This window comes from Akebia trifoliata, chromosome 15, assembly GCF_017979445.1.
Source record: "Akebia trifoliata isolate Shusen 1 chromosome 15, ASM1797944v1, whole genome shotgun sequence".
In the NCBI taxonomy this organism is placed as follows: Eukaryota; Viridiplantae; Streptophyta; class Magnoliopsida; order Ranunculales; family Lardizabalaceae; genus Akebia; species Akebia trifoliata.
In genome coordinates this window covers 9,906,918-9,979,006 of record NC_141389.1, presented here as the reverse complement: position 1 = coordinate 9,979,006, position 72,089 = coordinate 9,906,918, and the positions used below count along the sequence as shown (strand labels likewise).

Sequence of the window (72,089 nt, the reverse complement as noted above, 5' to 3'; positions counted from 1 at the left end):
ATGATGATCTATTAACCTAGAGCTATTCACATATATCCAATGAAATCAAGGTCTCTATGTTATGCTTATCAAGGAAATACACTTAAATTCTCAGAATTTCAGCACGACACTCATGGCATACATAAACAATATTCAAGTATACATTAACAAGAAAATAAGAAATAAATTGAGAAACACAAGATTTATAGTGGTTTGACAAATTTCCTACGTCCACTCCCCAGATCAACTATGCTAGGTTCTTGGTTTCACTAATCAAAAAGGTTTTTCATTTACCTCAAGCCATATATGAGATTTTTCCCTAGGCTAAATCCTAAAATCTTCTTGTTTGAAAAAGGCAACTCAAAAATTTTATCCTAACTTTTATCCTTAGGAATCTTAAAATTTTGTCACTTAATAAGAGTCCTAGACTCAAACAATTACTAAGTTTTTGACAATGCAAAAATAAGAAACTCCTTTAGAAGGTTTTGAAAAAACAAAAAAGTTACAATGACAACTCAACCAATGGATTTTCAATCAAGCTCTTTGAGTAACTCACGTTCTTGCCTTCACTTCTTCCATCTCTTTTTGCTCCTTGCTCCAAGAATCTACCAATGTATGTGCAAAGAAAGATTTGATGGTGGAAGTGGGATCAAATGAGAGCTATACAAAGATTGAAGGAGGGTTCAACTAGTATTAGGTTCACATGGTGATTGGGAATGCTCCAATGTGTGTGGGAGGCTTGGGAGCTTAGATTATCAAAGTCAAATGCTTATAATATATAGATTAAGTGTCTAGTAACATCTTCATGTTGATCGCACCCATAAGAAGACATAACGATCATAAAATTCAAATTATGTAACAATTTCACACTATCGGCAGCACGATCACACTACACAAAAAATGGTTTGTTATGACAATTTTTAGTGGGAAAATACTGAAATGACACAAAGCATTTGCTGCGATTCTCACAAATCTGACGTGAGATGTGCACATAATCATAGATGTGTTTTTCTCGTGATATGAGTAAAAATCATCTACGGTTATGTATACACATCCACGTCAGAATTGTGAGAATCACAATAAAGCTTTGTGTCACCCCAGCACGACTCTTTTTAGTGACGGACAAATTTTGACCATCGCTTTAGAATCGTTTAAGACGCAATCGGATCTCGCACACACACACACACACTCTCTCTCTCTCTCTCTCTATATATATATATATATAGGGTCCCATTCGGCACCCAACCATTTACCCAACAATTTGCCCAATCATTTTTGTCTTACATGGGTTAAAAGTTTTGGAATGGGCTGATTTTTGGTGAGGATGATCTCTATGGTGAGAAGATCATCCTTACCAAAAATCAGCCCATTCCAAAACTTCTAACCCCATCAAAAATGGTTTACACAAAATGAACGATCCACGATTTTTCAACTTGAAAACATGGGGCTAGAAGTTTTGGAATGGGCTGATTTTTGGTGAGGATGATCTCCTCACCATAGAGATCATCCTCACCAAAACTTAGCCTATTCCAAAACTTCTAACCCATGTAGGACAAAACCCGTAGGGTAAAGTGTAGGGTAAAGCGTAGGGTGTTGAACAGACCTATATATATATATCGGTCCCGTTCAACAACAAACATTTTGGCAAAACATTTTTCAAAACATGGGTTAGAAGTTTTGCAATGGCTGATTTTTGGTGAGGATGATCTCTACGGCGAGGAGATCATCCTCACCAAAAATCAGCCCATTCCAAAACTTCTAGCCCATGTTTTCAAGTTGAAAAATCGTGGACCGTCCATTTTGTGTAAACCATTTTTTATGGGGTTAGAAGTTTTGGAATGGGCTGATTTTTGGTGAGGATGATCTCCTCACCGTAGAGATCATCCTCACCAAAAATCAGCCCATTCCAAAACTTCTAACCCATGTTTTATATATATATGGGAAATGTTCAGCATCAAACATTTTGGCAAAACATTTTTTTAAACATGGGGTAGTAGTTTTGGAATGGGCTGATTTTTGGTGAGGATGATCTCCTTACCGTAGAGATCATCCTCACCAAAAAATCAGCCCAATCCAAAATGTGAGGAGATCATCCTCACCAAAAATCAGCCCATTCCAAAACTTCTAACCCATGTAAGACAAAAATGGTATATATATAGGTCTCGTTCAGCACCAACATTTTGGCCAATCATTTTTGTCCTACATGGGTTAGAAGGTTTGGAATGGGCTGATTTTTGGTGAGGATGATCTCTACAGTGAGGAGATCATCCTCATCAAAAATCAGCCAATTCCAAAACTTCTAGCCCCATGTTTACAAGTTGAAAAATCGTGGACCGTCCATTTTTGTAAACCATGTTTGATGGGGTTAGAAGTTTTGGAATGGGCTGATTTTTGGTGATGATGATCTCCTCACCATAGAGATCATCCTCACCAAAAATCAGCCCATTCCAAAACTTCTAACCCAGGTTTTGAAAAATGTTTTGCCAAAATGTTTGTTGCTGAACATTTCCCTATATATATATATATATATATGGGTCCCATTCGCTGGCTAACGGATTGGCAAACATTTTTTAACCGTTTGATAAAACATAATCTGACGGACGAGATCTAATCTCACACGAATGTTATAAAATTTACAATTTTACAGCGTCGTCCCTTACTTTATGTTCATTTTATTTTTCCTCCCTCTCCTCTTCAAACCCCTCACAAAACCTCTCCATTCTGTTCGAACAGAACTCCAAACCTCTTCGAACTCTCTCTCGCTCTCTCTCTTCTCTCTCACTCTCTCTCTTACTCTCGCTCTCTCTCACTCTCGCTCTTTCTCTCTCGTTGCCTCTCTCTCTCTCTCTCTCTCTCTCTCTCTCTCTCTCTCTCTCTCTCTCTCTCTCTCTCGTCCTATTTCTCGCTGAAACCCTCGCACGAACGGCTCACTCTCTCATTCTCTCTCGCTCTCTCTCTCACTCTCTCTCACTCTCGCTGTCTGTCTCTCAGCGAGAGCGAGAGTGTACCTTGTTGTTTGAATGTAACTAGGGTTCTTCATAGTGGACCTGCTGTATTGTCATATTTTCGATTAATCCATCCTATTAAATGTTCGACGAAAAACCCCAATGAATTCAATGGCAACATTACCCATCTCTAGCTCAAGGTAGTTGGACGGTCTTCAATATCTGTGTTGTTGGGGTGAACACTTGTCTGTTACTTCAGTTCGACTTGGTACTTAGAATTTGAATGTTTTGTTAAGTTTCTCATGAAAAAGTTGTGGTTGACATGAACTGCTCTCTATTGAGATTGGATTGATTTTCAAAACTGTGCTGGTAAGATATTTGTGAAAGGTGGAGTCTTTTTTTATTTATGTCTCTTATGAAGTATTTTTATTGGTAATCTGAGAAGTTGTTGTTGATGTTTTAGTCTTCTTGTTTTTGGACTTTTTAATGTTCTTAGTTGTTTTATTATGATTATGTGTTTGTATTGGTGATCTAGTTCTTGATTTCAGATGCTTCACAAATTCTTGATTTCGCCTAGGTGGGATGGACTTGCTAACTTATTTAAGAAATTCTGATTTTTTATTTGGGTAGCTAAAAAAATTATTTTTTTCTGACGAATTAAATCGAAATCAAGACACCCATTTCAGGAAAAACTGAAATTTTTTTCTTGGTAGAGTTGGTAGGAGATCTTGGTAGATAGAGTTGGTTCTAAGTATTATTGGAAAGATGTTCAGAAGGTTCAGCCTTCTGAATCACAAACAATGATACCCATAAAGTTGATGAGCCCCTTTACCCCTTGTGAATTATGTTTCTTTGATTAAGTTCCACTTGCTTGCTTAATTATCTTAGTGAATTAAACTTGTAAGATTGAATATTCTTCAATTGTATATCACAATTTATTTTTTTCACAAATTCAATGAACTTTCCCTTAACATTTTTATAAGAATGTGACTTGTTGAATGGCCTTGCACCATGTCATAAAGATATCAAAAAGAATTATTATGCTTCGAAATCATAAATGATTTCGAATATTATGAATCATAGAACAGGTACATGGAATCCTCCCAATTGATCACTCTATAAACCAGTCCACTAGAATACAAGCATTAAGGCCCCACTTAACTTTATAGGGAAAGAGAGAAAACATGTACTCATTGTGAATTTCTGGTTGAAAAAAGAAAGTAAATGCTAGTGATGGATCAAAAGCCACAAAAAAAAATCAAAATAGTTGATATATTCTTTCCTACACTATATATAGAGCCTCAATGCCTTCATCTTCCTCAACCATCCCAACAATACTCATTAATTTGATTTCCTTCATTAATCATCAATGTGTAGAGAGATCAGGGATCCTTTGACTACCTATTAGAGTCACTTATGGGACAAGAGAAGTTAACAATGGATGTGAGTTTAGACCCTCCGTTGCTGTGAATCAAGAGTTAAGATTGGAGGTGAAGGCCTAACAACCTTCTACACACTTGTTTGTGTTGAACCATATGTTATTGTCGTTTTAATTGTTATTGATATTAAAACAGATTTGTTATAGGAATAATAATAAAAACTCCTAAAATTTTGTGAAATCACTTACAATTGGTTTTGTAAGGTTTGCTATCAAAATGGGCAAGTTTTATGTTGTCTTTATAGGGAGAAAGACTGGTATATTTTCCACTTGGGAAGAATGTCACCAGTATGTGGATAGATATCCGTCAGCTTGTCACAAATCATTTTCATCATACGAGGAAGCTAGAAGACGCTTTATCGAAAATAGGCATACTCGTGATATAGTTGAAGAAGAATTCCATAAAGTAGAAGATCAATTCCATGACTTGAAGCAAGAATTCCATGAAGTAGAGCATGTGGAGTTTAAGAAAAAATCCAATGTATTCAAGAGATTTCATGTAATTTGTATAATTATTTTCATATTGTCTTTGTTCATGGGTATGCATTTTCTTTGAACTTAATAGTTTTTAAGAGAATAATTAATTTTGGATCTTGATGAATGAATGTATATTGTAAGAAAGAAAAAACTAGATAATATATAAAACTACTATGAGTGTTCTTTTACCATCTTGCTCTAGTTTTACTAAATATAGCAAAATATGTTTCATCAACCATTAGCAATTTCAAGGTACATAGTTATAAATAGTTGTCAATATCATGGAAACCTGCAAGGCAAGTTGTTGGAATTGAAAAGAATTCTCATTGGGTTTTTAATAAGAAACTTTAATGTTCTGTTGTGCACCCATTTTATCCAATGATCATGACCATCCGATTGGCATTCTGGAATTAGCTTGGACAGTTGCAGGTACCTAATCATATCGATTTTTGGGTGAATGGGTCTACCAAAGGCACGGTTCAGATTTAGATTTTAAGCAATAACTTAGTAATGATATGGTACAAATAAGAAGTGTGAAACTTTTCCTGAAAAGAAGAGATTCCAATAATCCATCCAATTTACTTGGGAGTTAAACTGAGTACTTAGGCCAAAACAACCAGCCAGTCATGAATGATCAATATAATTTATTTGCAAATACATTGAAACTAGATACAACTTTTTGGGTTTTGTACACAGATACAACAATTTATACTTTTCAGAATTCACAAATTAAAGTAGAGAGCTACAGAAAGTCCCACTGCCAGTAAATCTTCTCCACAATTCCTCCACTGCTACAGGAGTGTTTCAGAATCAGGCTCCTGAGGCATCTTGGTCTCACCTAAATGGGGCATTGGTGTTACTGGTGAACTATGCCAATGAAGGGAACCAACTGATGACAAACGAACACTTTCACGGCATAGTCATACTCTAGAAACTTGTGTACGATCTCTAGTATTATTGGATGAAGACGAAGAAGAGGCTGTAACTCTTGAGGTAGGAGGATGTGGCAGAGGAGTGAGATTACACAAGTCAGCAAGTCCATCCCACCTAGGCGAAAATTGATCCACAACAGTCCCAGCCACACTGCATTCTAGTTTAAGATCATAAGAAACTATTTCCACATTTCCTTCACCCTTTTTTCTTGCATGTCATGGCTATTTGAACTTGTCAGTGGTCTTGGGGACTTTCCGTACGATGTTAAAATGTCATTGTCATCAGATTCTGGTGATGGAAGATATTGTCTGGCAGGAAGCCGGGGTTTTGGCACATCCTTTTCATGACTAGTTTATGAAACAAACGAACATATGGAAAAATAATCAGATTTGGATAAACATATATAAAATGGTGTTATCCAATTCCATCAATAATATGGATGGGATTGTCTATAACCAGCTGAGATTGTACCTTGGAGGAGATCAATATTGAAGAGAGATTACCTATATCAGCTAAGATTGTACCTTGGAGGAGATCAATATTGTTGTTGAGATGGAACGGCAACATCACTTAGCATCTCAATGGAACGGCAAAAGCCAAATATGCAGAGTCGTCTTGCCCTATCAAGTCCCTAAAATTATTGATTCACAATACATAAGATATATGAATATATTTAAAAATACAATAATTGATCAATAGACAATTTAATTGTTTACATTTCTAAGCCGATATCTTTCCTTCGATTTGTAAGGTCTTTACAGTTCATCAATACATCCAGAATATGGTATGGGAATTGGTTCTCTATCAAGAACAAATCTTTAATTATAGATGGTATAATTCCAGAGGCCATAAACTCATTGTTGCTACCAAACTTGATCTGATCAGTGAAATCCAAAACAAAGCAACCATCCAAAAACATCATGATTGTGAATTCTTCGTTGTTAAAATGACTAACGGAGTCATTGTAGTACTTACTAGTCTCATCAGTTGCAGATTCAACTTTGTTGTTGTCATTGATCTTAATTTTGATCGGTTGTGCCCTTCATTATGTTGTTGAACAAGTCGTCCTTCTGACTTCTTGGCTCGTGGATGATAGGTTCTACTGTGATCAAGAAACTAACTTAGACCAAAAATGGCACATTGGGAGATAACTACAACTAAAAGTTGTCTACTATATTTTTTCTAACAATATTAAAAATTACGCCAAAGGAAATCTGAAATCAAGAACTAAATCACCAATACAAACACATAATTATAATAAAACAACTAAGAACATTAAAAAGTCTAAAAACAAGAAGACCAAAACATCAACAACAACTTCTCAGATTACCAATAAAAATACTTCATAAGAGACATAAATAACAAAAGACTCCACCTTTCACAAATATCTTACCAGCATAGTTTTGCAAATAAGTCCAATCTCAATAGAGAGCAGTTCATGTCAACCACAACTTCTTCGTGAGAAACTTAACAAAACATTCAAATTCTAAGTACCAAGTCGAACTGAAGTAACAAACAAGTGTTCACCCCAACAACACAGATATTGAAGACCATCCAACTACCTTGAGCTAGAGATGGGTAATGTTGCCATTGAATTCATTGGGGCTTTTCGTCGAACATTTAATAGGATGGATTAATCGAAAATATGACAACACAGCAGGGTCCACTATGAAGAACCCTAGTTACATTCAAACAACAAGGTACACTCTCGCTCTTGCTGAGAGAGAGACAGCGAGAGTGAGAGTGAGAGTGAGAGAGAGAGCGAGAGAGAATGAGAGAGTGAGCTGTTCGTGCGAGGGTTTTAGCGAGGAATAGGGCGAGAGAGAGAGAGAGATGCAACGAGAGTGAGAGAGTGAGAGAGAGAGAGAGAGAGAGAGAGAGTGAGAGAAGAGAGAGAGCGAGAGAGAGTTCGAAGAGGTTTGGAGTTTTGTTCGAACAGAACAGAGAGGTTCTGTGAGGGGCTTGAAGAGGAGAGGGAGGAAAAATAAAATGAACATAAAGTAAGGGACGGCGCTGTAAAATTGTAAATTTTATAACGTTCGTGTGAGATTAGATCTCATCCGTTAGATTACGTTTTATCGAAAAAAATGTTTGCCAATCCGTTAGCCAGCGAACGGGACCCTATATATATATATATATAGGGAAATGTTCAACACCAAACATTTTGGCAAAACATTTTTCAAACATGGGTTAGAAGTTTTGGAATGGGCTGATTTTTGGTGAGGATGATCTCCTCACCGTAGAGATCATCCTCACCAAAAATCAGTCCATTCCAAAACTTCTAACCCATGTAGGACAAAAATGGTTGGCTAAAATGTTGGCCAAAATGTTTGGTGCTGAACAAGACCCATATATATATATATATATATAGGGTCCCGTTCCCCACCCTAAGCTTTACCCTATAATTTAACAAACGTGTTTTGTCCTACATGAGTTAGAAGTTTTGGAATGGACTGATTTTTGGTGAGGATGATCTCTATGGTGGGGAGATCATCCTCACTAAAAATCAACTCATTCCAAAACTTCTAACCCCATCAAAAATGGTTTACAAAAAGTGGACGGTCCACAATTTTTCAACTTGTAAACATGGGGCTAAAAATTTCGGAATGGGCTGGTTTTGGTGAGGATGATCTTCTAATCATAGAGATCATCCTCACAAAAAATCAGCCCATTCCAAAACTTCTAACCCATGTAGGATAAAACACGTTTGTTTAAAGTGTAGGGTAAAGCTTAGGGTGTTGAACATTTCCCATATATATATGGTTCCCCTTCAGTAACAAACATTTTGGCAAAACATTTTTCAAAACATGGGTTAGAGGTTTTGGAATGGGCTGATTTTTGGTGAGGATGATCTCCTCACCAAAAATTAGCCCATTTCAAAACTTCTAGCCCCAATTTACAAGTTGAAAAATCATGGACCGTCCATTTTTTGGAAACCATTTTTGATGGGGTTAGAAGTTTTGGAATGGGCTGATTTTTGGTGATGATGATCTCCTCACCGTAGAGATCATCCTCACCAAAAATCAGCCCATTCTAAAACCTCTAACCCATGTGTTTGAAAAATGTTTTGCCAAAATGTTTGTTGCTGAATATTTCCATACATATATATATATATATATATATATATATATATATATATATATATATATATATATATATATATGGATCCCGTTCAATGGCCAACAGTTTGGCAAACACTTTATCAAAACATGGGTTAGAGGTCTTGGAATTGGTTGATTTTTGGTGAGGATGATCTCTACGGTGAGGAGATCATCTTCACCAAAAATCAGCTCATTCCAAAACTTCTAGCCCCAGTTTACAAATTGAAAAATCGTGAACCATCCATTTTTTGTAAACCATTTTTGATGGGGTTAGAAGTTTTGGAATGGGTGATTTCTGGTGATGATGATCTCCTCACCGTAGAGATCATCCTCACCAAAAATCAGCCCATTCCAAGACCTCTAACCCATGTTTTGAAAAATGTGTTTGCCAAACTGTTGGCCATTGAACGCTACCCTCTATATATATATAGGGTCAGGTTCAAACGACAACCATTTCAACACACATATAGACAACGTGTTTTGTCTTATATGGGCAAAAATGTTTGGAATGGGCTGATTTTTTGTGAGGATGATCTCTGTGGTGAGGAGATCATCCTTGCCAAAAATCAGCTCATTATGAAACTTCTAGACCGTCCAATTTTTGTTGAAAAATTATAGACCGTCTAATTTTTGTAAATCAATTTTGATGGGGTTACAAGTTTTGGAATGGGATGATTTTTTGCCAGGATGATCCTCTCATCACGGAGATCATCCTCACAAAAAATCAGCCCATTCCAAACATTTTTGCCCATATAAGACAAACACGTTGTCTATATGTGTGTCGCAAGAACTTGACCCATATATATATATATATATATATATATATGGGTCCCGTTCGGCACCCTAAGTTTTACCACACACTTTAACAAACGCGTTTGTCCTACATGAGTTAGAAGTTTCGGAATGGGCTGATTTTTGATCTCTATGGTGAGGAGATCATCCTCACCAAAAATCAGCTCATTCCAAAACTTCTAACCCTATCAAAAATGATTTACAAAAAATGGACGATCCATGATTTTTCAACTTGTAAACATGGGGGCTAAACATTTCGAAATGGGCTGATTTTTTAGGAGGATAATCTTCTAATTATAGAGATCATCTTCACCAAAATCAGCCCATTCCAAAACTTTTAACCCATGTAGGACAAAAAACGTTTGTTTAAGTGTGTGGTAAAACTTAGGGTGCTGAACATTTCCCTATATATATATATATATATATATATATATATATATATATAGGGGGGCGTTCAATGGCTAACTTTTTGGCAAACATTTTCAAAACATGGGTTAAAGGTCTTGGAATGGGCTGATTTTTGGTGAGGATGATCTCTACGGTGAGGAGATCATCATCACTAAAAATCAGCCCATTCCAAAACTTCTAACCCATCAAAAATAGTTTACAAGAAATGGACGGTCCACGATTTTTCAACTTGTAAACATGGGTTAGAAGTTTTGGAATGGGCTGATTTTGGTGAGGATGATCTTCTCACCGTAGAGATCATCCTCACCAAAAATCAGCCCATTCTAAAACCTCTAACCCATGTTTTGAAAAATGTTTTTTCAAAAAGTTTGTTAAAAAGTTTGCCATTGAACGCTACCCATATATATATATATATAAGGAAATGTTCAGCACCCTAAGTTTTACCACACACTTTAACAAACGTTTTTTGTCCTACATGAGTTAGAAGTTTTGGAATGGGGTGATTTTTGGTGAGGATGATCTCTATGATTAGAAGATCATCCTCCCCAAAAATCAACCCATTCCGAAATGTTTAGCCCCATGTTTACATGTTGAAAAATTGTGGACCGTCCATTTTTTGTAAACCATTTTTGATGGCTTAGAAGTTTGGAATGAGCTGATTTTTCGTGAGGATGATCTCCTCACCATAGAGATTATCCTCACCAAAAATCAGCCTATTCCAAAACTTCTAACCCATGTAAGACAAAACACGTTTGTTAAAGTGTGTGGTAAAGCTTAGGGTGCTGAACGGGACCCATATATATATATATATATATATATATATATATATAGGGTAGCGTTCAAGGGCAAACTTTTTAGCAAACTTTTTGGCAAAACATTTTTCAAAACATAGGTTAGAGGTTTTGGAATGGGCTGATTTTTGGTGAGGATGATCTCTACGGTGAGTAGATCATCCTCACCAAAAATCAGCCCATTCCAAAACTTCTAACCCCATCAAAAACAATTTACAAAAAATGGACGGTTCACGATTTTTTCAGTTTGTAAACATGGGTTAGAAGTTTTGGAATGGACTGATTTTTGGTGAGGATGATCTCCTCACTGTAGAGATCATCCTCACCAAAAATCAGCCCATTCCAAAACCTCTAACTCATGTTTTGAAAAATGTTTTGCCAAGAAGTTGGCCATTGAACGCCCCCCATATATATATATATAGGGAGCGGTTTGGCAGCCCTAAAGTTTGCCAAGTTTGGTGCCAAACATTTTTTGTAAATCACTTTTGATGGGGTTAGAAGTTTTGTAATAAGCTGCTTTTTTTGTGAGGATGATCTCTACGGTGAAGAGATCATCCTCACAAAAAATCAGCTCATTTTGAAGCTTCTAACCCTAATTTACAAGTTGAAGAATCATGGATCGTCCAATTTTTGTAAATAACTTATGATGGGGTTAGAAGTTTTGGAATAGGCTGATTTTTTGTGAGGATGATCTCCTCATCATAGAGATCATCCTCACAAAAATCAGCTCATTCCAAAGCTTCTAGCCAATATTTTGAAAAATGTTTGACACCAAACTTGGCAAACTTTAGGACTGCTGAACCGTCCCCATATATATATATATATATATATATATATATATATATGGGTCCCGTTCAGCACCCTAAGTTTTACCACACACTTTAACAAACGCGTTTTGTCCTACATGGGTTAGAAGTTTCGGAATGGGCTGATTTTTGGTGAGGATGATCTCTATGGTGAGGAGATCATCCTCACCAAAATCAGCTCATTCCAAAACTTTTAACCCCATCAAAAATGATTTACAAAAAATGGACGGTCCACAATTTTTCAACTTGTAAACATGGGGCTAAACATTTCGGAATGGGCTGATTTTTGAGGAGGATGATCTTCTAATCATAGAGATCATCCTCACCAAAAATCAGCCCATTCCAAAACTTCTAACCCATGTAGGACAAAAAACGTTTGTTAAAGTGTGTGGTAAAACTTAGGGTGCTGAACATTTCCCTATATATATATATATGGGTCCCTTTCAGCAACAAACATTTTGGCAAAACATTTTTCAAAACATGGGTTATAGGTTTTGGAATGGGCTGATTTTTGGTGATGATGATCTCTACGGTGAGGAGATCATCCTCATCAAAAATCAGCTCATTCCAAAACTTCTAGCCCCATGTTTACAAGTTGAAAAATTGTGGACCGTCCATTTTTGTAAATCATTTTTTATGGGTTAGAAGTTTTGGAATGGGCTGATTTTTGGTGATGATGATCTCCTCTCCGTAGAGATCATCCTCACCAAAAATTAGCCCATTCCAAGACCTGTAACCCATATTTTGAAAAATGTTTTGCCAAATGTTTGTTGCTGAACATTTCCCATATATATATGGGAAATGTTCAGCAACAAACATTTTGGCAAAACATTTTTCAAAATATGGGTTACAGGTCTTGGAATGGGCTAATTTTTGGTGAGGATGATCTCTACGGAGAGGAGATCATCATCACCAAAAATCAGCCCATTCCAAAACTTCTAACCCATAAAAAATGATTTACAAAAATGGACGGTCCACAATTTTTCAACTTGTAAACATGGGGCTAGAAGTTTTGGAATGAGCTGATTTTTGATGAGGATGATCTCCTCTCCGTAGAGATCATCCTCATCAAAAATTAGCCCATTCCAAAACCTGTAACCCATATTTTGAAAAATGTTTTGCCAAAATGTTTGTCAAAATGTTTGTTGCTGAAAGGGACCCTCTATATATATATATATATATATATATATATATATGGGTCAGGTTCAAAGGACAACCATTTCTACACACATATAGACAACGTGTTTTGTCTTATATGGGAAAAAATGTTTGGAATGGATTGATTTTTTGTGAGGATGATCTCTGTGATGAGGGGATCATCCTGGTAAAAAATCATCCCATTCAAAAACTTGTAACCCCATCAAAATTGATTTACAAAAATTGGACGGTCTATAATTTTTCAACAAAAATTGGACGGTCTAGAAGTTTCATAATGAGTTGATTTTTGGCAAGGATGATCTCCTCGTCACAGAGATCATCCTCACAAAAAATCAGTCCATTCCAAACATTTTTTCCCATATAAGACAAAACACGTTGTCTATATGTACGTAGAAATGGTTGTCCTTTGAACCTGACCCTATATATATATATGTATGTCTCTTCGTGTCAACTGTCAAACCAAGCTAAAATAGCCTCTTCGTTTGAAACGAAAACAGTCTGTTCGTCTCTTTGTCTCAAACAAAAATAGCCTCTTCGTCTCAACCTCGATCTCTTTCTCTCTCATTTCAAGCTCGAAAACGGATTTGATGATGAACCATTGATTCTCTCGGTCTCCTCATCTTTATATTTTCAACGATCGTTCTTTACAAATTTGCTCACAAAATTTATTCTTCTTGGCTATTAATCTCATCTACTGTTCTTTCTCATTGATAATCAGAGAAGTGGACTCGTTTTCTTCGTTCTTTCAGTCTCAATCGTCTTCTCATGCAGATGGAGTTACGATTCCCTGAAAAATTTCCGCCAGATTTCAACTGTTGTTCAGAATCATTTGAAACAGGTAATCCCCTCATTTTCAGCTATTTTTTTTAAAGATTGTGCTTCAAGTGTTCGATTTAGATTTAACTACTTATTTCATATCCATTTCGGCCCTTTTGTTATGGTTTCATGTGTTAGATTTATTCGATTTGCTGGAATTTCGTTTAGGGTTAGGGTTAGGGCTTGATATTTGTTGAAAATTTTCTTTCGATTAATTTGTATATTTTGTTAGTTAGATCTGATTAATCTGTGTGATTTCCACCTTTCTCTTGCCGAAATCTGTTCTAAATTCTAATTGATGTGCCTTGGAACCGAGTTTGGGATTAGGGGTTGATCTTTATTTCAATCAGAATCTTGAAGTCTTGCTTTTGATTAATTTGTATATCGCTGTAGTTAGATCAGATTAATCAGTGTGATTTTCACTTTTTTTCTTTGCCAAATCTATTCAAGTTCTAATTAATGTGCTTTGGAACCAAATGTGGGGACTTGTATCTAATTAGTTTCGATTCTTGCAGGTTTATCTCACGTTATGTTGTGCTCTGATAGCTTTGGCTGTTGGTGTTTACATGCATCTCCTTTGGAATATTGGGGGTTTCCTCACAACAGTAGGATGCATTGGAAGTATGATTTGGTTACTCTCAACTCCTCCATATGAGGAGGTAAGCTTGTTATCTCACTTTTTTGTCACAACTTTTGGTGTTATGAGCTTTATTTATGAATTTGTTTTACCTTTCTTGATGTATAGAAGAAGAGAGTCGTTCTTCTTCACAATCATTTTCGACTGAAAAATTATCAAAAATCATCAAATGCGTTTTCGAGCTTGAAATGAGGTAGCTAGACTCTATAAAATATGTAACAATTGGTATTATTAGAGCTTAGATTGAGCTTTTGAAACATGGGCTTAAAACCTTGTTCACCTTTTTTTTTTATATTTTTTTTGCTAAGAAAACAACATATTTTATAATTAAAAAAAATGAGGGGCATACCAGACATAGTAGTTTGTCTTGGGGCATTTGGTTTGGATTCTAGTTTCGACAACACCCCTCCAGAATCATTGAAATCAAAGGGACCAAATCGAACATAGACCATGAGTGAATTTTATCGTCTATGACCCAAAATTGTATTACTTTTCGTTTAACTTATTGTGTATCCAGCTGAATTAGTATAGAAATTTCATCCATGTCTTTGAATGAACAATCACCAGTCTTTGCTTTTACTGAAACAGGTATGTATGCCATCGAATTCCCATGTAAAATGCATTCAAGATCACTCTTCATCCAGGACACTGTAATTGTCTTTTGAAATCTCCTGTAATGTCTGTGAGGAAAGGTATGTGATAGTTCCATTTTTAAATATATTTGTAAAATTTTGATATCTCCATAACCGAAGCAGTCTCTCCTTTTTCTTTTTTGACAAGAATGTCATGTCAGAAATACCTGCTGGACATGCATGTTAGACACGGTCTAATTTGCTTAGTAGTAGTTTTATCTTGTTTTCAGATACTATTTCTAAGTGCTTAGATCATTAGATTCACATCTGATCGACTTGTTTTGACCTCAACTACAAACACACATTAACATGTGTGAACTAGTATCATGTAATGATATTTCCCCCCTTTTGAATAGAATAGTTAACAACTGGACCTCTATCAGATTTTCAGAGACAGTATCAGACATTTAGATAGTTGGTCAATGTAAATCTGTCAGTTGTACTTCAAAACTAGTAGCATATTTAACTTGCTGGAACGAAAAGAGTTTTCTTTTTCTCAGTTTCGGAATCTGGCAGGATTAAATTTTTCAGTAAGTAATATTATTGAAGTTTTGCTGCATTCTTCTTAGTTCTATTTGTACTTTATATTGGTGGGCGCATCTGAAAACTTTGATTTCTTGCACAACTCAGATACATCACGTTGAGAATTATGCAAGGTGCTTTGGACTATTGAAGCTGATTTAAAAGATGGCCAGCTTTTGTACATAATTGGGGATCCTATATGGTCTTAGGCTGTTGGTAACCAGAGATGGCTATCCTTATGTCTCCATCTACTGAACGTGCTAATATGTGGAAGACTGAAATAAAGGTAGTTTGATTGAAAGAAAAGTTTATAATAATTGCAATTGGTTACAGAATGCGATATATGGTCTGCATTATGCATATAGTGACAGAAAGAATATAAATGTTATGATTCATTTCCCATCTAAAAGATTTTATTAAGAAGGGTAAAACTTTGCAATCACTTCTTTTTGGTACATGGGTATCCAGAATTAGTTCGACTAATCCCATATACATTGGCAGGTACCTTGTGGGACCAATTTCAAGTACAATTATTTCATAAAAGGTGATAAATGACCTTCCATTGATCTCATTTGGAGACTTGGACCCGAATTTTTTATTTCAGTACCCAGACCAAGAAAACAAAATAAAAAGATAGTATTGAGAGATTCATGGATGACAGTCCAAATTGAAAGACCTCCAATTCATTCATGGGGTTCATGGACAGAGGAGACATATCTTAGTGCAAATCGAACATAGACCATGAGTGAATTTTATGCTAAGTCATATTTCCTATAGTTTTCCCAATTCATTGCGACCATGGAATGCATATCCTGGTGTATGATTTGATGATATTTGAACCACCCTGTAGTCCGAAATTGATTAAAGCTCTTATATTGCTCATTCGAGAATGCTCAACTGATTGGACCCTTGCCATCAAAGCATTGAAAATCATTTAGTATATTTTTAGTTGGACTATCTTTTCGTCATGCTCGACATTATTTATGGTATGATCTACTTCCTGATCAAATTTGATATATATCCTCATCCGATTCTCCTTCTTGCATTAAACTTTTTAATTGAGTGTTTCCATCAATGTTTTAGTAAGGAAAGTCAATGGTTTCGTATCCCTGTTATGGTAGTTGGAGTGGATATGGAAGCTGAGGAGGCAATCTTCCATGAGGTTGTAGGTAAGGCGTGGATGCATTTGGGGGATGTTGATGCTTTTGTTCATTGCTACAACTATGAAGGTAACATCATGAACAACTTGTTTACATTATTCTTTAAATCATAAAACGGATTTTCATCATTATTTGAGATTACATTATTGCAAAAAAATGATGTAATTTCCATTCAATTGTTTCTGATGATAATAGGTAGTTGTTTAATAATTCTCCCTTTTTAGACTTCTATTTGATGTCCCGATTATATGATGTTAGGTTGAATTCCATTTATATTTGCAATATATACGGTTGATTATCACAAAAGAAACCAGGATACAGATTTTTAAATACATTACTTCAACTATGCTTTATGAAACAAGATTTTGAGCTGTCAAGAAACATGTTTCTGGGATGAATATAACAATTATCAGGATGTGGTGAGACTATGAAAGACAACATGATCATAGACTAGGTTACAAGTTGTCATTTGCATCCTAGAACTTATTTTATTAGATAAAAACATGATCATCTATCTAATTAGATCCTCACATGATCGAGTTTGACTATATTCTAGTCAATATTCTCTGTAGAATACTCTAATCAATATAAGGCGAGATCCACATAAATTAGATGGGGATACTAAATCCTGGAAGTTCATTTCATCTTTAAATAGATAATATATGAGAAAACAGAGGAAATGTACATTGACTTGGCCTTCCACAGATTTGAATAAAGTTTTAATACTTGTGCACAGAAGCTATGACATCCATACCTTATTTACAGTAACTATAGACTTTCGATATATAAAAGAGAGAAAATGAAATCTATCTAATAAAGAAAAAAACTATGTCCACAATCCATTAAAACTTTGTTCTGATTTCAGACTCTTCTTTAATAGAGATGTAGCTGAATCAGATTGTGCCCATTCAAGTTTCCATAACACTCAAATCCTTATCCTCCCTAAAACAATTATCTACAATTTCACTCACATCCTCCAATGGATAGGAGAGGGTTAGTTGGAACTCTAACAAAATTGTCCACTCCCTCAGCATTGTTGCAACGATTCAAGACTCGCACATTAGGACCATTCTTGCTCTTGCATATGCATTTTCATCCAACATCACCTTATTTCACGTAACATGCCTCTCCCCCATCAGCCAAACATTCTCAAATATGAAAACAACTCTCTAGTCAATATTCTATAGAGAATACTCTAGTGTGATTTCTATCATTTGTTCTAGTACTTGCTGATGTTGGAAGCATTGTAGATGAGGTTGTCATCATATGTGATAAAAATGAAAGCGTTAAGTTGAATTTTCAAGGAGAAAACCTAAAAGGCTTCACCAATTTATTTTGGGATTAATTCTCTTGATGAGGAAGGGTACTTAGTTATCTCACAAAGCCTAGATGCAAGGGACCTTTTATTTACCCAAACATTAGTGTTTTCTCTTCCAAAAGTTCTTCAGCACTAATGCTAATGAAATTTAAATCTAGTTGCAATGGATTTTGGTAATGGCAAGTTGATAGTTTTGTCATTTTCAAGCCTTTTTTCAGTACTTGCGTTAAAAGTTGAAATTGCTGTTTGTTGATATTTGAAACATTGTTGTGGTTTCACTCACCACAAAATTATTTTGGTCACTCTAATTTTTTTTCTTCCTGAACCAATGTTCTAAGGACCTGATATTCTTCAACTTTCTATCTTTGGGGAGCTACTTTCACTCTTTCTCGGTCTTCAGGTGCATATAAAATTTGTTGGACCAACTGTTCCAACTCTATGTTGGCTTGGGATGTAGAGGATGCCTTTGCTTTCTCATTACCCTTAACAAGTGTATTTTTAAATGACACAAATATTATGCGTGCGTGCACTCACACATACACAAAAATAGAATTTAGATTATAATTTGAATTTAGTTAGCTGTTTTTATGTTTTATATTTTTATTTAATTGGTACCATGGGTTTGTATGTAACTTATCTTTCTTTTTCTATTTCTTGATTGATTTAGATTTTAGATACAGAGATATCAAAGTTGGCGATATTTTGTTAGACATGGAGATGAACCCAAAAATTTCAAATTTCGGCATGGCAAAGCTTTTTGTAGTGGACCAAAGTCAAGGCAATACTAGTAGAATTGTTGGAACATAGTGAGTACCAAAATTTCATCTCTAAGCTTAATTAACTGACTCTTGATATGACTTAGCAAAAAAAAAAAAAAATGTCTGCTTCCTATCTATAGCAATGTCTTATATTAATATGTGTCTTCAAATCTATTTTTACTTTCTCAATTCATGTGCTCGATCTATTAGAACATTAAGATGCACATTTATTCTCAATAGTTCTTCCTTCGATTATTGCCCATCTCTGACTGATTTAAAGTTTCAAATTGTTGTCGTAATTTAATAACATTACTCTTACTCGGATACCCAGCAATTGATTTTCGCTTCCTCAGGCACAAGTAAAGCAGCAAGGAGAATTTGAGTCCCTCCATCGCAACATCATGATTGATTTTAGAAATTGGGAATTCGATCCTATGGATCTTGAGAACCTGTTTCCAAACAACGAAGGTTCTGTCCACTTATGGCATGGAGATGACGATGTACTTGTGCCTGTTAGCCGCCAACGCTACATTGTTGGAAAGCTCTCATGGATTCGCTATCACGAACTAAAAGGTGCAGGTCACAAGTTCCCTTATGTTGAGGTATGGGTGGAGCGAGGATAAAGTCATTTGTTATTGGGGAAAAATACCGACCTATAATGATGCTCAGCTTTAGTGTGCTTTCTATGCATTCATCCATACTTTCATAATTATTTGATTTTAAATTGTAGACTAGAATTTTGATTGATAGTTAGATTGTCACACCCGAAATCCCAACACGAATCCCTATGATTCATCAGTCAGAATCTCGAGGTGTGAGGTGAACATACACACAACCTGATAGAATAATCATAGATAATAATACTATGAAGTAAAACATACATGCAACTTGATAGAACAATCATAGATAATAACACTATAAAGTGAAACTTACACGTAACGGCATCTATACTGAATAATATAAAACTAAAGCAAAACGGAAGCTAATCATCATCAATTAATTTCATCGAATCTATAACGTCATAACCATTTTCCAAATACAACCTTTTAAAATAATATACATCAAGTGCCACAAAATACATTACAACACACCCTGTAAACCACTGGACTAATCCTCAAGCTTGCGGTGGTTACAGATCCACGACAAAATCCTCTACAAGAACCTCCTCAAATGACTCCTTATAGGCAAATTCTACCAAAGCTAAAACATCTGAAAAGGGAAGGATAGGGTGAGTAACAGGGGAATGTTACTCAACAGGAGGAATGTCGTTCTAACAGCAAGTCATATGTGCACAAGTAAGTAATCTAAATAGTTAAATCATGCAGGTTTTCATAATGTATCATACGATAAATGTCTAAGTTTACTTAATAAACAGTTGTAAATAATTTCAATCTATCATTTAAAGTAACATATATTTTTCAAATAAAACCTCTATCAACATCACAAAAGAAATAAAATACATAATAAGAACACGACGGTGTAGTCGATAAGAGAATAGAAGAACACGCGGATACAACGGCCTCGACATGGCAATCGATATTTCAAACTTTACTTCCGATGTGGAATCTCATCGTTAAAATCTAATTGTGTGGCCGGTCAACATACCACAGTTTTGGGATCGTTTATCTGGATCAGACTGGCCGTTGTCCAAGAACCCAATGAATTCATCTTACTGTGAGGCCTACCGTTTGACGACTGTAGACTAACAATGATCACTAACTAGCCCAGGAGACTCCTCGCGTTGAAGATTATCAAGAGACAATACATGTGAACCCTGCCTACCTTTACACTATACAGAGATCGCCTTTACATAGAACATTCCCCAAGAAAGAAGTTGGAGAAATTTTCGAATCTCATAAGTTGTAACATGCTCTAAGGTATCCCATACTACCGAAGAGCATATGACATGTAATGTTAATCCTAGATTGACCTGTCACTTCCAGTTACACAACAATGCATCACTCTTTGTAGGTTTTCCACGACTCTTTTCTGGTAAGAAATTCATTTTGTTTTGTATATAGTATATCATTTTCTTTTATAAAAAAAATACAAACAAGGTTTGGTAGTGTCCTCCAGTAACATCTATCTGTCATTTCCATCCATCAAACATTCCATCGATCTATCTATCTATCTATCATGTCTTACGTGGCATGACCATCACGTAGAACTGGAGGCACTGTCTCATCAATCGGCCAAGAACATACGTTCTCTCTATCCATCAATCAATCGTCTAACTTCTTATATATCTATTAAAATATTTATTTTTTTAAAGTTATTTTGAAATCCATAGAGCATCAACTAATTCTATTCGATGATTTTGGTTGAATAGAAAGGCTCAGAAAACACGATAAAGTCATAAGACGTAAAAGTTATTAAAATTTAGCTTAGTGTTGGAAAGAGGGATTTTTCAAAGTTTTCGAAATTGAAAATGGATTTTTGTACGTGAAAGCCCTCGACAACATGAGAAACACTATATAATTTTTATTACTTAATTCAAAAGAATGCTTAAGATATCGTGTTTTGAAAATCGAGCGAAAACGTCGAATTTTATGTTTTGTTCTTGAAACCAAAAATTATATTTTGATATAATGAGATTTGAATCTCAAAAACATTTTCATAGTTTCCAAATGGGAGGTAAAACCTTAAATTCATTAAAGAATTTAAAGTTAATGGAAAGAAAAATAAACTAAAACCGAAGTCGATCCAAACATTATACAAATAATTGGATTTTTTTTTTGATTTTTTTTTGATTTTTTGTCGAAACTTGATCAAAGTCGATCCAAACATTATACCAACTATAAAATGCTCATATTGTATCAAATGAATTAAAACCAATCATAAATAAGCATGCAAACATGATTCAAATCGTTCAAATATGTATAAATTTAATGAAACGATCAATCTATCGACAATCGCATAGATTTTCTACGAAATTATCGCATAACTAGAAGATAGAAGGGAAGGTAACCTATTTCGGACTATATTTGACGGTCGAACGGAGTTTAAGATCGCCTCCGGCCAAATCTTCAAGTTTTTCCTCCGACAAAAAATCAGATTTTCTTGCATCCACGCGTAATCCTCGACAATGTGCACAACTTTCCTTCTTGTGACAAGACTCATATCCTTCTAGTTTGGAGTAGATCTGAATTGTAAATCTCGAGAAAAAATGTGTTGATATTTTGGTTGGAAAGAAGAATAAGAAAAATTAGATATTTATAACTTAAGTGGGACGTAAGCGTCATTTCGGGAGTTTTTTTTTTCTAAATGCTGATTTGAAAAAATTTATAACCTATTTCATGTGATTTTTCGACACGAGTCTAATGGTATGATCGGATTCCTCAAATTATGTCTCTAAAATGTCGTTTACCTATTTGGTAGTTACTTGATGTGATACTCGAGGATTTGGTAATTTTTTCGTCCAAACTCAAATTCGAACTTGCTTATAGGCTAAAGTATGTTTTTCGACCATTTTGAATGCAATGGTGAAGTCAAATTTTGTTACAAATGGACATAACAAAATCTGAGTATTTTACCTTAAGTCCTCTTTCCGAATTTTCTCCAAATTTCACTGTTTTATTTTATCTAGATACTAATTAGCATTCGGGGTATTACAGATTTGCAGAATTGTTTGATTTTACCTTCTAATAATAGATAATTTACAACAGGTGGTTAACTTATAAAAGTTGAAGACGAGGGGCATTTGAGTCTTTTCATGTTGCTAGTTGGGGTCTAGGTCATCCATTTCAAAACATAGGTGTATCTCCAATGTTCAGTAACATGTGAGGGGGGTAGGTGTAAAATCAATTTTTTTTTCTAAACTTTTTATAGCGATGGCCGTGATAGTAGATAAAGACCTAATATTTTTTTTTTAAAATACCCTATAGCGACGGTCGGCGACTGTAGCTAAAGGCCTAATATGTATTTTTTTTTTAAATACCCTATAGCGACAGCCAATAGCGGTTGTCGCTATAAGTCCCATATAGAACATCAGTTTTATGAATAGTTGGCCGTCGATAATACATATAGCACTGTGGATGCTATTTTTTGTAGAGCACTTGGAGCTAACACATGGTACCTTGGGATCCGCAGTCCTAGTTCGAACAACTAGTTAACTTAATTAACTCGGATGGGATGGCGGTCATGGGCATATTTACCTTGAGGGGTCGAGGAAGTATTAAAACGCAAAAAGATTCAGTTAAATCAAATCCTCGAAAAGTTAAGAATCAAATGGGAGAAAATCTAGCCAAAATCCCCCAAATCAAGGATTACAGCTAATAAAAGATAATCCCAATTAAGGTGGAGTGAATGTAGATCAGATCTTAAGTGCATTGTAACGCCCTATATTTTTAAATGCGCATCTCAAAAAAATTCGTAGGTCAACAAATAAAAGAAATTTTTTTGAAGTTGGAATTTTTTAAAACCAACTAGACCATTAGATCCGCATCAAAAAATTAATCGAAATGGACTATAAGATCGCAAAAATTAGAGCTTGGGACATAGACTTTTTAATTAAAACAAAAAAAATTAAATAATGACCGTTACATCTTTTTAACACTATAAATATTAAAAGTCACGAAAATTTTAGAATTAATCCTCTATTTCTCACGTTCTTTTCATCTAAAACAAAATCCTAGAGAAATCCTAGCCTCTCTCCATCTTCAACTTAGGTTTTCATCTATTTCGAACATTCGTTGGACGTTGACGTAGAACAGAAAAATGATCCGATCATTGCAATCTTTGATAAAAAATAAAAAGCTAGGATTTTTTATAACATCTGATTCGAAACCTTTGACCCAACTCAATTTTTTATACTCTTCGGATATTTTTTGGTGTAAATTTAAAGTAGGGATTTCTTGATCTTCTAATAGTCTTAGATTTCTATGCATTGTAGTTTTAAACCCAAAATCTATTATTTTATTGTAAAAAAATATATTAAAAAAAATCCATTGTTTTGAAGAATCTATGATTCTCGTCACTCGAGGCAGGTTTTTAGGGTTAACTTATAAAATCTGCCGAGGACTCGTTACTTATCCGTTTTCGACAATTCATATATTGTTGGAAAGATCTAGAAGTCCCCCCCTTTAAAGAAAAAAATATCAGCAAAAATTTAAATAAAATTTTGTATTCAGAGAAGTCAACTTACAAACCCTCACGAGTCGTAGATCCTTTGCTTTGGGGTGCACAAGAAAAAGATTTATGGTTCTGTAACTGTCATGTAAAGGCGTCTGAAAAAAAAAGGGCATGAGATTATTATTAGTCTTTAAACAAACAATCAAAAAGGTAACATTACAGATTTACACCCGTTCACCCAATAAAGCGTTGGGGTCCACATGTAGATCACGTAGATTTATAATCACTGACGACACTGTTCAAGAGGTGAGCACTAGAGTCAAGTCATAAGATAAGAAATCACCGTCCAAGAGATGAGCACTAAAGTCAAGTCATAAGATAAGAAAGTGAAGTCAAGTCATAAGATAAGAAATCACTGTCCAAGAGGTGAGCATTGAAGTCAAGTCATAAGATAAGAAAGTGCAGTCAAGTCATAAGATAAGAAACCACCGTCCAAGAGGTGAGCACTGAAGTCAAGTCATAAGATAAGAAAGTGAAGTCAAGTCATAAGATAAGGAAGTGAAGTGAAGTCATAACCTTGGTTTTCCTAGAATTACCTTTCACTTAAGAGTCGTGATAAATTAACGCGCTTTAGGCACACGCACTTGACACACTTTTGATGTGGATACAAAGGGTAGGGATCCAGAATGGTGTGTCGTACTTAACAAAGGTCAAGTGGCACCCCATTTCATGCCACGTGATATTTGTGGGACCGATGGACCGTATGGATATGTGGTCCATCCCTTAGTGAATTGGTGATGTGCATCCATTGATATTAGCATTGTCTTAAGAATGATTTTGAATCATTGGATTTGAACTCCTTTTGCAAGAGCAAAGATCCAGTGGATACAAGTTATCAAACACTATAACATATCCATACGTTCAGTGGATCCCACAAATACCACGTGGCATGAAATGGGGTGCCACCTGACCTTTGTTAGGTATGACACACTGTTCTATATCTTACCCTTTGTATCCACGCCAAAGTCTGTTAAGTGCCTGTGCCAAAAGCACGTTAATTTATCACGAGTCCTCACTTATTTCCAATGTATCCGTTTTTCAGTCAAGCACTCACTCTTTTGTCTATAAATATAACTCACCATGGAATTGCAAACCCACAAGAGAGCTTACATTTTTAATAATGATGATGAGTGCATTTAGTTTCTTTTTTCTGTATTCCATCATTTTCTTGCCCATTGGTTTACCAATAGGATCTGGCATCATCCTAAAAGGGAATGAAACCGATCGACTTGCCTTGATTGCGTTCAAGGATCTTATATCTCACGATCCTCAGGGAGTTATGACCTCTTGGAATGATTCTCTCCATTTTTGTGAATGGCAAGGTATTACATGCAGTCATCGACATCAAAGGGTGTTAATATTGAAACTCGATTCCCAAAGGTTAGTAGGGTCCGTAAGTCCGTATATTGGGAACCTTTCTTTCCTAAGTTTCATAAATCTTGAAAACAACAACTTCCAAGGAGAAATACCCCAAGTAGTTGGCCATTTGTTCAGGTTACAAGAATTCAATATGAGCAATAATTCTTTTGTCGGCAAAATACCAATCAATGTGTCCCATTGCTCTGACCTCAGAATCCTTCGTTTAGGCACAAACAAGTTTGTTGGTAATGTACCCATTGAGTTTGGCTCTCTATCCAAGCTCATTGGATTGTCTCTTTCTAGAAACAATCTAACCGGTTGGATTCCAACTTCCTTTGGTAATCTTTCATCTATTAAGATTCTTTCTCTACCATATAATAATATAGAAGGAGGTATTCCAAGTTCCCTTTGCCAACTAAAAAATCTAGAGATTCTTGCACTTGGTCCAAATATTTTGTCTGGTGTGTTTCCTCCCTGTCTCTACAATATCTCTTCTTTAGAAATTATTTCTATACCAGATAACCAGCTAATTGGGAGTCTTCCACTTGAGATAGGCCTCCGTCTTCCGAATATCCGTGTATTTCTTATTGGAAGAAATCTTTTTTTCGGATCCATTCCTATATCATTGTTCAATGCTTCAAGACTCGAGATGCTTGATATTGGTCATAACAATTTTGCTAGAAATGTCCCTCTTGAGGTTGGAAACCTAAAGGTTGTTCGATATCTACTTTTAAGTTTCAATCATCTTGGAAGTGGAAAACTTGATGATTTGAAATTCCTCAATTCATTGACCAACTGCTCCAATCTAGAGAAGTTGGAATTCCTTTTCAATAATTTTGGAGGCAAGCTACCTAACTCTATAGGCAATCTATCAACCCAACTCATTCAACTAAGTCTTGCAAACAATCAAATATTAGGAGTCATTCCATCTGAAATTGGGAATCTTGTTAACTTAATTGGATTGGATATGTCTGCTAACTTTCTCTATGGTAGTATTCCCAAGGAAATTGGGAAGCTTCAGAAGCTGCAAGCATTATATTTAAGTGCAAATAGATTTTCAGGATATATTCCTAATTCTTTAGGCAACATCACTCAAATATCTTTGCTTGATTTATCGTATAATTCCTTAGTAGGAAACATCATTTCAAATTTTGAGAATTCTAAATTTTTACAGAGTTTGGATCTTTCTAAAAATAATCTTAATGGAACTATACCCAAATGGGTCATTGGTTCATCCTCACAGTTAATTTACCTTAATTTAGCTTATAATTCATTTACTGGGTCAATACCTTTGGAAGTGGGTAACATGAAAAATCTTGTAGAGCTAAATGTTTCTGAGAACAATATGTCTGGAGAAATTCCTAGCACACTTGGTAGTTGTTTGAGCTTGGAACGCCTTTACTTGCAAGGTAATTTCTTTCAAGGACCCATTCCCTCATCTTTTAGCGCTTTGAAGGCTATTCAAGATGTAGATCTTTCACGAAATAACTTATCTGGAAAAATTCCTAAAGATCTTGACAACCTTCCCTTTTTGGAAAATTTGAATCTGTCCGTAAATGATCTTGAGGGCGAGGTACCAATAAAGGGAGTCTTCCAAAATACAAGCGCATTTTCTCTCTTTGGAAATAGTAAACTTTGTGGGGGCGTACCAAAACTTCAGTTACCTCCATGCCTCATTCAAAAATCTAAGCAAAGACGAATATCTCTTGCTTTCAAGGTAATAATTGGTGCAATTCTATTTACAATTGTGAGTGCATCTATTCTTGTTCTATATTGGAGGAGAAAGCCAAGAATGAAACCTTCTTCAAATAATTTCTTGGGTGATTGGTATGAAAGGATTTCTTACAATGAACTCCATAAAGCAACAAAGGGATTTTCTTCAGCAAACTTAATTGGAATTGGAAATTTTGGCTCTGTGTATAAAGGAGTTGTTCATCCAAATGAAAAACTTATTGCAGTGAAGGTTTTCAACCTTAATGTACGAGGAGGTTCGAGGAGTTTTATGAACGAGTGTAAAGCTTTAAGAAAAATCCGACATCGAAATTTACTCAAAATCATAACTGCATGCTCAAGTGTCGACTTTAGAGGTAATGATTTCAAAGCTCTCGTTTTTGAGTTCATGAGTAATGGGAGTCTTGAAGACTTGTTGCACCCAAGTGAAAACAGGAGGCATTCAAACTTTCATCAAAGACTAAGCATAATGATTGACATTGCTTTTGCATTGGATTATCTTCATAATCATGGCCAAACACCAATTATTCATTGTGATCTTAAGCCAAGCAATATTCTTCTTGACGATGACATGACAGCCCACGTGGCTGACTTTGGTTTGGTAAAGGTTCTTTCTCAGAGTAGTGAAATTGAAAGCAATCCAGTACTTATACAAGGTTCTGTTGGGTATATTCCTCCAGGTATTTATGAATCTTTTTAAGTTCATCTAGTAATTTTAATTGGTCCAATAACATGTTAATTTTTTTAAAATTTGATTAAACAATACATGAATTGCAGAGTATGGCATGGGTGTTGAGATCTCTAAGCAAGGAGATGTATACAGCTATGGAATACTTGTATTGGAGATGTTCACGGGAAAGAGGCCGATAGATGAAATTTTTAGTGATGGTCTAAGCCTTCATGAGTTTTCAAAAATGGCACTGACTGGGCGAGTGATGGAAGTAGTGGATCCACGTTTACTTTCGGAAGATCATAATGAAGTTACCAATGATTTTCAAAGTCATCAAAGATACAATGCAACAGATAAAATGCAAGAATGCTTGATTTCCATATTCAAAATTGGAGTTCTATGTTCTACAGAGTCATTGGGTGACCGAATGGAAATCAAAGATGTTCTCACGGAGTTGCATATGATTAAGAAAATGTTTCATGAAGGCATAATCCACTCATAGAAAAGAAGCACTCCATAATGATTTTAGATTTAGATTCATTTTTCCTATCTTTATTATTATTATTATTATTATGATTTTATTTATGTTTATTTTTTTTGTTGTTCTTCTTTAGAACTATTTAGGCATGTCATTGTACATTTTTGTATGTTGTACTTCCTATTGCATTTCCTTTACTTAATTATATGGTGTGTTTTACTTTATCATGTTCATTGTGGAGGGGCATTTTTTTTGTTTTCATTTTTATCGTCAAGCATTGAGTTTGTTGGGCCCTCACCCTATATTAATTCTTTCAAGGGTATATATCAAATCTCTTTCAATTAGAAATTTTAATTCCAAAGACATCTTCAGAATTATCTCATCTAATTACAATAGAAGTTTGTAGACCCAACTTAGATATGTAATCGGCACATTGATTGGTCTCCTTCCAATGATGCTTAAAGCTTACTAGTTCAAAATTCTTGCTTATTCAATCTTTAACCGATGAATACTTCTTCCTTGAATGTATTGCATTCCACCCATAATGGAATATAATTCTACTTTTTATTTTTTATTTTTTTGTCTCTATACCACTTCGTCATAATGCGGCAAGAGCATTCATTTTAAAAGGAGTCACGGTTAAAGTGCAACTGCTGATGAAAGTCGAAAAAAACTACGGTTTTAGTCCGTCTTAAAAAACAACGATTTATGATCGTTGTAAAAAACGATGGTTTATGACTGTTGTAAAAAACGACGGTCTTAGACAGTCGTTTTTCTAGATTTATAATAAAAAAAATTATTTTCTAAATTTATAAATAAAAAAATGGATCATTAAAAAATTTATTTTTTTGCCCATTTTCTAACTCTGTAGGCCACCCAATTTTCCCTTCTTCCCATCATCTTTGTTAACTCAAGAGTCCTGCCCGATCCAATAGTCATAATGAGATATGTCTAAGCATGTGTCAACATTGCAGGTTTCGCTCTACATGACACGAGAATGCAATAAAAGTTGGTAAATTGCACACATGTCGTGATTAAATAAGCTATTTGTATGAATGGTTTCAACCAGAAGCTTCACACTGTGATGTATTTGAGAAGTAATGGCATTGGCTTCATCGAGTGTTTCAATGCAAGACTCCAAAAACCTGTACATGCAGAAGGCAAGCTTTGCAATGGGACTATGTTTTTTACCTCCTAACACCAGTGTCTCATAAAAAGAACCTGAATTCCTTGTTTCCATGCTTCCTTTGCACACGTCTAGCAAGAATTCTATTGAGAATCCAATTTTATCGAGTGCAAGAACCCCAAATGTTGAATATTCTTCAACCCATCCATCGGAAAATCTGCTCTTCTGGATTGCACACTTCAACTGCTGGTGGTGTGGGAGCTTTTGTTAAAAAATTAAAAATAAAATAGAACTCTGATAAAAATTAAGATATCAATGCACAATATGAGCACTGGGATCTTCTTTTTCACAATGCTTGCCTTTGTCAAGATATCATACAGGTACCTTCCACATCAAAAATCGCAAAATGTCAAAAATCGAATCTGCTTCTGTACACACATGACAGAAAAGCAAGCAAAAAGGACCTAGAAAAAAAATGCTTAGTAACTAGGAAGTACTAAGCAGTTTGGCAAGAAGTCTAGCGCATCCACAACAAAAACAAGGCCTGCTGTTTGTGGCAAGAACTCATCAAACTTGGGTCGAAGGCGAGAGTGAAAGCACCCTCAATCCACGGGGAGTGCGAATCCATTTTTGATTTTTAAGGTTTGGGAGTCGCCACCAAGCTATTACGGTCTAAGAACCGAGCATTGACTCTAAATAGATAAAAACAATTAATCTACGAAAAGAAACTATGGTCTGGGGATCACATTTCGGGGTTGGAAGGTGTTAGGCACCAATCCCGCCCGAAAAATGTCAGTTTCTACTATTTCCCAAAAAGATTACATTGTTAAACGACCTAAAATAAATAAATAAAATATACCTAAATGATCGCAACGATTTGTTCCCTCAGATCTAGCGAAGAGACTCCTCGTATGAGATTTCTTGTTTCGTTTCCGTCACTGAATCCGTTTTTTATTTCCAAGATGAAGTATCTGTTTCCTACATCTGAGTGTTTTCTAATTTTTTGATGGATTTCTGGGTGTTTTTGAAGGGTATCTAGGTGTTTTTTGAACAAAAGTTAGGGTTTGGATGATAGGTAAAGGGTTAGGACTTCAAAATCAAGGTTCAGGGAAGGTTAGGGAGACTTTTTGACATACTTTTTTTAGGGTTTACTTTGACCTACGAAATTAGGTTGTGGAAGCTCTTATTTATAGATTTTTTTGGAAGAATTAGGGTTTGACTAGGTCTCCTTTTAGATAAGGTGAATTAGGGTTTTGACTTAAGTCTTATGAGATTGACTTGATCTTTTAAATTAGGTTTTTAGATCTTGCATTCAATGAAAGAATATATTTTTAAGTTTTTTAGAGAACCCCCTAATTATATCTTTAATTATTTGGACCGCCAGATGGAAGGGTCTTTTAATAATATCAAGGGGGCTCCACTTAAATAAGTAGGTAACCATCAACAATTTTGCCTGAAGGCTTGATTGATTAATTTTCTTGATTCAAAATTTTAAATTAATTTTATTAAGATTTCACTTTACGTTAATGAATATTTTATTTATTAATTTTGAAATTTAAAATTTTTAAAATTAAAAAATTACTGTTTTACTCTTGAAGAGAACTTTTGCATTTCAGGTCATTTTTTGATCTTCCAGGATGTTTTGGAATTTATTTTTCGTAAGAAATTCGAGGGGATTATCGGTTTGTGTCACTCATGGATTTTTTAGCTTGAAATGGTTGTGAACCCTATAAGAGGCATTTTCGTAATTTTGTCGAATTTAGTGAAAGTTGGCGACATGATTTATTTGATTTCAATTTGTTGTTTTATGTGTTCAAAAGGATTTTCTTAAGTGTAATGTAGGCTCTAAGGATGTTTTGACGTCAGGGGTATTTTTGTAATTGGATCATTTTTTAGTAATTTTTCTCGTAAAGCTTCTTTTTGTCCTAAAAATGATGATTTCTAGGTTTTAGGTCATATTTTCCTAGCGTAACATGATTTCTAAAGTTTTGTTTGCTTGAGATACATCATCCAAATTTTTGAAACATATTTAGTAACAAACAAAAAGCTTTGGAATATTCATCCATCATTGGGATCCGTCACAATTGGGTTGACGAGTTGATTAATCAGGTAAGTGCAAAAATGGGATGTCTACAGATGCCCCTCTTTGACAGAAGGTTGAAGCAAACTAGATAGCAAATCTATTTTGGTAGATAGTGCGATATCTGAATGTCAAAACTAGTGACAGTTCATTTTGCTATCTGATTTAGCGCTTCGTCGAAGTGTTTGAATCATTGAGGGTAAAACTCTTCCCGAACTAAAAAACTGTCAGGTCCTCGAGTACGAGCTCTCACTGACGATGTCAGATCCTTTAATTTTGAAAAATTTTCCTTGACTAAAAGAACAAATGTGCAAGTGTGTGTATTGTGTGAAACTGAGTAAAAATTGAGTGAAAACTGAGCAAAATCCGAGAAAACCCTTGGTGTCATCTGGTTGAACAAAATCTGAGAAAACCCTCGACGGCAATTGGCTGAGCAAAATCTGGCTGAGTAAAATCCAAGAAAACCGTTGGCGGCATATGGCTGAGCATAATTCGAGAAAACCCTCGGCGGTAACTGGTTGAGCATAATTCGAGAAAACCTTCAACGACAATTGGCTGAGCATAATCTAAGAAAACCCTCGGCGGTAACTGGTTGAGCATAATCCGATAAAACCCTTGGCGACAACTGGCTGAACAAAATTCGAGAAAACCCTCGGCAATAACTGGTTGAGTATAATCCAAGAAAACCCTCAGCGGCAACTGGCTAAGCATAATCCGAGAAAACCCTCGGCAGCATCTGGCTGAGCAAAATACGAGATAACCTTTGGCGGCATCTGACTGAGTAAAACTGGCTGAACAAAATCAGAGAAACCCTCGACGGCATCTGGCTGAGTAAAACTGGTTGAGTAAAATCTGAGATAACCCTCGACAGCATCTGGCTGAGTAAAACTGGGCTGAGCATCATCCGAGAAAACCCTCGGTGGCAAATGGCTGAGCATAATCTGAGAAAACCCTTGGCTACAACTGGCTGAGCAAAATCTGAGATAACCCTCGGTGGCATCTGGTTGAGTAACATTGATTGAGCAAAATCCGAGAAAACCCTCGGCAGAATCTAGCTAAGTAAAGCTGTGGAGGAATGGATAAATCTAGGAAAGAATGATTGAAAATGAATCTGGAAAAAAATGATTGAATCTGGAAAATAAAAAATCTGAAAAATAAAGAATGCCCTATCTCCTGCTCTAGGTGAAAGGGCAATGAGTCATTCTCTGGACAGAAACCAAATATGAGATTAGAAACGCTTTTGTTTGAACCTCAAGATTTGTTTAAAAATTTTATGAATTTAAAACTTGAATTTTAATTTCTTTTGAACCTCAAGGATCTTCCAGAAAATTGTCATCAAGAGGTTAACCTTGAATTCAAGGTTCCTGTTAACATTAATCAAGTTTGAGAACAAAATGTCCTTAGTTTGACAAGAAACAACACATCTAAAAAAAATGCCCGTAGTATAGGGGAAAACTACATATTAAAAGAAAGAAAGTACCTATTGTTATGAAGGTTTGAAATATTTGATTATCACAAGCACAATAAAGATTCAACTTTTAATTTTGATCTTTTTATATTGAAGATTTTGAGTTGGGCTCAAAAGAACAAAATATTTCCTTTTGAGACTTATCATAGAATTCACCCTTCTCTCCCTTGGTTCACTTGGGGAAGTAAAATTTTTCAGATCAATCGTGGACAAGATACTTGTGACTTTTGACTCTTTGCCTGATTTAAACTGGGTATTGAACTTGGTTATTCGGACTTCAGATGTTCTGGCTTAGATCGTCTTGAAGCTTTTCAATCTATGGAGATTTTCTTTTGTTTTTCTTTACTACTCTAACTTTTACCTAGATTGCCTTTTCAGGTTTCCAAACTAGTGAGCATGCTCTAGCTTTTGCCTATATCGCCTTTTCAGGTTTTCAATCTAGCGAGCTTTCTTTTCTTTTTCTTTGCTTTGATTGTTGCCAAAATAGTCCTTTCAGATTTTCAACCTTGCCAGCATATCATAATTTTTGCCTAAGTTACCATTTTTAAATTTTCAACCTAGTAGGTTTTTTTTTTTTTTTTCTTCTTTTCTAAACTTCTGCAATTATTGTCTGATCATGTTTTGCTATCTTCTTGACTTTTTGCACGGTACTTATGAGGACTTTTATGGGTAAGTTTAGGACTAGGTATAAAAAGAAATGAATTTTGAGGCTCAAAAATCCGAATACCCCTTATGTGGTATTTTCTCTTTTTCCTTGAATTTTCTTCCCCATTTTGACAATATTTTTTTTTGGATTTGTTTATAGGGAAATCTATTTTTTTTTTATTTTGATGTGGTCGAGCCTGAAGTAACTTCTCAGGTTACCTACGTACCCCAGAATTTTGGGATCAGACCAAAACATAGTTTGAATTTTTCCCTCCCCTAGGTTGGGTAATCAGGCTGAAAAAGAAAAAGGCTGCAAAGGGCTGAGAAAAGAGATATTGAATTGGGTAAGATGAAATTAATTCGGTCGAAGATGGCCTTCTTAAATGTCGTACTGCTTGATCTGGTCAAGGTTTGTTGATTCTGGTAGTTCAATTCCATCATGATCTTGAAGTCTGATGGCTTTTCCAGACAATATTTCCTTAATGAATTAATCTCTCTAATTGGGTTCAGACTGCTTCCTATAATCGAGGAGGAGTGCTTAATTTTCTTTGAAGTTTGATTGTTAAATCCTTGATTTGTAAATGACGAACTTTAACCTTCTTGTCAAACGTGCGAGCGATTTTTCTTTGATAAGTTTAGACCTGGTACAAAACTCTAAGTTGTTTTTCTTCAATCAAGTTTAGCTCTTCCTACCCAATGACGAGCCTAGTCTGTTTTTAGTAATTGACTTTCCATCAAGACCTTGAGATACGGGATTTCCCTTTCAACTGGTAAGACTGTTTCTATATCATACACTAGACGGTAGAAAGTAGTTCCAGTAAAAAAATTTATTGAAGTACGATATACCCATAGTGCAATTGGTAACTTCTCTAACCAATCCCAGTTTTTGACACATTTTCCTGATGATCATTTTGAGATTCTTATTGGCTGTTTTAACTGTTCCATTGGTTTGAGGACGGTAGGGAGATGATGTCGGATCTTAAACGTTGAACATAGAGTAATAATCTCGGTTTTGAAGTGTGACCTATTATCAGATATCAATTCCAAAGGTACTCTGTATTGAATTAATATTGATATATTTTGTAACATCTTCTTTTATCTCATCGAGTGAGTATCTATTCCATGTCGGACAACACCCAAGTTTGCACCTAACATATCCTCATCAGGCTAATCGAACAGGTCTTTTGAAATTTCTGAGTAAATTCATTATCCCCTCGTATTCCTCTAGGGATAAGATGGTTTCTACTTGAATCTCTTTAGAAATTATTTTATGTTCCGAAGTCAATGATCTTTGCTTTCTCGATTAAAGGTTGAGCCCAACCATTATCTTCTTGTTCAGGAAAGAAATCTATCCTTGAAGTCAGATTATTAGTTATTCCGTTCATGCGCTTGTGGTAATGAAATTTCCTTTATCCAATCAAATTTAGATGGGGCGACAGACACCTCTATAGACTTGATAAACTAACTCGACTCAACAAGAAAATAGTAGACTCAATCTAAAGAAAATATGACATTGATGGATTGATACAAAAAATTAGACTCAGGCTAATCCACATGACTCATGAAAACTCAAGCCTACTACCGTGGGATAGAGTAAAAATTGAAGTCGTTATGATTCAACCAGGGGCCATATAGTTTATAGACACTACCCACAATTGGCTTAATCAGGACTGAGGGCTGAGACATTGCTTACAACTGGTAGGACTAAGGCACTATGATCTTCAGAGAATAATTATGTAATTTGAAAAAATTTGGGGTCATTTCTGACGATTCACTTGGTGTTGATGTTCATTCTAACTAACCAGACTAGTGGCCCTAACAAAATGGTGAACGATTGAGCTTAGGTGCAATGATAACCTTGTAACCCCATCAAAAGTGCATTACCAATTTCAGTGTTACCCCCTTGATAACATTTTAATGAGTCTTGCGATTTTATTGAATTATGTGCACCAATCCATTAAACAATTCATTTATGCAAAAAATATGAAATGGGAACACATGCAGCAGAATAGATGTTAGCTGAAATAATAATGCTCTTTCAATACCAAGAGGCTTACGAGTAGATCTCCAACATCCAAGTAGTTCTTGAATCGACATATGCACATGTTACTGATATGGTGTCTCCTCCAAATGGGTATCCTACCGATGATATGAGAAAATACGATTGAAATTACAGAGATGAAGAAGATTTGTTAAATAGATGGGGATGTTTATATCACGTGTAATGTATTTTAACTGTTGTAGAACAACAAAAAAACAAAAAAGAAATTATATGAGATATTCCAATTCCAATCCAATGGTGTCGACATTTTTTATACTAGAAGCAATTAAATCTGGGTACTCCATCTAATTAATTAAATTAGAAAGAGAGTAGCCGAAGCCATGTTGTTGATTGGTGATATGTGAGAACAGCAGCAACAGGAGTGAGTTTGAAGCAATAAAAAAGATAGGATGAGATTATAGATAACTTTGTGAATGAATGAATGGTTGTGGTCTTCACTCCCTCACACTATCATATATCCTCTACTCTTCCTCCTCTTACCTTACAATTCCTTTGTTCATGATTGTATTGGACATGGGCCAAGTGTGTCACTGTTTCCATGTGTGGATAAGAAAAAATAAAACCCCAATAAAATCTACTAAACATATAATGACTACAAGTGAAATATTTCTGAAATTACAAGTATACAACTACGGGCCAAGTGTGTCACTGTTTCCATGTGTGACTTCTTTCCTTCCTCACTTATTCCAGTCACCTAGACAGTTACATGGACAGATAAAAAATTCTAATTTTTTTTATTTTATTTGTCTACCCCCCTAAAAGTTCTAAATTCACTCCTACCATACTAATCTCAACCATCTCCTTTCTCTAACCTTAAAAGGCCCCCCTCACTGGCTTCTACAAGTCAACACAATCACAGGTGATATGAAGTCTTCGGTTTCATTCAAAGTAAAGGAGATGATAAATTTATATAAACCCAATACAAAAACCAGCCCAACCCTTTCTTCAAGAACCTAGAAGAAGAAACCAAAAGACATTATATATCAAGTTGAAAGACATTATATATCTTCAAGTACTATGATCTCCATCATAGTACTTTGGCTGAAAATTAAAGACAAACATCTGAATAACATATCAGTAGTTTATTCACATTCCTAATATTAACAGATGTATTATTTAAAGATTGTTCATAAAACATCTTCCAATCTACGGATGCAAAAGAAAGTGCATTAGTAACATAGAAGATCAAGACAGGGAATGGACACTCAAAACAAATGTAAGAAAAAAAACAGTGTGAGCTCCTTATATTCAAGTCAATAATATGGTAGATCTTCATTCTGAGCATATTAATTTGTTTTAGAGCAAAGGAAGCTTGGATCTGGGTTTAAGCAAATGTTATCTTAAACATAGGGAAAGTAAAGGACCCAGACAACAAAAAAGGGCATCTCCTATTATAAAATGGCTCATTGAGTAATAGAACCAGGACTCATTGTTTAAGGTTTCTGATGATCCTAAGTTGGATAGCCCAATCCAAGGTCAAACAAGCGAGGGGAGATTCCAAAAATAAAATCAAATACTCAAACCTAGTTTGAATTTTGAACAAATTAGCCATGGTTACACCTCTGGGGACCATCATATCATCAAGCTCATGTTGTTCTCAGATTTTATAAACTCTACCAACAAAATCTCTACTTTTAGTTTGAAAGAGACATCTAATAGCTAAAGATTGCCAAAGTTAGTTTTATGTAGGCTTACCCAAAACCGCAAGCACTCTCCAATTAACAAAAAGTCCCAATATATAAGCTAGCATAATCTGATCTCGATTGTGACAGAGCTATATAGAAAGAAAACAGAGATATCAAACTTGTTTGATTTGAAGGATTACTTATTATTAGTATAATTTAGTCCCTGTGTCACCCCAGAGCATTACTCAAAAGCTTACTATGTAGGAGATTACACCCACACCAAATCCTTCCAACAACCTTACCTTTTGTATCCCATATACAGAAACCAAGAATCCTACACACAATTGGCAAATTAAAAGTAGTTAAGAATCCTACAATAATCTAACAGTAGTCAATTTATCATATGGCTTGTTGGATCAAGAAACACTACCTGAAGTTGGGAGATCCTTCCTCTCAAATCTGCTTTCATAGCTACTGGAATAGTTGCCGAGTCCACACAACTTCTAAGAGAAGCTACTTTCTGGCGTGGAGAAAAAATATAATTCAAAATTTGATTCTCAGATTCGGAAAAAGCATAATTAAGTGTGCAAAAGCAAACAATCAAATGTTGGGCATGCTGTGGATTTGGGATAACTCTTCAAAGTGAAGAGATGATAGAACTCTTAACAGCCGTTTGATTAATGTCATGTGAGTCAATCATAACCAACTAACACGAGAGCAGATGGTTCCCCAAGTTTAAAGCTTCCCAAAGTTTGAAGATGAGTGTGCAACGACAACGGATAAATAATGCAACTCCTTTTCCTTCCAAATAACAGAATGATTTTAAAAAGTAATCAGCATCCCAGTGAATCTCTTTTCTAAAAATTTGTATTTATAACTACTAACTACCCTCAATCACCATCACCAGGGAGATACCATAACATGAAGTCAGGATAGGATAGGTAAACGCATTACAAGTAAGAGTGCGAAAAGCATACTTTCTCATATCAGGCAGAGTGCTCTTGAAAGCTGATCTAATACACTGTCAAGGTTTGACTGAATGGACTCTTACCAAACATACTTGTTTACTAGCATGTCACAAGAAAAAGAGAAATATATGGAAAAAGTAGCATAAAAGAAATTGTTTGAAATATAAGAAAAGACAAAAAAAAAAAAAAAAAAGGAAAGGATAAAGAAGGTAAGCTCCCTCCAAAACTTTTGAGAAGTTTGTCAGGCGTTAGCCACAGCTTCAAATGTCTCCCCCTCCACAAGCTCCAGGACATCATCATCATCCTCCTCTTGTGTCACACCTGCACCTGCTCTCGCACCTGGTGCCTGCTTCTGGAACGGCGAGCCTTCTAAGGTTGTCCAAGTTATCTGGCCTTGAAGAAAATAAATTAAAATAAAAAAGAATGCCAAATGTCATATTATCACACTTGACCCCGATGTTCTTGAGGGGTATATCATGAGCCTCAATTTGCACATAGCTTCACCAACCATCCATTTTAGGTGTGCATCAACCCCTAAGTTCCCCAATAGAATTACACTAGGCAAGGGCATCTTCTTTGGGGTTTAAGAGGGTAAAAGAGAAAAGACAATTATCCCAAGAAAGATGACCAAGACCATAATCAATCACATGCATTCAACCTAGGAACTTCAAGAAAAAACAACAAGGTTTAAGCTAAAACACGAAGTGCTCACAATTGAAACACAACATGCACTTCAACCCATCCATTTACTGATAACTTCTGTTTTTTTTTTTTTGGATAGGTAAATGTTTTCAGGATAAATGGGTGATTCTCTATCATAATTTCAAATTTTTCCTATATATATCAACATGCCAATCAAATATTGTATCATTTTAAAAGTTTTCAATAAAGACAAAAATAAAATGTATTATTATTATGTTAAGAAATATTTTACCTACTAATAACATTTGCCATGCGCATTCTTTGTCTTCCTTATCAATCTTTCTCCACGATTGAATATCTAACCGAAACATACGTGGATCTCTAGCTATAACCCCACAAAAATTAGACATCTTTGATACATGCTTTCAAAATGGTTGTTTAGCATGATCAAATTGTACTTTTAGTATCTTATTTAGTGGGAGAGAAAATAAGCTCAAGCACCTTATTGGACCCCTTCTTTTCTTGGTGGTGGATCCAGATGACCCCCCACCAGTCTCGTTCTATGATGGACATGACTCATCCTCTGAAGGGTCCATCTAAGACATGCAATAAACAAAAGAGTTAGCACGCAATAAATTATATGGAAAATAAATTAAATAATTAGTAATCATTTCTAACCAAATAAGCATACCAATTAACATTCTAAGTTTCGATTGATTGTGGAACCCTTACAAGTAACAAATTTAATTTCAATAATTCAAATTACCAGACAAATAAGAAAACTCCAACCCTTAAAAAGTAGATCCAATACAAGTAAACAATAGTACCTAATACAAGTTGGGTATCTTTAAATATCAAATTACCAGAAATATAACAAGTCCCATAAAACTTAACCCTTAATTATTAACCAAAAACCAAAAAATTCCTCCATAAATTTCCTGAAACCTGTATAAGCATACCCAAATCAAGATTCTACACAAAAACCCAACATCCAAGCAACAATTATGCTAAAGAAATCCATAGTTCTATAAAGAAAAATGAACAAAAACTTTAAAATTCATATATAAAAAAACTAGTTCAATAATACCCAATACAAGTTGGGTATATTTCAAGATCAAATTACGAAAAACGGAATAAATCCCATAAAACTTAATCATTAATTATTAATCTAAAATCAAAAAATTCCTCCATAAATTTTTTGAAACCTATATAAGCATATCTAATTCAAGATCTACACAAAACCTAGCATCCAAGTAACAATTTTGCCAAAGAAATCCATAGTTTTATAAAGAAAAAGGAACAAAGACTCCAAAATTCATGAAAAAATCTGATTCAATAATACCCTATACAAGTTGGGTATCTTTGAAGATCAAATACTCAAAAACAAAATAAATCCCATAAAACTTAACCCTTAATTATTAACCAAAATCAAAAAATTCCTCCATAAATTTTCTGAAACCTGTATAAGCATATCCAATTCAAGATTCTACACAAAATCCAACATCCAAGTAACAATTTTACCTAAAAAATCTATAGTTTTATAAAGAAAAAGAACAAAAACTCCAAAATTCATGAAAAAAATAACATTCAAGATGAAAGTAAATGAGATTTATCAAAGTAAATAAGGTTTAAAAAAAAATCTTTACAAACCTCAAATCTATAGAGCTTCTACGTCTTTTGTAGGGATGAAAATCGTAACAAAGACGAAAAGGGTGTGAGAAGAAGAGATTGGGAGTTAGGGCAAGAGAGTGAGATAGACAGAGAGAGTCCTGATAAAGTAACCGCAACGAGTTGAGCTTCTACGACTTTTGTAGGGATGAAAACTGTAACAAAGACGAAGAAGGTGTGAAAAGGAGATATTTGGAGTTAGGGCAAAAGAGTGAGATAGAAAGAGAGAATGCAAGAAGGAGATGGAATGAAATCGAGGGAGACGTATAGTGAAATCGGCGGTTCACGAAAAAATCGCCTCTAAAAATGATTTTTTCTAGGTAAATATGAATTGGGTGGCGTTAGCAAAAGTTGGTGTGGCACTAGAAACTCTCTTATTTTACCCAAATGAGTTGAGATTCAACTCTATGTAAGGCTGTCAACGGATGCTTATCGGTTCGGATGCATAAATATCTAAATTCAAATCCAAAATTTTCGAATTCGAATCGGATAATATACGACAATTTCATTATTAAAAATAATAATTATATATTATATTATTTATATAAAAAATTAATCAAATAAAATAATATATATTATATATTATTTTGATTCAGATATTATCGGATTCGAAATGCTAATATCCAAATCCATATCCGATAAGGATTCGAATATATAAAACTATCTGAATTCAAATTCAATATCAGAAATTTTCGGATAATATCCGATTTTTTGAATTCGAATTTTCTTCTATCCATTCACACTCCTAACTCTATGAACATCTAAACCGATTTAGATACAAGTTTTTTTATATTTATTTCAACCGATTTAATCAACATGAATTTTTACACAATTTTAAAACTTGAGAGCTTGAATCGAATTGATCTCTAACTAATCTAAAAGGATAAAAAAAAACTTGCAAGTCTATTCAGATAAAATAAATAAATATATTTAACATATCAGTATTTTTAAGAAACATCTCCTAAAAAATATCATATATAGCCAATTAAATTGGTTGAGTTTCTGACCCAAGGTGGTTCATTTTTGGGTTGACTCAGTCGAGATGAGGAGTTGAGTCAGTTGATCTACCAAGTTAACTTGGCAAGTTAGGTTCATAAAGTTTTAGGGTCAAGACACCTTGAAATCCAATCAAGTGAAATTGACTAGGCCAAGTTTTGAATTGACTCAATGAGTTCTAAAACTATGATTTTACGTGCTAATGTGTAGTAAGGTGAATATTTCATTGTGCACCCTGTGATATCAACCATTTCATCGACTGGTCTTTGGATAGTTTGAGAAATATAGGGAGTGAAATGATATCCTCAAAGGGATCTGTGGCAATTACTCATTCAAATTTTTTTCCCTTGTTAGTTGTTCATTTATTTTTGTTTCTTTTTTTAATGGTAATAAAAATTATTATTTAAGATATAAATTTGGATATTTTGTGAGTGTAGGGGAGAGAAGCTAAACAAGACAACTTTAGAAGCAAGGATGAAAGAGAAAAAGGCCTCGGCTCTTGAACACACACTCAAATTGTTTAATGAGATAAAAGGGAAAAGGTTGAAGATCTTTTAGATAAAATTATGAAAACATGTACAACTTTTGTTAAAATTCCCATTCAAGTACACTATTCATTTTACTTCAAAAAACATGCATAATGAGATTGCAGAGATTTTAAAGTAACGATTTCGTCTCTCTTATAAAAAGTAACGAGATCACTAATATTCATTCGAAAAGTGACAATCTTGCTAAAAGCTTGCGAGATTGCTGCTTTTTATATTTTGAAAGTGACGATCTCACTAAGACAGTGTGTGTGAGAAAGGGAAAATTTTTGCCACTTATAATTATAATCATACAAACTAAATGCGTTAACGGTGAATCATTAATTACTACCATTAAAGACTGTATTACCGACGTTTAAAAAACACTGTAAAACATATTTTATAAATTTAATTAATTTAAAAAATGAATGAATTAAATTATTGGTGATTCTAAAGAAAAAACCGTTGTTTCATGTGTATCAGCGACACCTGATGACTGTCGTTAAGTCTTTTTTATACATTTAAAAAATATTTGAACTAATTACCAGTGGTTTAGTAGAAAATGCAGTTGTTTCATATGTATTAAATCAATTTTATATCATTAAAAATATTCAAGCTCATTAACGGCGTTTCGATTAAACTGCCGTTATTTGAGAAATATTACCAGCCATTTAGTAGAAACTGCAGTTGTTTCATTTGTATTAGTAGCACTTGATAACCGCCGTTAAATCTATTTTATACATTTAAAGATATTCAAGCTAATTAACGGCGTTTCAATCGAAACGCCGTTATTTAAGTAATATTACAGGCGGTTTAATAGAAAATGCCGGTGTTTAATATGTATTGGCGGCACTTTCTAACCTCTGTTATATCTATTTTTATACATTTAAAAAATATTCAATCTAATTAACAACATTTTAATTAAAACGCCGTTATTTAAGTAATATTACCAGCGGTTTAGTAGAAAATGCCGGTGTTTCATATGTATTAGCGGCACTTTCTAAATGCTGTTATATCTATTTTTATACATTTAAAAAGTATTCAAACTAATTAATGATTAAAACGCCGTATTACCGGTGGTTTAGTAGAAAATGTTGGTGTTTCACATGTATTAGCGGCACTTTCTAACCGCCATTATATCTACTTTTATACATTTAAAAAATGTTCAAGCTAATTAACGGTGTTTTCATTGAAACGCTGGTATTTTATAATATTACCAGCGGTTTCAAACCGCCGTCTAATATTTAATAAAATTTAAAAAATATTGACGATAGGATTACTGACAGTTTAAGAGCAAACGTCATTGCTGGTCTACAATTAACGGCGGATTTTATAAAGCGCCGTTAACTTTCTACAGTTAAAAGTACTCATTTTTGTAGTGCCTAGAAGATCTGTAGAACCCATTTTCTTCTAAAACCGACCCCTCCTGTTCAAGCTAGATTACGGATACGATGAAGATCAAGTTTGACCCACGGAGATGATAAGGAAGATGCGAATCTAGTTTTGTTCAAAATCTCTCTCTGTCTTCTAGTATTTCTAAACCTTCCTCTTAGGCATAAAAAGTAGTTAGACGTAAACAAAGAGGGGAGAGAGAGAGAGAGAGAGAGAGAGAGAGAGAGACCCTTTTATTCAACAATGACGCAAATATGGAGACATCTTTTTATTTTTTTTATTTTATTTTTTTTTTCTTGACTTTTTTCTTGCAAAATTTAAATAAAAAAAAAAAAAAAAAACAAACAAACCTAACATCACAATTGGTTGCTGTTGCCAACAACATGCCTAAAAAAAAAACCTTTTTTTTTTTTACGATTTTTTTTTAATCCTCTCCTCATCACAATAATATTAAAAAAAATAATTTTTTTTATTTCTTACCACATCACTCAGAAATAATTTATTTGAGAAGAAAATAAAAATAAAAAATCATTTTCTACTAACGGCACACCATGCACAAAAATATATTTTATTATTATTATTTTTTTTTACAATTTTTTTTCTTGGAATTCTCTCATCACTAACAACATTAAAAAAAAGAAATTTTTTTTTTTATTTCTTACCACATCACTCACAATAATTTATTTGAGAAGAAGATGAAAAATAAAAAATCATTTTCTGCTAACGGCACACCACACATAAAAAATATTATTTATTTATTTACAATTTTTTTGTTGGAATTCTCTCTTCATCACAAACAACATTAAAAAAAATAATTTTTTTGTTTCTTAGCGCATCACTCACAAATAATTTATTTTCACAACTCATCACCCATGCATAATAACATGCTAAAAAAATTTCTAAAATAAAATAAATTGAAAAATCCATAATTCTCATCTCAACCACCATAATTCCACTCTCAATTTATATGTCACTTTGAATCTTTCATTGTTTAGGGATCATCAAAGATCAAAAAAGAAAAATCAACAATAACAAATCCAAAAATCAAACAAATGATTCATAATCAAGCCAAAAGAATAAAAATAAAAATAAACAAATCAAAATAAATCAATAAAAGCTAGGTCGATTTGGCAATGCACCCATACTTGGGATTTTTCAAGTTTGATCCTCAATAATCCCCAGTGGAGTCACCACTAAAGCACCCTCAATCCGCGGGGAGTGCGGATCAACTTTTGATTTTTGAGGTTGGCAATATGGTCTAGGAACCAAGTATTGACTCTAAATAGATAAAAACAACTAATATACGAAAAGAAATTATGGTCCGAGGATCACATTACAGGGTTGAAAGGTGTTAGGCACCATCCCACCGGCAAATACCGGTCTCTACTATTTTCCAAAAAGATTACATTGCTAAACGGCCTAAAAAATATATATATATATATATATACCTAGATGATCGCAACAATTTGTTCCCTTAGATCTGGCAGAGAGACTCCTCGTATGAGATTCCTTGCTTCGTTTTCGTTACTAAATTCACTTCTGATCTCCAAGATGAAGTATCTACTTCCTAGATCTGAGTGTTTTCTAATTTTTTGATAGATTTTTGGGTGTTTTTAAAGGGTCTCTAGGTTTTTTTGAGCAAAAGTTAAGGTTTGGATGATAGGTAAGGGGTTAGGGCTTCAAAATCAGGGTTTGGAAAAGGCTAGGAAGACTTTTTGACCTACTTTTTCTAAGGTTTACTTTGACCTACGAAATTAAGTTGTGGAGACTCTTATTTATAGATTTTTTTTGGAAGAATTAGGGTTTGACTAGGTCTCCTTTTAGATAAGGAGAATTAGGGTTTTGACTTAAGTCTTATTTGATTGACTAGGTTTCTTTAGATTAAGGTTTTGACTTAAGTCTTATGAGATTGACTTAGTCTTTTAAATTAGGTTTTTAGATCTTGCGTTCAATGAAAGAATATATTTTTAAATTTTGTAAAAAACCCCCTAATTATATCTTTAATTATTTGGACCCCAGATGGAAGAGTCTTTTAATAAATATCAAGGGGGCTCCATTTAAATAAGTGGGCAACCATCAACAATTTTGCCTAAGGGCTTGATTGATTAATTTTCTTGGTTCAGATTTTTAAATTAATTTTATTAAGATTTTACTTTATGAAAATTAATATTTTATTTATTAATTTCAAATTTTCAAAATTGAAAAATTGAAAAATTACCGTTTTGCCCCTGAAGAGAACTTTTGCATTTCAAGTCATTTTTCGATGTTCCGGGATGTTTTGAAATCGGTTTTTCGTATGGAATTCAAGGGGATTATCGATTTGTGTCACTCATGAATTTTTTAGCGTGAAATGGTTGTGAACTATAAGGGGCATTTTTGTAATTTTGTCAAATTTAGTGAAAGTTGACGACATGGTTTATTTGGTTTCAATTTGTTGTTTTATGTGTTCGAAAGAATTTTCTTAAGTGCAATGTAAGCTCTAGGGATGTTTTGACGTTTGGGGTATTTTGGTAATTTAGTCATTTTTTAGTGATTTTTCTCATAAAACTTCTTTTTGTCCCAAGAATGATGATTTCTAGGTTTTGGGTTATATTTTCCTAGCGTAGCATGATTTCTAAAGTTTTATTTGCTTGAGATACCTCATCTGAATTTTTGAAACATATCTAGTAACAAACAAAAAGCATTGGAATATTCATCCATCATTGGGAACCGTCGCAATTAGGTTGACGAGTTGATTAATCAGGCAAGTGCAAAAATAGGTGTCTACAGAGAGTGCCCAGGAATATTAACTATGTGTACAGGCTTTATTTTTCACTTATGTAAAAAGACAAGAAAATAGTTCAGGATCATTTGTATAAATTAATTATCTTTATGTCTAGAATAACAGTAGAGGGCACAATGACTGACATTGTCGATTTTTGTAGGATTGGAGGTAGGCAACAAGTTCATGGAATGTGTCATGGAAATAAATGGATTGTCCCATCAAGGGTATCCCCGAGATAATAAAAAATTGACTGCGATGAGTAGCTTAAGAACTACTGATGCTATCTGTGTATATATCGAGAGCAATGTCACATCTACAGTTTTATAAGAACCAATTTCAGACTAAAAACTAAATGATTTGAAGAAAAAAGATTATATTCAAGGAGGTGAAGGACCTTTCGTTAAGGTTGTATTGGCCTCTAAATTTACGATTACATCGACTTCATGTGCAATTTCATCAACTAATTCTGTTTCAATTCCAAGATTGGATTCACAAATATTTCTCTCTACAAGAACTAGCTTGCTCAACATGAAATCCTGGTTGGGTTTTCCATGGGTTTGGTATGCACACTAGAAAAGTTCTATGTTTATGATAAAAAACAAAACCAAATGGAATTTTGAGAGAAAATTAAGACAGAATTACTCTAGAAAACATACTTCACTCTTTAATCTGTCCATTGTTGTTTTTTTTGGCCTTTATTAGAAGATTCTTTAATCTACCTACATCCAGCAAACTGAAACGGTTGGATTTGTGCAAGTTGGGTTCGCAAATTGGTTAATACATGGTTCATTGTAACAGTTGCATCAACATTCAAATTACCTAACCAAATGGTAGTTTAAAGTATTACCTTCAAACACCTGAAATTGCAGCTGAGTTATGCCAAGTACCATCAATCAATATGAAGTCTAAAGTCTAAACTCCAAGAAGCAATGGACACATTTGTTAAAACAACAATGTAAGGTGATAATTGAAGGAAAGAATTGTCAAAAGCTGAAAGTCAAGCAAATAAATAAAATACCTCCTCTTTTTCCTTCTTCTCAACTTCATCAATAGCCGCTTTCTCAGCCTACAAACAATTAAAACCGAAATATGAAACGAATGGAAAAAAAGAGTTAATGAAACAAACCATTGATAAATAAGGATTTAGGAATTGAGGAAGAGAGGGTGTAAATTGTAATAATAAATTCAGCAAAATAGTAATTACAGTGAGAATACTAAACTGTAATTAAAAAAATAAGAAAGCATGTTAGAAGAAATTATTACCTGCCACAACTCAATTGCAACATACTTCAAGTTAGGGAATACATATAAATCTAGATCATCTTTGAAATCTGTGAAAAAAGAAAAGTTGTAAATAGATCATTTACTTGCCTTCTTGATATCAGGATCTGTTATCTCTTTTGGAATATCATTGTATCCCTGCTCATATATGTGAGGAATTACATTGTGAGGTGTAACACAACTAGGAAAAAATTACAGCTGAGAGTCTCCAATAGTAGAAAGAAGAAAAACAGGACAATTAACATATGAACAATTATGTACCTCGGGTTTCTTATCGCGGGATCCGGAATGAATTCTACTTCATCCCAATCATCTGGCTGTAAAAGAGAACTTTGTTCATATTGAAATCTATCAACATGTATACTAGAGAAAAAGAAAAAAAGTACAATCCAGAATTTCAATTTATAACCTTCTTGACATTGGGATCTAGCAGAATTTCATATTGAAATCTAGCAACATGTTCTTGGCACCCGTAAAAAAAAAACTCAATCCACATGTAAATCTAATCCAAAAATTAGAAAAAAATTTAGATGTTTGGGATTGTGACTTAATAGTTCAGTACCAAAGAAGTCAGGAAACTGGGTACCGAAACAAGTATAAAAAATTTACATTGGGTTCATTAGAAGACTAACCAAAGAGAACTTGATTGAGGCATGATGATAGAAGAACTCTATCATCATGTTTCATGGAAAACGTTGTGAGTTGGATTAAAAAATCTTGGTTGGACTGTTCTCCGTATAACTTTTGCCTTTTTCAATTTGATTAGTAAGAATGCAGTTGATTTTCAAGCTCATGGTTGCATGGGACATTGCAATGGAAGACAAATAATAAACTAAAGTAAAGAGCATGGAAAGAGGTCCAATAATGACCTATAGGTTTTCTACTGTATAATCTTGAACACCCAGATATGTGTGAATTTATAGGTACAACGATTTGTCATTCAACAAGAACAGAACAGACAACATTTCTTTTGTTCTCTACCTCTCTACAAACTACTCCAAAGAGGATCAAATACACAAAGAGAAGAATTTGATAAACCAACTTAAAATAATGTTTGAATTATTCTTTGTTGTCAAACACAAATCCATTTTAATAAATTGCAACCCAAATTAACTTTCTTAACGGACACAATAAATCTATGAGAAGTTTCTCTTCTTAGATTGTGTAATTCTCTAACCATTTTGAGCTAAACCACAAACGCTTGCCATAACTAAAGTACAAGTAGTTTGTGGGTTAATTTCATTGATCATGGGTTTGAGAGTTGTCTAATGTTTCAACGGTTATGATCTTTCACAAATAACAATTGATGATAGGCTTCGATGATACTGGAATAAAGTCTAATATAAAACCACCGTCGTTAGCCTAAAAACGACCGCTAAACACCATCGCCATTAGTTCCTGACATACCATTCCACTACTACTACCAGCAAGTGTAATTGATAAGTTTGGGGGTCCAATTCTTAACAGTTTTAACTTCAATCAATTCTCAATACATGGCATGTTGAGTTCAGCAATTAATCATGACCTACAAAGATGATTGCAAAGTGAAAATTGATACGTTTGGGGGTCCAACTCAAAACCAATTAGCAGTGAGTCTAGGCTCAAGAACTTATAAGGAGAGAGACAAAGCAATGAGTGTCCAATGTGGGACAAAACTCAACAAAATCACAAAAACTATCATATTAATTCTTGACATACCATTCCACTACTACTGCCAGCAAGTGTAATTGGTGATATTTTGACCACTACTCCTCCATTGCTCTCATGTGCCTGGAAAATTGATTAGGCACAGGAAAAAGTTTTATACCATGGAAAAAAGTAAGAAAGAAAGGACAGAAGTATCTTCTCCATATTTTAGGCCAAAAGAATTAAATAGAATATGATATCATATTTTAGGTCAAAAAATAAATTACATAGATTTAGATACCAACCAACCTTGCAAATTTTCATTGCTAAGCCCCTAAGATCCCAAACTTGATTGTAGAAGTTCATAAGATGCAACAGGTTGTAGGTTTTCCTATATGATAACTACAACATATTCTTACATTAAAAGTCACCGAAGCCAAGTCCCATCAAATTAGGACCGGTCTGAAAACCAAATAGAAATGACTAATGCAAGTCAAAATAGTTTGTGCTACAACAACACAGACATTGTGCCTACACTCAATGCTACCTATAAACCAAATAGAAATTACTAAAGCAACTCAGGCTCTATATCTAGTTTTCAGTATTACCTATAGAATCAAGGCTGCCCATCATATTTTAACTAATTCAATCATACATGTAAATAAACATTAGTGACAGACAACAAGTACATTTTACATAAAACAGAACAGAACAATGATAGTTAAGATGAGTTATTGGTGATACCCAATCAACAATTAACACTTTCTTAGCATTTTCACTCTGAACTGCCAGTACTACTAGAAGTAAAGAAGGTTTTATAATAAAATTGGAATTTCCCACATATGCACGCATGCTTGTAGAGAAGAAGTCGTGAGGCCTACCTCATTTATGTCATACTTTGATTCACGAAATCTCTCATTCTAAAAGCTAATGTCCCAGTGGTTCAAATCATTAGCTTCTCTCGCACCCTGGTGGTCTCCGGAGAAATTCTTAAGGTCTTCCATATCTATAAAAAATCAAAAGAACATTAAGTTCACTGAAACCTTCAACAACTTAAAGTACTTGTTGGAAAAGAAAAGGTCTACATCAAGAAAGATGAATTCAGGAGAGAATACAGTTTCAAACATTCACCACATAAACGATACACTTGGGGAAATTGAGGATCATAATAATTCCAAAGAATAACTTAAAAACTAAAGCAAGCATGGCTTAAAACTATTTCCACAAATAACTCAATGATTTTCAGTATATATAAATGCAAAAAAGAAAATGAAAAGTAGAATGATTAAGAATCAATAACATGCTAGATTTTTTTCTTTTAACATAGGATTACAAAATTAAAAAGAAAAAAAACATTGGTCACTGCTAAATCCGTTTGCATTGCATGATTCTCAATGCACAGTCCTAGAATAATGAATTTTGAGACTGCAAGAAATTCCATGAAGATCTTCTATAGGCAAGTATCTTTTTCATGAGATTGAAATCCTACAAATTTCCAACCCAGAGCATAAAGAAGTTGAATACATGAAGCAGAATATCATATATCTACTATTATAGTACATATCTATCCAACCTAAATTGTACCAAAAATTATATAAATAACAAATGAAATGGAGTTAAAAAAAATCCTAAAATAATCGAATTTTTATATAATGGATCTCTGATCTAGTTTAACACAAAGAGAGCTCCTAAGAACTCCAGATTAAGACAGTTTAAAAATGGTCGGAACCTATTATAATCTACTTATAAAAGATAAAAAAATCTATTATCATGATCATCTAACCTAAAGAGAACCTTTATCATCAAAGAAAAACAAGGAAGAAATATAAATAGATTAAAGATGATGAAATTGATACTCAAAACCATAACTACTGGAGCTAGATCTATCAGATCTGAGAAAACAACAACATTTACCGCAGACAATGATTGCTAACCTAATCAAAGATCTGCGATTTCTCCAGGATCCATCCATGGTGTTAGGGTTTGTGCTCTCTCTTTCTCAGAGATGGTAAAGAGAGTGATAGATCTCTCTTCGAACAATTTTCTGAACTTACAAGGACTTTCGGGTCTGAGTCTCAAGAAATTAGGAAAAATAATAAACCTTAAAAAGATTAAACCCTCACTTCAATTCAAAAATTAGGAGAAAAAGGTGAGGATCACCACTAAATCCATAAATTGAGGAAAATACTATGATTACAAAAAGGAATTTCAAACAAAAACTAAGTGGCAGGCAGAAAATTTGTTTAAAACTCTAACAGATCTTTGTAGAGAAACGTACTTAGACTGGCGATCTTTGAGGAAAACCCTAGATCTTGAATGCTGCGGAGAGAGTGTGTGCGAGAGATAGATACAAAGACAAAGAGATTGAGATAATTTGAGAGAGAGTGCGAGAGAGCGAGAGCAAGAGAGAGTGTGGGAGCGAGCGAGAGAGAGAGAGAGAGAGAGTGTGTGTGTGTGTGTGTGTGTGCAAGAGAGCGAGAGAGTGAGAGTGTGATCTAGATATTTGAAAGAGAGAGAGAGAGAGAGAGAGATGAGTGCGAGAGAACGAGAAGCAGAGATACAGGTCAAGCTACGCGAGAGAGAGAGATTTGATATAATATTGTTGATATACGTAATAATGTGTATATTAAGAGTAGAAACAACGATTAAACAACTGATAACAACTGTTGCAATTAACAACAGGCTTTAATAGTCATTTTTAATGTAATTGTCGAATTATGAAAAACACAATATGACGTAGTGTACGAGCAAGATGGAAAAGTTTCACTTATGAATCCGTGGCTATCAAATAAAATCCAACCAAATCTTGATCTTCCTTCATGGATAGCCCATCACAATTTAGTTTATTGAAACCCAAATGAGGGGGTTTCCATCTGTAAGGAACTTTTGTAATCTATTTATTGGTGATTGAAATTCCCAATCTTTTTGCAACTTCTATGATTTGCTTAGTTTTAACCCCAATTAATAATTTTCCAAAAAAAACAATTCCACGTAATATTTTACTAGGATTCAAAACACCAGCACTCTTATTTGTAAAAAAAAATTTCTCAAAAATTCCACTATATTGTTTTTTCCACAGATGCCAAACAGTCAAAGACACTAAAGGTTAAAAACCAAGGAGCAAGAGTTTCATGAGGTTTAGATTAAATCCCAATCTTATCCAACTCTACCATTAGAAATCCAACCCCAACCAACTGAGTTATTTCTAAATCCAACTAGAATAAGAAGACTTAAATAAGTGTTCAACAGATTCACATTCTGACCGAGAGAGAGAGTAACAAAAATCCAAATGAAACAACTTGAGGAGTGATTTCATCAGATTATCCAATCATAAGTTTATTTTGCAAAGCTAACCAAGCACAACACGCACGCTTGTTAAATCTAAATTTGTGCCAAATAAACATAGGCCAATCCAACGAAGAAAAACCTATCACGAGATTTCTCAACTGCTGAAGAGTTTAAACACTTCCACCAACTATTTATCCAACAACCAAGGATCATACCAAATTTTAGCGACTCTCCCATTGTTGATTAAATTATTTTTTTCCGCTAAATGAGCAAATGATGTATTACTAGAAGAATTACAAGGGCCTTGCCCTTAATTTACAACTCCGACAATAGGAAGATCTAACTTATCTCCCTAGAAACATTTTTTTTACAATGATTGGCAAGCTATTAACAACGTTAAACCCAAAGGACTTCGAAGATTAAAGGAAAAATTTGCAAGCACATTGATAGTAAAAGTCATCTCTCACCAAGCATGTTGCACTTCCCAAGTAATTAGAGAAAGAATAGTTTTTATTCGATGAAGTCCTGTTTCCAAATGCCAAAAAATCGTTCCTCCACGTAAGGCATTTACCCATAGCATAGAATATGTTTCAATTAGTAGACTGGTATCTTTTAAATTCAAAGTATCAAGCGTTGCTGAAAGCGCTTGAAATTCTGCCCAATTATTTGAGCCTACTCCAAACCACCAACACCCAACTTGAATGAAGGATCCACTGGCTCTTCTCAAGATATCCCCCAATATGCACTACCTGGGTTGCTTCGAGAGCTATATTAAGCTTAATCTGATTGATTGAAGGAGGCATCCATTTGCAAAGAATGAAGAATATCCTTCTCAATACCACTAGAAGAATGCTTAAAGTTATGCACACATTGAAGTTCAACTAAGCATTTGGAAATAGACGGAACCACCGATTGAAAAGAGACCTCGATCGCCATTGTAGAAGCGAAATCTCAGATGGCGTCGGTTCCTCAAGATTTACCCCTAACAATTGATCTTCATAGTTCTTGATGTACTAAATAATGATAAAAAGTCACACAGAAAAATGATCAAAGAAAAGGGAAAGAGAGAGAGAGAAGACAAGAAGCAAAATTTGTTTATGGGGTTCGTCCCAAAATCGGATTACGTCCTCGGGCTCCGAAGAGCCATTCCACTATTCTTTAAGCCATTACAAGATTTACAAGCCCCCAGCCTCTTCTCCACTTTCTTACTTCTCCGAGCCCCCATTTTCCTTTACCGATTCACCCCTTATATAAATAGAGAAACAAACCCTAAAAGAAAAGTCAAATCCAATCAGGATCTTCTCTAAAATCTCTTCTTATCTAGAAATAAATATTCTCCAGTAAATGAGAAGACTTTCTGTTTCTAGGTAAGATTACAATCTTAACAAAAAATCTACTCAATGATATATCAATGCCTCGAGATATGTATTAATTATCACGTGATCAGTCATTGATATTCATCTTATTTACGCCACGTGTCCAATACTGATTTTACCCTTTATAATTAGCCCCCTTCTCGTCAGTGGAGATTGGTGAGGCCGAGATCCACTTACGAGAATATCATACTACTCTCATGTCTTTACTTTGCTTTATGAAAATATTGTTCCCTGCTCTTTCTCTAAGGAAACGATGTTCCCTTGGAACCTCGTGGTTGCTCAGGATGTCTTGGTTATTCAGCCCTCGTCCTCTCAATATAGAGTTGACACTAAGGACATTAGCCATTCAAGACCCTTAAGCCACTCAAGGCTATTCTGTCATGCAAGATATCTCTGTCTACCCTGCTCTACTCTACCTGCACAATCTGCTCTACTCTACCTGCACAGTCATGTTCTACCTGCACGGTGCTATTTTGTTTTACCTGCACAGTTTTGCTCTACTTTACCTGTACAGTTCTACTCTGCTTTGCTTGCATAGTCCTGCTCTGCTCTACCTGTAAAGTCTGCTCTACTCTACCTATACAGTCCTGCTCTACTTTCACAGTCCTATTCTGTTCTACCTACAAAGTCTGCTCTGCTCTGCTCTAGTTGTACAGTCTTGCTCTACTCTGCTTCGCTCTACCTGCACAGTCTTGTTCTGCTCTACCTGCACAATCTATTCTGCTCTACCTGCATAGGATAGAGTAAGGTCATGCCCAACTCTACACTCTTCCCATCAAGTTAGAGTAGAGTCGCAAAGACTTTGCAACCCCAATAGAACCAAGTAGTCGCACTCAACTCTATGATCTGCCCATCATGTCAGAGTAGAGTCGTGAAAACTTTGCAACTCCAATAGAACCAAGCAGTCATGCCCAATTAGCGACTTTGCAACCCCAAAGGAGCCAAGCGGTCGTGCCCAACTCCGTGTTATGTCCATGTAGACACCCCATTTTTGCACTCGCCTGATTAATCAACTCGTCAACCCGATTGCAACGGTTCCCAATGATGGATGATTATTCCAATGCTTTATTTTGTTACCAGATATGTTTCAGAAATCTGGATGAGGTATCTCGAACTGATAAAACTGTAGAAACCACGCTACGCTAGGAAAACATGACTCCAGAAACATAGAAATCATCATTTTTCAGACAAAAAGAAGCTTCACGATAAAAATCACTAAAAATTGACCAAAATACCCCTAACATCAAAACAACCCTAGAAACTACGTTACAATTAGAAAAACTTATTCAAACACATAAAACAACAAACCGAAATCAAATAAATCATTTCACCAATTTTCACAGAATTTGACAAAATTACGAAAATGCCCTTCATAAAGTTCACAATCATTTCACATAATAAACTTCATAAATGACACAAACCAATAGTCCCATTGAATTCCTTATGAAAAATCGATTCTAAAACATCCTAAAACATAAAAAATTGACTTAAAACGTGAAAAGTCCTCTCCGGGGGTAAAACGATAATTTCACAATTTTCATAATTAAAAAATTCGAAATTAATAAATAAAACATTAAATAATTAAAGTGAAACATTAATGAAATTAATTTAAAATTTTGAACCAAAGAAATCGATCAATCGGGCTCTCATGAAAAATTGTTGAGGGTTCGTGAGATATTTCTTTAAGGACCCCTCCATTTGGGGGTCCAAAGAATTAAAGATATAATAAATGGGGGTTTTCCAAAAAATTAAAGTCAATCAAGCAAGACTAAGGTCAAGGTATTAAAGTCAATCAAGTAAGACTAAGTCAAAATTAAAGTCAATTAAGCAAAACTAAAGTCAAGATATTAAAGTCAATCAAATAAGACCAAAAGTCAAAAATCCTAATAGAGTTCTAATTAAATAATAACTCTCTTATTTAATAGAGTTCTAACTAAAACACAACTTCACCTAAAACAATTCTAATTAAAACACAACTCTACCTAAAACAAGTCTAACTAAAACACAACTTTAACTAAAAGAATTACAATCAAACACTAATGCTATCTAAATCAACTCTTAAAAAAATCTATAAATAGAGGTCCTCACACCCTATTTTAGTATCAAATCATAAACCCTGGGAAAAGTAGGTCAAGAAGCCTCCCCAACCTTCCCAAAACCCTAATTTTGAAGTCCCAACTTCTTACCTAACACTCATACTTCGATTTTAGCTTGAAAAATACCTAGAAACCCTTCCAAAACACCCCAAAACCCATGAACAAATCCGAAGAATTCAGATCTAAGAAAGAGATACTTCAACTTGGAGATCAGAAATTAGATCCGGTGACAGAACAAAACGAGGAATACTGTACAAGAAGTTGTTCTATCAGATCTAAGGGAAAAAAAATCATTGTGTTCGGAAAAGGTAAGTATTTTTTTATTGATTAGGTCTTTCTAGCAATATAGTTCTACTTGGAAATTAGTAGAGACCGGTGTTTGCCGGGCGGGGTTGGTGCCTAACACCTTCCAACTCCATAACATGATCCTCGGACTCAGTTTCTTATTTTTCGTAGATTAGTTTCTTTTGCCTTTTAGAGTCAATGTTCGGTTTCTAGACCGTAATAACTAGGTGGCGACTCCCAAACATCAAGGGTCAAAAGCGGATCCGCGCACCCCGCGGATCGAGGACGCTTTCAGTGGCGACTCCACTGTTCTAAATGGGTTTCATTTGTGCATATGGAACTTATTTTAGTTACTAGGCAGAACTTTTATGGCCCGTCAAGCCAATCATTCAATTGGAATTATTAGTTAGGGAATGGCGAGTGAGATAGCTCAGTGGCCATAAAATTGTCAGAGCTAAGGGAGAGGGAACTGAATGTGGGGGTAAGGTGGGTGGGTTATACGATGCTCACCTTGTTCTAGTCTTATAGGTCTCATAAATATATGTTCATAGGGTGAATAAGTCATACATACTTGCACCATCATCTGAAGTATGTATGCACACTTGTAATTTGTTTTGTTTTCTTTTTCTTTTGATAAATATATGTCCACATCATTGGTTCAATCTTCTTCTTTTAGAATTTCAAGTTAGTTTTTGTGCTCAAGGCATCAAGCCATTGAGATTAATCTAATAGATGTATTAGAATTTTCTGCTACAATTCAGGGGACATTGCTTGTCATGATTTTGATGGTAATTTGTGTGGGAAGTGACTTTTCTTAAGAAACTTGCCTATTCTTAAATAATAGATTGCATAATACAAGAATATATGAATCGTGGAAGTATCTGTTGGTTTCGTTGGTAAGTGGTTGTCCTTGTTTCATGCCTAGCCCTATTTTTTACTATTGAACTTGTAGGTAATGTGGGACTAAATCATCAACATACTAATTGGAGATTTTAAATTCATAGTGATGAAGGGTTAGTTGGAATATATATGTGAATGAGGCAGATCTTCCAATCTGACCTTGAGTCATTATTTATAACATTTCCATTGGATTTGGTCCAGTGGCAACCATATGAGAACTTTCTAATTTGGTTTACAAACATTATCGAAGAAAACAGAACAGCTTTGCTTATTACCACCATTGCAGTCTTCATTCCTATAAGATCAAAGTGTTGAGGACACAAAATGCCCCTAGAGCAGTGCATGTCACCCAATGCCCCATCATAAACTGAGGGCAACAAGTATGAGCCATCATCCAAGATTTTGTAACATGTTGTTTTAGTTTCGTAACGGAAGATTCTCCATCATTACCTAAGGCTTCATACTTAGCTTGTTTGAGTTTTAAACGGTAGTGTTTTTCTAGAAATCTTTTTGTGGTTGAAACTGTTAAAGCAGAGAACACCAAGATTACAAGTAAAATAAGCATTAAAAACATGAATTTATCTATGGGGTGTGTTTATTATTGGGTTTTTTGATCTTGCATTCTCAATTAAATTGTCAACCCAATGGTAGCCGAATTCAGTTGGGCTGATCATTATTACTTCAATGTTGCCAATGATGACTTATCTTGCAGATATGCAAAATTGTACTCCATTCTTAAGATAAGAAAGTAGTAAGTCACCTGAAATCCATAAATTGTTTTGACATGGACATAATTTCCTTTGCAGTATTATCTGAAGTCGGCTTTTGGATTCAACAAGAACCAATTTTCAGAAATTCTTACAGTGGTAGGAATAGGTTCCATTGTTTCTCAGGTACTTGTCTAAACCTTATTTATTTCAACTTTTTGGTGGAACTGCTATGGCTACACCTGTATATTTAAACTTGTATAGTCAATGTGGAAGGAGAAATATGATACTCCTTTGTATTAAACTTTTATGATATGCTCACCATGTGCCTGCATATATCTCTTGGTGTTTTCAAGGTTTTGAAGATTAAATGTGGTAGATCTATAATTCTTTTATGAACACAACATCCTCATAAATGGCACCCATACTGCACATTTTAGCTCTTTGTTGAATGTACTAAAAGTTATTATCATCTTCCTTCAGTTTTTGTAGTGTTAGCTCAATGCCTATGTTATGGTTACTCGGTGAAACATCTATAGGGAATATCTTTTCCACGTGATCTAAACTAAAAAGAAAAAACAGTATTGAGTTGAAATTTTGAAGATGTTGTTCAACTGTGCTTAAACGTTTGTTATATCTCCTTCTCATTATCGTGTTTATCTAGTATTGATTTTTAGAAGGATACATTTTACCAATATGTATCATCTGGCCATGCCATGCCGTAGGTTCTCTAAACTTGATAGTTGGAGGTTGGGGTCACTTAGCTGTCTCTCTCCTGAGTTATGAATGCATGTTAGTTGATTAAATTGCTTCATTGTTATATATGAATCTCTCTATCTCTGTTTGGTTGCTAAAGGAAAATATTTGCATTCAGGTATAATTATATGACGACTCCCATTCTCCCTAAAACATAAGTGCAAAATACAATCTCTAGTTACATAACTTTAACAAGCCATAACTCTACCTCTCTACTTTAAGATGAAGACAGACTCCATGATAACTTCATACTGATGTTGTCTGACAATTTCTGAATAGTGAATAATTAAAGAATCTAGCTATGTTTTAAAAATATTCTTGATGCAATTATGATACATGAAGTTGAAAATTTAAAATCATCAATTTAGTATCCCATAATTTTAGCCTTCGATGATAATTCCAAACCCTATCTTACAGGTCAAGAAATTTGGGCTGGAAGTGTCTACCGTACAAAGCGAATTAGAGACTTATGGGCAAAGGTGTCAAGGAGTTGCAATTCCTGAAGTCCAGTTTTTGCGAAAGGGGTCTTGTAGACATCCTATTTTTGCATACGCCTGATTAATCAATTCATTAACCCGATTACGACGGTTCCTAATGATGGATGAATATTCTAATTTTCTTTATTTTGTTACTAGATATGTTTCAGAAATTTGGATGAGGTATTTCAAACAAACAAAATTTTAGAAACTACGCTACGATAGGAAAATATGACAAAAAACGTAGAAATCATTATTGTGAGACAAAAAGAAGTTTTACTAGAAAAATCGTTAGAAATAACTAAATTACCAAAATACCCCTAATGTCAAAACATCCGTAGAGCATACATTACATTTAAGAAAATCTTTTCGAACACATAAAATAGTAAATTAAAATCAAATAAACTGTTTCGTCAATTTTCACAAAATTCAATAAAATTAGAAAAAAATTCATATAATTTTGCGTCAAAAATCCATAAGTGAAACAAACCGATATTCCCATTGAATTCCTTACGAAAATTAATTTCAAAATATCTCAAAACATCGAAAAACGACCTCTCAACACTAAAGTCCTCTTCGGGGGTAAAATGATAATTTTTTAATCCTAAAAATTTAAAATTTCGAAATTAATAATTAAAATATTAATTAACGTAAAGTAAAATCTTAATAAATTAAATTAAAATTTTTAAACAATTAAAACCAATTAATTAAGTTACATGCCAAATTTTAAGTGGTGGCCCATTTATTTAAGTGGGAGCCCACCTGATATTTATTAAAAGATTCCTCTATTTGAGGACTCAAAAAATTTAAAAAATATTTTTTCATTGTACGTAAGAATTAAAATCTTAATTCACCTTATCTAAAAGAAACCTTGTCAAACTTGAAAGTTCCCAAAAAAATTTATAAATAGGAGCTTCCATAATCCAATCTCACAGGTCAAGAGAAACTCTAGGAAAGAGAGGTTAGAAACACCCCTCAGCTTTCCCAAAACCTAAATTCTGAAGCCCTAAGGCCTTACCTAACACCTAAAGCCCTTTTCTATTAAAAAAACACCCAGAAACCCTCTAAAAACACCTATAAACCCTTCAAAAAATATCAAAAAAAGAAGAAAATACTCAGATCTAGGAGGAGGATACTTCATCTTGGAGATCAGAAACGGATCTAGTGACGAATAAAAAGTAAAAAAACTCATACGAGGACGCTTTCCGTCAGTTTTGAGGGAACCAGTTGTCACAGTCACCCAAGGTAATAAAGGTTATTATTTATTTATTTATTTTTAGGTCAGTTTAGTAATGTAATTTTTTTGGGAAAAAGTAGAGATCGATGTTTGTTGGGCGGGGTTGGTGCATAATACCTTCCAGCCCCGTAACGTGATTTCCAGACCCATTCTTTTGTACATCAATGTTTTTATCTATTTAGAGTCAATATTCGGTTCCTAAATCATAATAACTAAGTGGCGACTTCCAATCACTCAAAAAAGGGGATCCACAACCCGCGGATCGAAGGCGTTTTCAGTGGCAATTCCACTGGGGATTAAGAGGATCAAACTTGAAAAATCCCACATATTAAGGCATTGCCAAATTGACCTAATTTTTTTTATTTGTTTATTTTTATTTTTTTTTGCAGTTTGATTGTGGATCATTTGTTTGGGTTTTGGGTATCGTATTTTTGTTTTTTTATCCAATTGAGGGTCACTTTTCGATGACCCCTAAATAATGAAAGATTCAAAGTGACATGAATTGAGGATGGAATGATGGTGGTTGGGATGGGAGTCATGAATTTTTTTTAAGAAAATTTTTTGGAACGTTACTATGCATGGGTAACGAGTTGTGAAAATAAATTATTTGTAAGTGATGCGCTAAGAAACAAAAAAATTGTCTTTGTTAATGTTGTTTGTGATGAAGAGAGAATTCCAAGAAAAAAATTGCAAAAAAAAAAAAGACAGCATTTACGCGTGGTGTGCCATTAGTAGAAAACGTTTTTTACTTTTTATTATTGTTTTTATCTTCTTCTCTAATGGAAGAAAGAAGAGGGCAACAAACAGAGATAGACGTCTCTCCATCTCTCTCTTTCTCTCTCTCTCTCTCTGCGTGCTTGAATCGATGATCTTAAAATCCTGATTTAGTTCTTGGAGAGAAGATGAGGTCTTCAATTGATGATCCTAATTCAAACTCGTTGATCGAATATCTCAATGGAAAAGGGAAGAAATTTTCATCTTTAGAGGAAAACCTGTGTCCAAATGGGTCTGATGAGTAAAAAAAATGTTGATTTTGGGGTTTTGGAGAATCTCATTGAGATTCTTGTTCAAGAAACCTAGGAGTTGGTGTAGAAAACTCTTTTCCATACGGGTTTGATACAAAAGTGATGGAAGAAAGGTAAAATACAAAATCAGATTTGGGTTCAATTTTGAATGAGGTGATGTAAGAGGAGAAGAATCAAATCAAATAAAATAAAAAAAATACAGGTGTGAGTGGTGTTGCTACCAGCAATGCATAAAAAAAATTGATTGCGTTTAATGGTTGCAGCACATTAAAAATAAAAATAATAAAAAATGTGTGAGTTGTGTGTGTTGCTAGCAATAACAATAGTAATTTTTTTTTTTTTTTTTAGTTGAAACTCACTTTATGAGCCATGCTGTCATGACTCACTTAGTAAAATATTAAATCTTACTAGGTGTCATTGGGTCCACTTGGAACATTAAATTAGAAATTTGACACCGTAGCCTTTTAGATTTCGTGAAAAAAACTCATATTTAAAAAAAAAAATTTGATCTTAATCTTCGATGTTGAAAGTTGATGGCTATGATCACCCAATTTGAAAATTGAAATCCAATGGTAAAAATTTATCATTTTTCAAAATTCTTAGAATTTTATCCTTCATAATTGTACAATTCATCATAGAATTTTGATTCTAAATTTGGGATTTTGATGAAATTTCTTAGTCACCCATTTTCAAAATCTTGGATCAAAGTATTTTTTTTTTTTTTTAAATTAAATTGTATTCTTTGATTCACATTTTTTTTTCCATTAAATCTAAAAGGCTATGGTATTGATTATCGATGGGATGAGCACGTTGGCTTAATGACCCTTAGTAAAATTTGAAACCTTATGAGTTATTCAAGTTAGCTTACGTTCTCCAAAGATTTGCTATGCATGTCTTTCAAAATATATATATTCATTGCTCCTTATCTCTATAACTATCGGTTTATCCTCAATTCAATGTTCATTGAAATTTCAATTTGTTTTGGATCGCCCAAAGTGATTCTTGATTGGACCATAGAAAGAAAAAGTCATTTGCTTTTATTTCATGTAAAAAAAAAGGGTTTTTCTGTGCTTATCTCAATGATTGGTTATTTGTGTGCTATTTTGATTGATCACTTTTGTTCTACCTTGATTGATTGTCTACCTAATATGCCATGATCTAATTGATATATTTCTATGATGTGCATACTTTGATTTCGAACTGGAAGTTTCGGATGTTCTTGTATTTATTGATCAACATTTATTTGATTTCCATATGTTAATGATTTGATCTGGCCCACGAGTCCATTTATTAAAAAAACACTTCGGGCACACCCCACCCTACTTTGCACACACCATTAACACGTTTATTTTGTTGCATTGCACGCTTGCATGTCCCTTCTAGCCAACGTGGCACTAGTGCGTGGTTTGGTTTCCTAGTGAGGCGCGACGTCATTCATGAAAACCACAACTCCAGTCATGTACCTTAAGGTATACAAAACTGGGGCATCAGTACCATTTGATCAGGTGATTCTGAAAGGTATATCGATGCATCCATGCTGGAGCGACTTGAGCTTTTGTCCTATTGTAAGCTGCAAAGTCATGTTCCAATTGTCAATGTAGTACTAGTACGTGGTCGGTCCCCTCGCGAGATGTTAAATCATTTATGAAAGTTGCAATCCTAGACTTGTACTTATATGGTATATCAAAGCTAATCTAAATTTACCACCTGCACTTCTTGGTTAAAATCAGTGCCTAAGTGAGATCCTGTCCTACTGTATTACAATACTAGGGGGATAGACGACGTTTATTCTAGACGAGAGGTGACTTAAGAGTGCCTTTGCTCAGCATTGTGCGCTACTTCTCAACTAGGAATTAAACTGGCTGATTTCGACTTCAGATATTTGGGTTGGAGTCTTAGATTATCACATATACGGTATATCAAACCAAGTCACCACGTACCGTCCGATTGAGTACATTCGAGAGGTATATAGGTGCACTTGGGCAATGGTGGCCATACAAATTACATTGCACGTAGTAAACCTAGAGTCTAGGAATCTTCTTATAAGTCACGACCCGAACTGATTATGGGTGTTCCCGGGTTCTATTCAATTCGATCAATAAGTAAGTGGGTGGATCGGTCCAGACTGTTCAAACTAAACCCGTAATATCGGTTCGACCTAATGTGTGAAATGTAAATCAATTGGCCCAATTGACAAATGCATCAAACTGATCAACACTAAACCGGTTCAACCAATTGATTTTACAATCAAAGATTCAGACTATTTTATACAAAAAAGATTCGATCTTAGGGTCAAATTATTTTGTCTGATCAAAGGTTCAATCTCAATCAGGGATAGACTCGTGACTAACCTTTCTCACTTTTTTTGTCACTATATACTTATAGTGCATTTGGATTCGATATTTCCCACCGGACTTGGGCTAATTTATATCAAAATTTTGATCATGTGGTTAAGAGTCAAATATTTAGAGTCAATGGTTAACCTTGGTTTACTTCCAATCAGGTAATAATGGCTCCTAAACGTTCTAAACCACCATCTGTACCATTTTGGGTCCGTGAAAAAAGTTGTCTTTTCAGAGTACCATTGTCAAGTCCAAGTAGTCAGTCTTTGCAACAAGAAGAAACAAGTACCATGGATGAAATAACGCTTCGTCAGATTTTGGAATCTTTTCAAGCACAAATTATTACTTTTGTTTAAGCACAAATTGAAGTCTTGAAGACTGAAAAGAAAAAAGATAAAGGTATAGAACCCCAGGCTGTGTTTGATCTCATCGAAGACCAGGAGGATAATCAATTACTTGTCGACCTTGTCTTAGCTCATCGAATAACTCAAGTTGAAACCGCCTTGAAGAATATCAAAGACCTCGACGATCTTATTTTGGGATTAGGGGCAATGACATTATTTCCCATGGTCCATCTGCTAGAGAAGTTCACAATGCCAGACATAGAGAAGTTTGATGGGATTGGATGTCCTAGGACTCACTTGAAAGTGTATGTCGGTATCATGCAATTTCAGGGTTTGAGTTAAGAACAGATGTCACAACTGTTTCAAAGAACCTTTACAGGTCTTGTCCTGCGCTGGCTAATGTCATTGGACTCATCTCGGGTAAGAACGTGACATGAATTGATAAAAGAGTTTATTGGTCGGTATTTATTCAACACGGACATTGAACTCACAAGAAGAGATTTAGAAACTACCAAACAAAAGTTCGGGGAAACTTTCACTGAGTTCGTTATTCAATGGAGAGCCAAAGCCGTTCAATTGTGGGATCGATCTCAAGAGAAGGAACAAATCAAGATCATCCTCAGAAATCTTACTCCAAATTATGCCAAGTACTTGATGCCTCAGTACCTTTTCACTTTTCAGTTCCACTTCGAGGCTGGAAATCAAGTTGAAGATGTCTACTCTTCTGGATTTTTTGGTAACTTGTCTGAGTCAAAACCCAAACATTTCAAACCCAGTGCTAATTCTTTACAAGTAACCAACACCTCTTTCGTACTAGCTCAAGCCACTCAATCCTTACAAGCTAAGCCTAAGAGACAATTCGCTAATCTTGGAATGCCCCTTAGTGTCGTCTATCAAAAGTTGATGAAAAAGGAGTTGTTGACACCATTACAACCAAAGCCTTTGTCCAATCCTCTTCCTCCAAACTTGGACAATGGGCAATTTTGTGAATTTTATCAGATGTCCGGCCATGTTCTTGATAGGTGCATTACTCTCCATCATACTATTCAAGACCTTATTAAGTGAGGAAAGGTCATCATACCCGCTTTTATCGCGCCCAATGTTAAAACTAACATTTTGCCTACATTTCAAAATCAACCCCCTCCTACTTTGAACCTAATATCCATATCCAAACCCGAATCAGTTGACCCAATTTCCTTCATTGGTTTTAAAGTGCATCCTCTCCATGCCAGAATGAGTCTACCTACCCTAAGGTAATAACAGAACTAAAGAATAGAGAGATTATTGAAGCAGCGGGTTGTTCAGCATATGACAAGCTCGAATCAGAATATGAAGAGAAGCAAAAGCAGACGAATTCAAGTTACCCATCGAAGATATCCAAAGTGGCATAGACCCTAGAATTGTGTCCTTCCATTTAGAATGATGGTCTCTCTTTAAGTTTTCTTTTTAGCTTTAGTTGCGTCAGTCTTTGAGTTCAGTTAGTCATTTTGACTATGTTAAGTTTTTTTTATTTTAAATTTTTTTTGGACTTCAGTCAAGTTTGTCAGTCTACGTTTTTTTTTTATTATTCCAATAAATAAAGAAGCTTTTGATTATCATGCGTGCAATAATGATATGAACATAAAATTTGACATGAGGAATGCCTCAAAGCTCACTAATCAAATTTGATAAATATTGGAATTAACGAGTACACTTAAAAGGCAAATGGGTACTACATTATTCTTAGGGGAATATGAGAGAATAATAATTTTACTTGAGAAGTTCAACAACGTTTTTGCATGGTCTCATGAGGACAGATTGCATCAAGGCATAAAGTCGAGGGTGACCTTCAAAGTCAAAGATTATCGGTCAAGAGTGATGTAGTTGAAACTATCAACAAAGGTGCTAAGATCCGCAAGAAGGGATTCATCATGTTTTTCACTTAAGAGAAGAATTCTCATTAGAAAAGAATATAAGAGATTTTTTCGAAGTTCTGAAAGTATTGAACGAGTCAATGGCAAATACAAAGAACTCAATCAAACTTAATTTCGTAGAAGAAGACTGAAGATTACTCCTTTTCAAAAGAAGACCTTACTCGACAGAGCAATCAAGACATCGAGTTCCTAGAACCTTGACCAAATCAATTAGCATTTCACTAAAGGAGGGCTCCTTTGATCGAATTATTTTCCTATCTTACCAAGAAAAAGATAACCTTCTTTAGTCCCCTCGCAGCCTTTAAAAAAAAATCAATAGCTTCTTATTTCTAAATCACACTTACCAATTTCGGGAGAGAAGTCTTGTATGAACTACGTTTTGACCTGATCCCAAAAGAGAAAAGAAATATTTGGGGTATGTAGGCAACCTGGGAAGTTACTTCAGGCCCAGTCAAGCAAAAAAATGTATTCTTTTAAGAAAAGTGTCTTCCATAAGAAAAATCCCCTATTGAAAAGTTTAAAAAAAAGAATGCCAAACTAGGAGCATTAGAAAAAAAAAAGGTCAAAAGAATCTACAGAAAAGAAAATAATGCTAAACTTGGGGCATTAAAAAAAAAAAAGAATTGATAGAAAAAAGAGAATATCAGACTAAGGGCATGTTGGGAAGTCGAGCCTTATACGTTTTCTTTCTAAACCATGTCTTAAGCCCACTTATTAAGTCCTCCTGAATGTTAATTGACTCGGTTAAGGTGGAAAGAACTAATAAGTTGTCGAGTTGAATATTCAAAATCATCAAGAAGAATAAAAGTCCATTAAGTTGAAAATCCGAAAGGGCGATTTAGGCAAAAGTTAGGGCATAACCATAAAAAAAGAAGGTCTGCTAGGTTGAAAACCTAAAAAAGGCAACCTCGGCAAAAATCAAGGCATCCTCAGAAAAAGAAAAGCAAAACCTGTTAGGTTGAAAACCTGAAAAGATGACCTAGGTAAAAATTAGGATACACAGAAAAGAAAAAAGAAAAATCTCACTGAGAAGAAAAATTCAAAAGGAAGTTTACTAGAAGGCATAAAATTATTCAAGCTGCAACATTTGTTTTTCAGCCAACAGCTCACATCCGACAAGACAATGTTGAAGTTGACGAAACTCGGAAGTCATCTTGAGGATATCAAATCTTTAAGAGTGTTTACTTGTCCAAGTGTTTGCTAAAACAAAGTGTAAAACCGTCGACTACTTTGAAGAGGAAGATTTTCTATCTAATAATTATCAATATTTTAAGTCTAGCTCAAGCATTTTTCAAAGAAAATTCAAAAAGAAAATGATCAAATTCTTTATTGCACATATGATAATCTTAAGAGTCTTGAAAATTTAAAGGAATGCCGATTCTTCTGTCTGTCATATATTAGAATTTATAATGGCTCGTTTATATTTTTCAAGTGCAATCCATTCCATCAGTTTCGTAGTCAAGTTCCAGTTAAAGTCAATCTTGAAACTAGGAGTATTTTTTGAAAGTCATTGTGATTCCAAAGTTTTGTTCTTAATCATATAATAAAAAAGAAAATCTTGTTCAAAAGCTTCAAAGTCCGGTAAAGGCCAATGATATTTATGAATTCAGATGCATGATAAGCCAATAAAGGCCCAATCTCCCGATTTTTATGCTCAATAATACCGAGTCCTTAATTAATTCAAGTCCAAGAAGCGTGGTTCCAATAAGTTCAAGTTCGAGAAATGAGACTCCAACTTTTTTGAATCATAAAATGAATTAACGAGGTTGTTTAAGTTCCCGTAAACCTTAACCAGAGTCCGAGAAACGAGACTCCAGCTTTGTTTGAATCATAGAATGAATTAACGGGAATTTTTGAGTTCCTATAAACCTCTGCCCGAGAAGCGTGGCTCCAATAAGTTCGAGTCCGAGAAACGAGACTCCAACTTTTTTAAATCATAGAATCAATTAATCGGATTGTTTAAGTTCCTATAAACTTTAGTCAGAGTCCAAGAAACATGACTCCAGCTTTGTTTGAATCATATAATGGATTAACAGGATTGTTTAAGTTCTTGTAAACCTCAGCTAGAGTCCGAGAAACGAGACTCCAGCTTTGTTTGAATCACAGAATAAATTAACAGGATTGTTTAAGTTCCTGTAAACCTTAGCCAGAGTCCGAGAAATGAGATTCTAGCTTTGTTTGAATCATAGAATGAATTAATGGGATTGTTTAAGTTTCTGTAAACCTCAGTTTGAGTTCGAGAAACAGGATTTCAACTTGAATAGGATTTTTTAAGTTCCTGCAAACCTTAACCCGAGAAGCGTGGCTCCAATAAGCTCGAGTCCGATAAACGAGACTCAAGCTTTTTCGAACTCTAAAAAAAAAAAAAAAGAATTTCGAAAAGGATTTAACGAAGTTCCTACATCACTTGATTCTGATAATGTTATGATTCCAATTACCTAATTGTTCAAACTTGCTATAATTCATATCATTGCATAAGTGCACTTCAATTGGAATCATTATTGTAAGTGAGAGAAGATTTATAGAATCTGACATTCTTTTTAATTTAGGAGAGTTTATTCTCAATGATCTGATAGAATACTCAATGAGCATCACACCATTGCACACACGTGCACTTCTGCATTAGTCAGGGAGAATTTTTCAAAATTCAAGAATCTAACACAATTAGTGAGAGCTCGCGCTCGAGGGCCTGATAACTTTTAGTTCGGGGAGAGTTTTACTTTTAAGGATCCGAATGCCCCGACGAATTGCTAAATCAAACTGCAAAATGAACTATCACTAGCTTTGGCATTCAGATATCGCATTATCTACCAAAATAGATTTGCTATCTAGTTTGCTTCAACCTTCTGCTAAAGAGGTGCATCTGTAGACACCTCATTTTTGCATACACCTGATTAATCAACTCGTCAACCCGATTGTGACGGTTCCCAACGATGGATGAATATTCCAATTTTTTTTATTTTAATATTAGATATGTTTCAGAAATTCAGATGAAGTATTGCAAACAAACAAAACTTTAGAAACCACGGTACGCTAAGAAAATATGACCCAAAAATGTAGATATCATCACTGTGAGACAAAAAGAAGCTTTACGAGAAAAATCGCTAAAAAATGACTAAATTACCAAAATACCCCTAACGTCAAAACATCCCTAGAGCTTACATTACGCTTAAGGCTCAGCCTAACACCCAAACCCCTTTTTCTACCCAAAAAGTGCCTAAAAACCCTTTAAAAAATATCAAAAAAAAAATAGAAAATACTCAGATCTAAGAGGAGGATACCTTATTTTGGAGATCAAAAGTGGATACAGTAACGAATAAAAAGTAGGAAAACTCATACGTAGACGTTCTCCGTTAGCTCTGAGGGAACTAGCCATCATAATCACCCAAGGTAACAAAGGTATTTTTTATTTATTTATTTTTAGGTCAGTTTAGCAATGTAATTTTTTTGAGAAAAAGTAGAGACCGACGTTTGCCGGGTGGGGTTGGTGCCTAACACCTTCCAACCCCGTAACATGATCCCCGGACCCGTTCTTTTGTAAATCAATGTTTTTATCTATTTAGAGTCAATATTTGGTTCCTAGACCATAATAATTAGGTGGCGACTGCTAATCACCCAAAAAAATGGATTTGCAACCCATGGATCGAGGGCGCTTTCAGGTCTTTAACCAGGAAAGTTTGCAAGCTACATAAGCTACCTCAGTACTCTGTTTATGCACTTTCAATATTATATATAAGTTTTTTTAGAATGGATATTATCAAATTCGATATGTTAATATCTATATCTGATAAAGATTCGAAAAGATAAAAATGTTCGAATTCGAATCTGATTCGGATTTTTGATTATCCATTCACACCCTAGTCTTAGATGAACTAGTGAGATGATTGCCGCCATGCCTCGAGAAGTGGAGATTAGGGATGCAACTTTGTTTAATTTGGGGCCTAATCAAAATCGTACCAACCTAGGTTGGTACCACCAAACAAGAGCTAGATCTCTTTTATCATGCCCCTCATAGCAAAAGATAAGTATTATAGCTATGTCTGAAGCTTAACGTAGATTGGAGATTCCGGATAAGAAGGATGCAGGCTGTAGAAAAACTGCAGAGCTCAAAAATAACTTGGAAGGATACATATATGCTACTAGAGAAAAGGTTTACAGTCCGTGATAACTCATGGCATACCCTTTTTTTATTTTTCTATTCTGGATTTTTATGCTTCTCCTTTTATTTTATTTTATCTGAATTTCTTGTTTCATTGCAGAACGCCTTGCTTTTAGTTTATTGAGGGAATTTTAGATATTAGCATGTTGGATGCAAACCGGGGAGAGACAAACAGCCTATTTGAGAGTAAAGTATCTTCAATCAGTCTTGAAAAGAGATATTAACTTCTTTGATATGGAAGCAAAAGATGAAAATATCCTTTTTTCGAATCTCGAGTGATGCAATTCTTGTTCAGGATGCAATAGGTGATAAGGTAGCCGTTAATTATGCGTAAAAAATTTATATCTAAGGATAACTTCTTGATGGTATTGAATGTGTGTATTTTAATCATTTTGTATGTTATCGCAGACAGGGCATTGTTTGCGATACCTTGCTCAATTAATTTCTGGATTCGTAGTAGGATTTTCAATGGTATGGCAGCTAACACTTCTTATCGTGTTGTTTTACCATTGATAGCTATCGCGGGAGGTGGCTATGTAATAGTCATGTCTAGTTTGTCAAAGAAGGGTGAGACTGCAAATGCTGAAGCCAGGAGGGTTAATGAAAGGTAGTTCTGATAGAGATTAAGGTGTATGCATTATAATAACGTGCATGAGGTACACTATGTCAATACTATGGTGTATCTCATCACATATCTTGCAAATCTTTTCTCTATCAAATTCATCATTCATGTCTATCATATATATGAATTTGTCTGGTAAAATATATTCTTTACTAGTTTCGGGTTATATGGTATTCGACTCTAACTAATTGTTTCGAAGTTTTAAGAATTTTTTTCCTATATATTAGTAATGGTTTTATTTTTGACATGTAGTTTAGCAAGGTAATTGTATGTTTTGATGCTGTGATCGAGGCTGCTAGGTATGGGTTCATAGCAATCCGTAGATCAAAAGGGTTCTTGGTTCAGGCGGTCGTTTCTCTGGGAGATCAAATCACTAAGATTACAAGCCCACCCGAGGTAAGTTTATATTTCTGAAAAGTTCATGAGTAATCTAGGGCTCATTTGGGATATAGCATGGACATGTACACTTCTTTTGTAATTACTTCTATAAGATTTACAAGTGCAATGTTGAGGTTTGGTGAGACTGTTGAAGTTGTTTTTTTTGGGGTCTAGAAGTGCTAGCATAATCTGTGTACACTTTCAGTTGTTTGATTAATCCAACATCACTCGACTACAAAGTTGGTGTTAAAAGAGACATTTATTTTGTTAATTAAACTTGTTTCTTGTTTGTTATAGGACACGAAGTTGTTGGAAGAGAAGAAGATTGGAGTGAAAGCCCTGGGAAAGAAGAAACCAGATGAGTCGAAGCACTTCATCTCGAAGGATGGCATTATATTGCCATGTGGCCCCTTGGTCCCCTTAGGGCCCAATTTTGGATTTGTAAATTATGACTCAGTGTAACTCTTTTTGTGTATAAATTAGTGCGATAGAGACCCTCGATGTTCTTTATTTGAGTCTATTTTGATTGCGAGTGATAGGTGCGTAGAAAAAAAAATTAATTTTTTTTTTTTTTTTTTTAAAATTTAGTTATCGGTTTGTAACTGATGTCTAAAAACTCAGACTTAGGACATCAGTCTTATAGACATCGGATTTTAAATCGATGTCTAAAATATATATTTTTTTTTGTAGTGTGTTCTGTTATATAAATGCAAATTTCGAACGATTTTTAGTTGTTCTAAATCCTAAGATCTAGAACGGCTTTCAGCCATTTAAATTCACTAACAACGATTCGATAAGAGATGGTCTTTCAGCTGTTTCAGACAGTCTTAGGAACAATTACAAACTGTTCCTAATTTCCACATTTGTTGTAGTGTTCTATTTAATTGTTTTTTCTTCAATTTCATTCCATCAAGAACACCTCAAATCAGATCCAATATAGACTGAGCCGATCACCTTGTCATATTGCAAGGTTGGATCTCGAATCCTCTTCCTTGCCATGTGGACAAGATCAACCAAGAACTTGTCACTGTTCCCCCAATTTATCCAAATCTGAAATTGATGAGCTATTAATGGGGAAAAAAATGCTGCTTTCATTGAAAGGATCTTGGATTGATCGATTCAGTTTTGAGTTTTGTTTTTCGATTTCTTGCTCTGCTAGCGTACTTCTTAAATTCTAATTTTCTTTTTGGATTTGTTATTTTATAGATCTATTTTCCCTTTTTGTGTTCTTGAATGTAATCTTCAAATTTTAATCTTTCTTCTCCAATGTTCTTTTTTT

At 34.6% G+C, this 72,089-nt stretch overlaps 2 protein-coding genes and 1 long non-coding RNA gene across 26 annotated transcripts; 2 read left to right on the top strand and 1 right to left on the bottom strand.

The window, feature by feature from the left end:
• The first annotated feature begins 13,271 nt into the window (after positions 1-13,271).
• On the top strand, positions 13,272-28,126 carry LOC147384287 (LRR receptor-like serine/threonine-protein kinase EFR). Of its 11 annotated transcripts, none has more exons than XM_086425442.1 (10): positions 13,272-13,666; positions 14,160-14,303; positions 14,870-14,973; positions 15,544-15,721; positions 15,937-16,421; positions 16,557-16,664; positions 18,581-18,719; positions 19,025-19,273; positions 27,499-27,571; positions 27,669-28,124. In XM_086425442.1, the coding sequence occupies exons 8-10, from the start codon at positions 19,073-19,075 to the stop codon at positions 28,061-28,063; spliced, it is 669 nt and encodes a 222-aa protein (XP_086281568.1). In that variant the 5' UTR covers positions 13,272-13,666; positions 14,160-14,303; positions 14,870-14,973; positions 15,544-15,721; positions 15,937-16,421; positions 16,557-16,664; positions 18,581-18,719; positions 19,025-19,072; the 3' UTR covers positions 28,064-28,124. The 11 variants fall into 11 exon arrangements, 10 of the variants coding, with proteins under 10 accessions (XP_086281568.1, XP_086281565.1, XP_086281569.1 ...); XM_086425439.1 differs by having other exon boundaries at positions 16,519-16,664; XM_086425443.1 differs by having other exon boundaries at positions 15,937-16,664; positions 19,003-19,273; positions 27,669-28,126.
• Positions 28,127-35,975: 7,849 nt separating this feature from the next.
• On the bottom strand, positions 35,976-48,299 carry LOC147384286 (uncharacterized). 5 transcript variants are annotated; one of them, XR_015173119.1, is made up of 7 exons: positions 47,542-48,299; positions 47,018-47,418; positions 46,847-46,911; positions 38,948-39,251; positions 38,023-38,406; positions 37,476-37,565; positions 35,976-37,379 (listed from the first exon to the last, which is right to left on the bottom strand). It is a non-coding gene; the product is annotated as an uncharacterized LOC147384286 (long non-coding RNA). The 5 variants fall into 5 exon arrangements; XR_015173117.1 differs by having other exon boundaries at positions 37,476-38,406; positions 46,656-46,911; XR_015173116.1 differs by having other exon boundaries at positions 37,476-38,406.
• A 7,965-nt stretch (positions 48,300-56,264) lies between these two features.
• Positions 56,265-71,330, top strand: LOC147384285 (protein ADP-ribosyltransferase PARP3-like). Of its 10 annotated transcripts, XM_086425577.1 has the most exons (5): positions 56,265-57,744; positions 58,732-58,793; positions 70,327-70,417; positions 70,690-70,828; positions 71,108-71,330. In XM_086425577.1, the coding sequence occupies exons 2-5, from the start codon at positions 58,784-58,786 to the stop codon at positions 71,270-71,272; spliced, it is 405 nt and encodes a 134-aa protein (XP_086281703.1). In that variant the 5' UTR covers positions 56,265-57,744; positions 58,732-58,783; the 3' UTR covers positions 71,273-71,330. The 10 variants fall into 10 exon arrangements, 7 of the variants coding, with proteins under 7 accessions (XP_086281703.1, XP_086281702.1, XP_086281705.1 ...); XM_086425576.1 differs by having other exon boundaries at positions 56,265-58,793; XR_015172629.1 differs by lacking the exons at positions 56,265-57,744; positions 58,732-58,793 and adding an exon at positions 59,609-60,035 and having other exon boundaries at positions 70,685-70,828.
• The last annotated feature ends 759 nt before the right edge of the window (positions 71,331-72,089 follow it).

What these genes read in the sequence shown, in the direction of transcription:
- LOC147384287 (XM_086425437.1), top strand. Translation starts at nt 24,724, where the DNA reads ATGACACACTGTTCTATATCTTACCCTTTGTATCCACGCCAAAGTCTG. An exon ending in TGTTGGGTATATTCCTCCAG is followed by an intron (nt 27,572 to 27,668) that starts GTATTTATGAAT and finishes CATGAATTGCAG; the next exon opens with AGTATGGCATGGGTGTTGAG.
- LOC147384285 (XM_086425574.1), top strand. Translation starts at nt 70,137, where the DNA reads ATGCGTAAAAAATTTATATCTAAGGATAACTTCTTGATGGTATTGAAT. An exon ending in GCCAGGAGGGTTAATGAAAG is followed by an intron (nt 70,418 to 70,689) that starts GTAGTTCTGATA and finishes CATGTAGTTTAG; the next exon opens with CAAGGTAATTGTATGTTTTG. An exon ending in AGATTACAAGCCCACCCGAG is followed by an intron (nt 70,829 to 71,107) that starts GTAAGTTTATAT and finishes TGTTTGTTATAG; the next exon opens with GACACGAAGTTGTTGGAAGA.